Source organism: Dermochelys coriacea, chromosome 6, assembly GCF_009764565.3.
Source record: "Dermochelys coriacea isolate rDerCor1 chromosome 6, rDerCor1.pri.v4, whole genome shotgun sequence".
Classification (NCBI taxonomy): domain Eukaryota; kingdom Metazoa; phylum Chordata; order Testudines; family Dermochelyidae; genus Dermochelys; species Dermochelys coriacea.
The window spans coordinates 85,337,008-85,408,463 of NC_050073.1; the positions used below are offsets into that span (position 1 = coordinate 85,337,008).

The window sequence follows — 71,456 nt, forward strand, 5'->3', positions numbered from 1 at the left end:
CCATTGGAGCAGTCATTAGTAGAAAATGTGAATCCAAGGCACAGTAATTCAGGGGAACTCAACACCTGAGACCAATATAACCCAACCAAGAACATCAATTGAAAAGAAACCCCCAGTTTGAGAGAGGCAGCAGTTATGCAAGGCTGTGTCTCCAGGTGAAGAAATTAGTTGGTTAATTTAATCTTGGATAACCCTGATTAAGATGAGGCCAGGTTGTATCTGCCTTCAGACTCAACTTTCAGAGAAAACAGCAAGGATCTGGTTGGTCTCTTTTCACTTGTTGTGAGGAAAGAATGTCATGGGACTGGGAGACACGGTCCTGAGCATGCAGAGATAGCTGGTGCTGCTTTACATTTCCTGGTTGTAACGCTATTCAATCTTCTGGGATTGCTCATGGGCAAGTCGGAAAGCATCGCACTTCACACCAGCCAAGAGTGTCAAAGCATGTGAGAAACATACCTTTTAATTAAGCCTTATGATGCCTCAGTCAGGGAGGTAAATGTTGTCCTTGAATCTCTCTACTGGCTCCCCATTTTCTACTGCATCAAATTCTACCTTCTTGTCCTCACCCTTTGACCAGCAGACACTTCCCCAGATTTTCATCCAGATACTGCCCCCTCTGTGCTGCAACCAAATCAGATTTGCAGTATCATGTAGTCCCTAGGATCCTGGCTCCTGATGTCCTGGATCAGGCCACTGGTCAATCCTGTGGCCCAGTATTCCAGCTCCTGCTGTAAGGAATGCATGGCAGTGTGTTCCCTGGGCCTATTTAGATGGTAAGCTCTTGGGCCAGGGACTGTCTTGTACTATATGCTGGTACACAATGTAAGGTCCCAATCTCTGGTGAGGCCTCTAGGTACCACTGCAGTACAAATAATGTAACACATCAGACCCTTAGACTATTGCTTCTATCTACTGGACAGTAGCTGATGGGACCCTCCCACCCATAATGCTGCTGGTCACTTGTGCCTTGCTATGGCTGGGAGGGGGAGTCTTTATTACCTCCTTGGGGGCTAGCTGATGGGCAAAGATTTCATTATACTTCTTTTAGTTTGCACAGCTTCAGAAGTGATTATTGGCCATCAAATTATCCTCTCTTTAAATCCAGCCATGATTTCCAGCATGGTGACCCATGGGGCACTGACTTCCCCACGTTAACTAGATGCCCATTTCCCTCTCTTTGTTTCCCATTTACTTTCTTTCACTATGATTCAAGTGACCCTACTCCTTGAGTTATGAATCGGTCAAACTGGTAAGATTTTACCTAATGGTAAAAAAGGAACCGAAAACCTTGGAACTTTTCTAACTCCCATCTCTTTTATTCAAGTCCTGCCAGGCCTTGAATCATTTTTGTTGGCTTCTCTGACCTTTTCCAGCCTCTCCAGGGGACTTGTTAGTAACTCCACAGAAGAGTTCACTGTTATTCATGATCATTATATTTTTTCTCTCTCTTTTGAGCATCTTTGCTTTTTAAATATCTACTTTGCACTGGGCAAACTGAACTCCATGGGAACTCCTGAATCTTTCCTCTAAGAAGCTACTATGAATTCAGAGGCTCTAAGTTTAGGTTCTTTCCCCCAAAGTGTATTTCTTTGCAGTGATCTAAATTAACTATAATCTTCCATTGTGTTGCCCAGCCATTGCCTGGATTACATCCTCCAGACTCCCTCACAAGCATCCTGTGGTTTTACTGATCTAAATAGCATTGTGCCATTTGCACAGTGTGCCTCCCCATTCCGTCCACTTCCAACTCACAAAGGATACATTCCTGTTTCCGTCTCTTTTATTAACTCTTTCATGTTATAAAATATAATGGGACCTTCAGAGAAGCTTCTGAACAGATCTCTTCTCTTGTGTGTTTCCTTCTTTTATGGCTCAAGTACAATAGAAATCTCAGATATTAACATGCTGCTTTAGAAGGGAATGTACATATGAACAATACATGGATCAAGGAACATGCTGAGTCTCTTACAAAACATGCTATAGTGTGCACAGGGAGGGGAGGGGTGAGTTGGGAGCCTGCCTAGGCCCCATCAGGGTGAGGTGTGGGGAGGCAAGGAAAGAAGTGCGGGGAGGTCTGGCCAAGGTGAGGAGGGTTTGAGATGTGGTATCTGAGGCCTACAGTGGAGCTCAGGTTGAAGCAGAAAGTGTCTCTTTATGGTAAGCTCTTTGGGGCAAAGATCTTGCCTCCACATCCATCTGTGAAGCGCCTAGCGTGTTATTGGCACTATACACATAAGCAATAGGCTGTAAGCAGGGCTAAGGGGCACTGGCGTTTCCAACGTGGGTCCCATCCAGCACAGAGCCTTGCACAGACACCTCTTCCCACCCTCCACATGGGGTTTGGCTCCACTGCTTGTCATTCAGTCTCCAAACCTGGAACATATATTTTCTCATTCTCTAGCTTCCGTCCAGTAACAAACAGTATTTTTGGCTGGAGGTTATACACAAAGCTGAGTTAAGAGGGTTTTTTGTTTACCTCCTTATTTGTCTGTGACCAGCATGAATGGGATCAGGCCAATTCTGGCAAGAGGGTTGTTATTTACCTGGGAGTAGATGCATTGGGGCAGAACAAGATCTTTTCTTCTGGGTGTTGCCCTAAATGGTGGTACCTGGAGTGTTTCATTGCTCACTGATCAAGCTAAAGGTGAGGTACCTAGCCTAGGGGCTAGCACTCTGGCCTCGGGTGCTATGCCCCCTGAGGCCCCTGATCTGTGACCTTGGGTAAATCATGTCAGCGCTCAGTGCCTCCCTTTCACACACAGCCTTTGTTTTGTCTCCTGAGACTAAGTTCTTTGGAGCCGGAGCTCTTACACCGTGTCTTTACAGAACCTAGCACAACAGCATCCCCATCTCAGTTGGGCCACTAGGTGCTACTGTGACGATGATAATGCCCAAGAATTGTGAGGCTTTTCCCAACCAGCTTCTACACATGAAATGATGACACACAATTACCAACCCAAAAGACCTTCCATCGTCTTGTTCAGAATGGATGTATGACTCAAGAGCTAGGTCTGACTCACCAAGGGCTGAGCTACGGATTGGTAAATGAGACTAGGGTAAAGCCTGGTGGTAGAGCTGTTAGCTGAGGTTCTGAAGACCGAGTCCCAGAGCTCTCTCTTTATTCAGAGCTGCACTGTGTCCTCCTAGTTTGTGGCTATTAAAGGGGCAGTTGCCAATCAATAGCCCTAAAACTGAAATGTTCTCCCCACAACAGGACCCCTGAGCAATCTCTCTTGCAATCAGCCTATGAGCCCTCTCTCCTAAAAGGAAGAGCAGCCAGAGAATTAATTGCCCACTGCCCTCTTCCCCATATGCCTCAAAATCAGACCAGGGCTGTGATATACTAGGTGGTGGGATTCACAGTGCAGGACTAGAATGTGAACATGTTGTTTTGAAAACTATAAGTGGCTACACCAGGCATTGCAGATGAACTAAAAATATCTCTTCCACATTCTTCCTTAAGTGAAACATGCTCCTCTTAGCCTCAGAATCCAGGACTTTCAGCCTGTGCTGAATTCTTTACTAGTGGGATGTTGTTAGCCGATTGTCCAAGGTGTAAAGGAGAATGGAGTCTATTGTTCATGTAAAAGGGAAAGAGCCTGTACAGCACATCCAAGCCTGGATCCCTCCACTTATGGAACTGCTCAGTAGCCCTTGCAAGCGTTCTGTCCTATGCTCCACACAAAAGCGTGAATTTCACTAGCATTGGCCTTTGGGTGCAGAGTGCTGAGCTTTGGCGTCAAGGTCTCTGCTATACATGGCTGCTTTTGGATAGATAAGCAATGAGTGCTACAATCACACCAATATAGACCCCTGTGCCAATGGTGATGGAGAGCGCAGCAAAGAAGAGGGCCCTCCGGGAGGCCAAACTTGCCATATGGAAGTCCCCCTTGGAGACAGCCTTGCTGGTCTAGAAAGAGAAGACAATGTGTAAGTGACTATTAACATCATCTAACCCCTCTGGGGAAGAGGATTGACTGTTCACTTACTCTAGAGAACAGCACTGACTCCCAACCTTTATCCCCCTCTTCCCTTCTGAGGAAATTTACTTTGATACAGCTTTCCTTTAAAAGGTAGGTTTGAGGGGTTAAGAAGTTTGAAGTACATGTGTGCATCTGATATTCTTAAACTCCACTCTCATAGTACAGGGATAATTGGACCAGCTCTTCCCAGTACAATATTTCTTGGTGAGTAGCTACAGATAGCCATACATGTGTAGATGGATCAGTCTTTGAACTGGTTGTGTTTGGACTTTTGAATGTGTCACTTCATGCACTTGTGGTCTCGAAATGTAAGTGCAATAGAACTTCCTTCTGGCATGACATCATGATTGCACATGCAGGGACACTAGCTATATTGTACTAATAGTCTTTAGTATGTTGACTAATCAGGAGTATGTAAATTATTTCTGGTTACATTGTACTAAAAAGGGATAAAGAAGAATACTGAAACAGTATAATGTCATTACATATATTGGTGGGTTGCCCTCCTCTGGTGTTTTGTTCTGGCCACATCATTTCAAAAACAATATGGCAGTTATAGAAAGAGTTTGAAGGGGAGCAATGAAAATGATCAGAGGCCTAGAAATACTTTCATGGGGGAGAGGTTAAAAGGGTCTTTCCAGGCCTCTGATCATTTTCATAAAATGCAAATATTCACAAAATAATGAATAGGATAAAGGGTGTAAATGGTGCGCTGCCCTTTACACTTTCGCATAATCCCAGATCACAGGGACATTTACTGAAATTAAAAGGCAACATATTTAAAAGGAAATAAATTTTTCCACAATGGATAAATAACCTGTGGAACTCACTGCCACATGATATTAGGACATAGTGGAGTCAACATGTATATGAACAACAAGAATACTGCAGATACATTAGCTAGGATAAACCAATCACTGACTAATAGGAGTGAGGAAGAATCTTCCCCTAGAGGCAGATTATTCCATAATTGATTGTTATGGGAATTTACACCTTGGTATCTGGTTCTGGGTACAGGCAGGGAAAAGGCAGCAGACAGCCTGGACCATTGATCTGGCAGTACCTGTGTTCCTAGTCATTTTTTAATTGCTGTTATTTTTTCCTGTTTCTCCTGTTGCACATCATCTTTAAGATGAAGTGCCCTGTACTGAATGCAGTATTCAAGGTGAGGACGCACACCACTCTATGCTATGGCATTGTTACATTCTTCTCTATTCCCCTTTCAATATCCAGGCATCTCATTTGCTCTCTGGGCCACCACTTCACAGATTCAGGGTTGCTTACAGTGACACCCCGCTCCGTTTCCTGTGTGTGTTCTCAGTTGTTAAACACAGAGACAGTCCCTGCCCTGAAGAACTAACAAACAATCCAAGTGATAAGCAAGCACCATGTACAGCAATTACATTAGATAAACAACCACAAGAGCTCCTCTTCAAAGAACTCCAGCAGGTTAAAGATCCCACTTTGCCTCACAGATGCTGTGCTAGGTTGTTCCTTTCATATTATACTCAGCTAGGTGCATTATAACTTATTTTATTATTATTTCTGCTGTCTCCATTTAACTTCTTAAGACTGTGAGAAAAAACTTTGATCATCCAGTATAAATCAGGCACAATTCCATCGACTCCAAGTGAATTACTCTGGATCTACATCCATGTAACTGAGAACAGAATCTGGCCCATGCCCTGACTAGAGCAGCAACCAGTATGAGCTAATACAGGCCAAGGCCCAGATTCTCTTCTTATTTGTGTCAGCTTTACACTATTGAGTTACACCTGACTTACACACAAGTGTGAGGAGAATCAAGCCTCTTGTGTGATCTGGGAAGATCACAATGGACTCTTGTTTTAATGGGGAGAGCTGTCAGTCCTTCCCCAGCTTTAAACAGGAGAGTAATATTGATTCAAGGTTTAACCAGCAGATCGGCAAAGGGAGGTGTTATTATCCCTATTGTATAGAGGGGGAACTGGCTTTATGTGATATCAGAGGCCATTACTACAGACATAATGAATGGAGGGACCCCTGTAACGAGAAACAGAGGGCAGAGTCTCTGCTCTGCCCAATCTCCAAGGCAGCTGGATTCTCAAGCAGATCCATTGCTGACTCTGGAACAGTTTGGAGTAGCCTGGGGGCAGCTCCAAGCTACACCAGTTGGTAAAAGTCACCCAGGAGACCATCCACCCTCCGGGGATTGTTGAAGCACAGAGCAGGGCAGAGCAATATAGGAACTGACTATAGCACAGCTCCACCCCTGCCAAAGACTCGCCCGTGCTGGAGAAATTCTCGTTTGGCAAGTTATAGTCAGTTTGAGGTCCTTTTGCACCACCAGAATGGCACAAAGGGTGGGGCAGAGACTCTGGCCCATAATATCTAGTCTCTGCACTGAAGGGCAAGTCCTCTACTTCCCCCACATGGTCAAGGAGAGCCCTGGATGCAGTAGAACCATGTAATTCTGCTGTTGGGTAAGGATGAAGGGTGCCCAGAGCACTCCACACCCTGGAGCATGACTTGCTTTGCCCCAGCACACAGAGCTACAGGTCAATGAGGATTGGAAACAGGACACATGGGAGTGACAGAAATGTGTGTCTCACTGACTGGAATGGTGCCAGGCCCCTGACTCAAGAGGTTCTTCTGGCTTGCAGAGTCCCTGCGTTAGAGCCATTATCTAACCCAGCATGTGCAGCACAGAAAAGGAGACATCAACAGATGGGATTCCTCACCCTATGGGAGAAGTAGAAGGCAGCAATCCCCAGGGGCCAGAAGCAGCAGAGCATTGAAAAAATGGCCAGGCCCAGGTGGTCTCGTGGGGGGAGCATCAGGAAATGATCCTCACTCTCACTGTCACTCGAGGAGTCACTCTGGAAAACAAACGAGTTCAGTGCTGCTGATCAGCGCGGGACCGTCAGGTCTGGAGAGAGCCCAGACAGAGAGAGCCTGGGAAGAGCAGTGCAAGTGTACCCTATTCACCCCTCAGAGGGACAGGCTGGCATGTCTGACACTTATGTGACCCTGAAACATGTCATGAGGCCAGCCTGTCAAAACTGGGCTGGGGGCTGCAAACACTGACACAAGGGCTTCCTCCCCTCCTCCCACCAGTCTAACGCCAGCCTGCGCTGGAGGGATCTGCCACAGAGATAAAAAAGGGGTGCAGTCACGACGGCCCATCCAGGCCTGCTATGTGGGGGAAGGTATGATGGGAATGGGGCTGAGATGCAGGATCTCATGGTCTGCAGACCACCACACAGCCGCCGGTAGAAAAATCTTTTGGTCACTACCAACCTCTGGCAACTCTAAGCTCTTGAAACAAAATGTCTCTGTGTCCTATTACTAAGGGCTTTCCCTGAATCAGAGCTGCCCCTGCCAGTCTGCTCACCGATGGTATTTCTATGGCACTTATCTCTTTGTATCTAAGCGGTGCTTCCCACCCCCACCCCCTTCACTCTCCGTATTTCAGTCTCACCTCCTTTTCTTTCCCATCCCTTTCATATATTCTCTAACTCTTCTGACCCGAACATTCAGAGAGTGAGTTTCTAAAACACTGTATCCTCTCAAGCTGGTTTGAGGAGAAAAAAATGTAATGAGAAAATTTGGGGATTGAAATGGATTCTGATTTTCTTCCCAGGTTGAGTCTTCAGCAAACTTGGTGGAGATTTGGGATTTCCCTGGAAATTATTTTTATACCTAAACATCTTGGGCTTTGGCATAATGGGCTGTGTTGGCTTTAGCAAAATGCCTCATTCTCATTAGGACTAAGTGGGTCTGAGACTGCCAGACTGGGTTTGAAAGTAAGGGAAAGGGCTTGGATTTGAGCCTACCCTAATCTCATGAGAACCCCTGTTCCTCTTTTCAATGTGCGTGCCACTCAGTGTCTCATACTTTTCTCCCCATCTTGGGCACCCTTTGGCCCAAGTTTGGAGGGGGCACGTTTTAGTGGTCTAAACCCATGGAAATGGGCAAGTGCCTGTTTCAGTCTGGAAGAGGCATATCGCCATGGTCCAAAGAAATGGATTTGGAGATAAACAGTAGATGCCAACAATAGCAGGGTTAGTGGAATCCACTCCAGGAGAGTCCTGCCTTTGTGAATCTTGTGTATTGTTCTTGGCTTCTATATTGCATGGTAAATCCTTAGTGAACACAGGACACGTCAATATAAATAGCTATAGCACAGATTCGCCAGTCATTATTTTATGGCAAGACTCATGATATATTTATATTTTAAGTTTCTCATGATGCTTGGTATCAAACTTGTGGAACTATCCACAAGCTGGTATCAAACTATGACTGAGTTGCTTCAGATTTCATGATGAATTATTACATGGACTCTGGTAGGGTCAAATCAACCCAGGTTTATTGGAAGTGTCTATCCCCTTGAGGGGTGGGGTGTGGGAGACAAAGGACTATTGGCTACCCTGGTCGTATTCTGACCTTAAGCAAGACCAGACAGGACAACAAACTCCATCTCTCAGGTCCTAAAGGAAAAGATGCATTAGTCACAGGCAACAAAACAAATATTAGAGTCCCACACCAGACCCTTCTGCCCCCAGGGAGGCTTTGGTCTCTGACAGTCTCTGAATCTTCCCTGGCCTTAGCCAGGCCATCGTTCAGGCAATCTCTGGACAAGACCCGGCCCCAGCCGGGTCTTCTTTCAAGGAGCTAGCACAAGAGGTCTATCCCGTCTCCTGGTCAGCCACTACTGTGCTGGGCTTTTGTCCTTTTAACCCCTCCCTCTATTTTTGACGAGTATAGCAGGGTGGGGCTGATTAAGTCCACAGGCTCTTATTAACCCCTTATTGGTCTGTGTGGGGTCTATGTACCCTCTCACCTGCCCTTATTCAGAATTTTCCATTATTTTCTGTAATGCCACAGCCATAGTCAAGATGGCCACCACTGCCTTATATTGGAAAATGAGGCTGCCCCTTATGAAGATGGCCACCATCTCCCATAGTTCTCAACTGAGCCTAAGTCAGGCTGATATCAGGAAAATTGGCCACCTCCTGAGCTCTGGGGCTAGGAAACTGTATCAGAAATTTTGAAGAGACAGGGAAATGCTGGGTATACACAGAAGAGATAAAGAGACAGGATAAAGCTGGAGGGTGCATGGAAGCATAGAAGATGACTGAGAAAGATGAGTAGGAAGGGAAACAGAGTTCTAGGGAATGTGGGGTGCAGGAGGGAGACTGAGGGGAATGTGGGAGCAGAGTCAGAGGCTAAGGAGTGCCAAGAAGGTGACTAAGGAGGTGCAGAGTAAAACAGAGAGCATGAGAGAGACTGGGGATGCAGAGTGGGAGACTTGAATGATAAGAGACTATTAAAGGACTGGGAGGGAAAATATGAGGCATGGATCAACAACAGGAAACCGTGGGGAGGATGTAGGGAGAATGTGTGGGAGGCAGGAGATTGGGTGTGGCACAGAGGGTGTCAAGATGGGACTGGAAGGACAGTGACGAGACAAGATTGCTATAGGGGAGGGGGATGGAGAGGGATAAAATGATAGCTTCCTCACCCCATGGGTCAATGAGGTCCCCTCTGAGCAGCCAATCAAGATACCCACATGCCTTGTGACAGAGCAGCATGTACGCCACATGTGGCTGCCACACAAAGTGTGACCTCATCATTCATCTGCACTTAGCCATTGCATTAAAAAAGGCCTATTTCAAAGGACAGAGACAGATCATTCTCTGGGCCGAGTTTCTGGTCAATCCACAGTGCCCCGGATTACTTTCCAACCCTAAAAATATAACAACGCCTTCACTGCACTGCTGCTGCTGTGCAGCTATCTGGCTGACAGAAATAGTAACATTCGCTCTGTAATAAGCCAGAGCTGGAGAGGAGAGGGGTGGGTGGGGAAGGGCAAATGTAAGAGAAACTCACAATACTAGGATAACATTTCAACCAATGGGACTGCAATATGCAATTGAAATGAGATCACGTTATAATAATTGAGTGAGTCCTCCCGGAGGCTGTAATCCCAGCTCCACTTTGATTTCAGTGTGAGATTAAATTTTCAAAGTATCCCACCAAAAATAACCCTGTTGGACACCAACAGAAGCAGCTAGGAGACTCAGTGGTGATGCTGAGTTCAGACACAGAAGGGATGGTAGAATTTAACACCTTCAATACCAGTTGTGCACCATCTACCCCCAAGGGCAGTTGGACATATTTATCGGGGAGCAGCTTGTTGCTGTTTCTCCTAGAAGTAGCTCACCTCATACTCCTGGAATTCTTCCTCCTCCACCTCATAGGACACTGTTTGGATTCTGATGTCACTCTCCATCTGGCATGGCCCTTGTTTTTCTCGCCCATCTGCAGCCTCAGAGGGGACCTCTTTGTTTTCCATGAAGGTCATCTCGCAGCTCTCCCCCTTGTTGTCCTTGGCCTTGAGACTGGTCTCATCCTTCACCAGGATGAAGTTGGGACCATATAATGCTTCAACAGCCAGCTGCAGAGAACTGGCATCCAGCAGCTGGTGAGTCCTGGCACTGCCAGTGTTTTGAAAGATGTAAAGTTTCCCCTGGCAGCAATGACTAGGGTGATGCTGATGGTAGGAGTAGCTACCATGAAGATGCCTGCTGCTCTTGGCCAGCAGTGGGTTCTGAAGCTCACTCAGACTTTCCATTATGCTGAAAATGGCCTGGAGGAGCTAACGGGAGGGTAACCCTGAGGAATAAAAGAGAGTAGAAGGAATGAGTGTATAATATCAACAAGGCGAGGCTACAGATTCAGGGGAACCATTCATAGTAACATCTACTGGTCACAGCAGAGATGACTGCAGTACACTCGCCAGTGCAAAATAGCACTATCTGGCTGCACTAGAGAGAATAAGAATCTAGGAACCCTATATTCCATGGCTTGAATACTGTCTCAGATAATTGAGGAGCTGTTCATCTGTCACAAGCTGATAGTGAGCTAAGCATGTGATGAAATGATCTGTTAACATCAGACTGGAATGAGTGGAGGATTTGCTGTATCTACAATGCACATTGAGAAGGGACCATACAGTCAGATAGGAATGCTGGTTGCATTCTTTCTAGTGGCTCATAATTTATATTGCGTAGAGGATACCAGATGGCACTGCAGTAGATGCACAGCTGGCATCCACTTGAGGGGCCGTTCTGACATCCAAAACTAGCAGGACACACAGTAAATTACAGCCCTTCATGCATTACTGGTTCAGCAGCTAATGATTTCCAAACAGAGTTGAGCTTTCATGGCGCTTTTTAATGCCTGGGCTTGGGCTGATGAGGGACCACGTATAAATTCAGGGAAGACAGAAGGTTGCTGTGAGGATATTTTAATGACTGGTACCGTCTTAGTGTTCTCTTGGGGGGACTGCCTCTCCATACACTATACAAAGCACAGAAAGGGAGAGAGGGATTGAGATGCTGAGGCCTGGTCTACACCCACAGCTGCACTTATCTATCTATTGAAGGTCCCCATTACTGCAGTATCTGAGCATCTCACAATCTTTAATGTATTTGTCCTCCCAACACCGCTGTGGGGTGGGGAAGTGCTATGGTCCCCATTATACAGATGGGGAACTGAGGCACAGAGAAAAAAGGGTATGGCTACACTTAGAACTGGGGGCATGATTCCCATCTCACGGAGACACTTAAACGCTAACTCTCATTGAGCTAGCCGGTTATGAACAGAATGCAGCTGTGGCTACCCCGAGTCCCTGCCTAGGATCTCAGAGAGGTACGTACTTGGTGGCTAGCCTGTCCCACAGCCATGGCTATATTCTATTTTTAGCTGCTGGCTCAATGAGAGCTAGCACAAGTATGTCTCCTCGAGCCGTGAATCACACCCCCAGCTCCAAGTGTAGATGTACCCAGCCTAGGGGTATGTCTCCATTAGACACACTACTATGGTTCAGCTGCACCACTGCAGTTTAGACACTTACTATAGCAATGGAAGGGATTCCTTCATCAATGTAGTAAATACACCTCTCTGAGAGGCGATAGTTAGACTAATGGAAGAATTCTTCCATCAACCTAGCTGTGTCTACACTGGGGCTTAGGTCGGCTTAATTATACGACACAGGGTGTGACATGGCCCTGAGAAATGTAGTTAAACTGAACTAACTTTGTAGTGTAGGACAGCCCTAAGTGACTTCCCTAGGGTCAAGCAGGATGTTTCTGACAGAGCAGCAATTGAACCCGGGTCTCCGACAGCCCCGAATAGCATCCTAACTACTGCACCATCTTTCCTTTCTAAACCATTTTTCTAAACCAGTGCAACATCACAGCTTTAATCAAACCAGCACCACCCCGGGCATAGAAAAGCTCTACCACTGAGCTCAGTTCCGGAGAGTCTAACTTGAGCCGGCTGACGGTTTTTTTTTGCACAAAACAATTTCCTACCAGAACATGTGATTGTCAAAATCAGAATTTGCCATGGGAAGATTTTGATTTTGACAAAATTGTTTGACTTTCCATCAGCAAAATATAAACAAAACAAACATTTGGTTTTGAACAGACATTTCCTTAAATGACATAAAAAGAATCTTTTTTTTAAAATGTCAATTCAAATACAAATGTATTCATTTGGGAACGATGAATCATTTCATTTTAATTAACAATTGCCCATTTTAACATTTCCAAATAAAAATATTTTGGAACCTTTTGTTCTGTGAAAATGGCTGATATTTTGACTTTTCCTCCTGATTTGGCATGAAAACAAATGTTAGAATATCAGACTTTCCCTGGGATATAAACTCCGTTATTTGGCCACCTCTAATTCTAACACTAGACACTGTGTTTTTAAAGCAGTTCTTTAGCATACACCTATCTCCTGAACAGACCTCAATGGGACACCCTGCTGCCTTGTAGCCCAAAATGTCATTTCTCTTTAGACATAGTAGTAATTTCTTTTTCTGCAGTATGTTATATATTATAGGCAGAGCCATCTGCCTGGTGTAGGGCTCCCTGAGGTATGCCACTCATTTTGATCTAAAGCATATTACCTTAGTTTTATCTGTCCTCCAGACAAAAATTTAAATAAAGAAGTTGAATTAAAGACTCCTGAGGATCAAAAGCCCAGTTAGCTCCCATGTGCTTGTCCCCAGGGCCAATCCCAGCTTCTCCCCTACTGTACAATTCCTAGTATTGTATCCGGCTTCAAAATGTCCCTATCAATGAGCTTCCACCCCTTCCCTTAGGGCAGCATTTCCCAAACTTTTGAAAGTTGAGCCCCCCCCCGTCATAAATATAAAGGGAAGGGTAAACACCTTTAAATCCCTCCTGGCCAGAGGAAAAACCCTTTCACCTGTAAAGGGTTAAGAAGCTAAGATAACCTCACTGGCACCTGACCAAAATGACCAGTGAGGAGACAAGATACTTTCAAAGCTGGGGGGGGGGGGGGGACAAAGGGTTCTCTCTGTCTGTGTGTTGCTTTTGCTGGGACCAGAGCAGGAATGCAGGTCAGAACTCCTGTAAAGAGTTAATAAGCAATCTAGTTAGATATGCATTAGATTCTGTTTTGTTCAAATGGCTGATAAAATAAGTTGTGCTGAATGGAATGTATATTCTTGTTTTTGTGTCTTTTTGTAACTTAAGGTTTTGCCTAGAGGGATTCTCTATGTTTTGAATCTGGTTACCCTGTAAGGTATTTACCATCTTGATTTTATAGAGGGGATTCTTTTACTTTTTCTTTCATTAAAATTCTTCTTTTAAGAACCCCGATTGCCTTTTCATTGTTCTTAAGATCCAAGGGTTTGGGTCTGTGTTCACCTATGCAAATTGGTGAGGATTTTTATCAAGCCTTCCCCAGGAAAGGGGGTGTAGGGCTTGGGGCGATTTTGGGGGAAAAGATGTTTCCAAGTGGGCTCTTTCCCTGTTATTTTTGTTAGATGCTTGGTGGTGGCAGCAATAAGGTCCAGAGACAAAAGGTAAAATAGTTTGTACCTTGGGGAAGTTTTAACCTAAACTGGTAAAAATAAGCTTAGGGAGTTTTTCATGCAGGTCCCCACATCTGTACCCTAGAGTTCAGAGTGGGGAAGGAACCTTGACACCCCCGTTCAGGGAGATGAAATAATTCTCTCTCTCTAAGTTACCCCTGCCCCTCAAATCCTTCAGGACCACCTTGTGTTGTTAAAGGCCTACCCATCTTACTTCACATATCTTTCATGCCTCTCCCCACCAAGAGAGTCATTGAGTCATAGTCTGACCTCCGGTATGTCATAGCCCACCAACGCCACCCAGCAGCACCCACACACTAAACCCAACAACCGAAATAAGACCAATGGCATGCCCCAGATTCTTAATTTTCCCATCCTACTACAAATTTCTATTTGAACCATTAATAGGTAAGGAAGATTTAGTAAAAATAAATTAATAAAGGCCGATGCAGGCATATATGGGAAATTTTCAATAGAGAAGTGAAACAATCTGGATGATGTGCGTTTTAAAAATATTGAAGGAATGATCTAACAAATTATAGCACTGACAGTTAATTCAAGGAAGTTACAGAGAACTGGGTTTGTAATGGAGGGTTGGAAAAGGAAAAAAAGTGATCCTGCCAATTACTTTCCTGTAAATTTAAATTCTATTGCTAATAAAATAATGGAACAAATATTAAGGGGTGAAAAATCACGAGACATCTACAGGATAATGATCCAACCATGGAGTTTGCGAAGAAAAGATCTTGGCAGACAAACTTGTATTTTTACTATAACATTTGACAACTTGTCTCATTACATTTTTTTCTGCCAAAGTTCATTCGAAGTGGGAAATAGTCACTGAACTGGACAGAAAACTGCCTGAAGGACCATGAGCAAAGCGTGCTGATAAATGGCCCTATACGGGGTTGCAGGGAAGCGTTTAGTGGATATTGCATGTTTCAATGTTACATCCAGTCATATTTAAGATCTTCATTTACTGATCTGGAAGAAGGAATGAACTGCACATTAATGAAATTTGCACACACTACTACACTGGGAAGCATTGTGAATATTGGTGAGTAAAGAAATAATGCAAAGGGTCCTGGGGAAATTGAAAACATAAGTATGAGATAAAATGAAACGGAACTAAAAGAAAACGGCTAAAAGAGATTTAGTGGTGATATTGGGCAGCAAGTTAGACCGGCAGTGAAATATGGCAGCAAAACAGGCCACTGTGAGGCATCAAATAACAAAGCCCAAAAGGTGATTATTACTCTTTATACAACTCTACTGCAACTGGACCTGGATTATGTGGGTTTGGGAACCTTATAACTAAAAAGATACTGATGAACTGGAAAAAGTTCAGAGAAGTTGGGGCTGGATGGACAGATTTACAAGGAAAGATTGCAAGAGCAAAATCTGTCTTGTTGGGACAACACAGAGGGACATGGTAACAGTCTGCAAGTAGCTGAAGGGTGTAAATATCCAGAAGGGCGATGAATTACTCAGGGAGTAAAATTAGGAGTAATCAAGGAACAGATAGGAAAATGTAAGTTAAATACTAAGAAAGTCTCCCCAAGAGCAAGCAGTAGTGGTTGCAGAATTCTCTCCCATGGGAAATGATGAAGGCCAGCCACGTGGGACTTTTAAAGCTATGCTGGACAAAGCAGTAAGCTACATAGACAACAATCCCGCATTGTCAGCGTGTGGATGGGAGGCACCCAGGGTCTTTTCCCTCACTAATTTCTGTAACTCTGTGGAACAGAGATCCCTCTTTTATAATGTTCTCTGTGATATAAGACCGCCAACACTCTTTTCCTTGCTGCCCTTCAACACCCCAGGGGCTTGGCTCCCAGAGATTGTGTTATAAAGAGAAGAAAAAAAGGATATTGCGGTGTTGATTGTAAGGGATCAAAGGGCCAACAGAGATAACCTAAGTACATCTGCCCTGAGCCATCCCATAAGACTGTGATTGCAGCAGGGAGGAGTATGGGAATTGCTGTATTAAGGAGATGGCCAACTCTGCACAGGGAGGATCATGGTCAGGAATCTCTCTTTTATGGAACAGCTACAGAAAAATCCCAGCAAACTGCATTTCTCCCTCTCTAGGGAGAAAGCTGGATAACAAGGGCTCTAGGATAAGGAGAGAAATGAGAAGCGAGACCTTTCCACCACAGGTCTCATAAATATGCAAAGTTACCCTGAAGTGCAGCCACAGGAACAGTCTCATTATTAGGTTGCAGCTGTAGCTTTATGTGGAAGTGGAGCATTGAGGGATATTGTGTCAGAGCCCTATAGATGCTGTGCTCAGTTATATTGTAATGCAAGCAAGGAATATGCTTCCTGCTTTAATACAACAGGGTTAGCATGTCCTCTGAACAGCCCTCTAATATCACAGAGACAGCCAGGGCAGGGAAGGGGAGAGGGGGGGGAAGGAAGACACAGTTGTTGAAGGGTTAGAGATCATTCTAATTTCTTAAAGGCACCAAGGTCACAGCATTGCACAAATATAGCATGTGAGTGTCTGTGCATACACGTGCTTGTGTGCAGTGAACAAAGTAAGTTCTTTGGGGCAGGGACTGTGTTTCATATATGTTTGCACGGCACCTACCATGCTCCTGAGAATATGTAGATGATGCAGGGAATCACAGGCGAGAAGAAAGACATACAGTTGTCCCCCGACCCAGACTCCGGAAGAGACAGAGACCAGCAAATCATGCAGTAAACTCCAAACCGGACTGGACTTCCTTGGGTTCTTCAGTGAGTTTAATGCAATTGGGGCCTTATTACCCATCATCAGACTTTGGAGAGAAAGAATGAAACTGGCACATCAAAGCGAAGAAGCAGTGAACAGACAAAATTGGCTGAGAGCAAGGCACACTCCATCCTCATTATAAACTCACTTGGATGGAATGTGGCACTATTCACCCCACAGGATTAGTCTGCATAATACTGAGAGCGAATAATAGCAGGTGTCATTGGGTGGTTAGGGAAGATACATACACACAAACAGAGCTCAGACACAGAGATGCACCTGGAGGAGAGAGTCTATCAGATTGACAGAGACGGACCATACCTGCAGTCAGGCTAGGATATCACCTCGGTACCCATGGATGCTATCTCTCCATAATTACGTGGTTGTTCTCTCCCTACAGCTGCACACTCAGTCACTCCAGAGAGTGAGGCCCACACCCCCAGTCTCAACCTCTCCTGCCAATTGCTCCAGTCTGTGGCAAAACACAAAACTGATCAGTGTGCCTCACGCCAAGAGATCATCAAAACAAGTGCCGCATTGGAGACAATGGATATGAACTGAGCTAACGAGAAAAACAAACAGGGCCAGATTCTGGTCTAGGTAGTCCCAGGATAAATCTGGGTCTCTCTCACAGTGTGACTGATGTCTCCCAGCTCCAAAGCCCCCAGCTCTCAAGACAGGACTGGCACATTTATCCTCCCCAGTGCAATATGGTTACAGTCACTGAATACTCCTCTCTGTGATTCTAATTTGACACTTGGCACAGATGCTGGGTGTAACAAGCTGGGTTAATGGTAAAATAAGTAGCTTTTCCAATAACAATCACAATTTAGTTGTTCTGTCAGGTAAACATTCAGTCCTGCCTCACTGTTAGGTTATGTCTGGATTACATCTCCCCAGATTCCCCCAGAGGAGGTTAGAACATCCTGATGTGAGACTTTAAGCCACAAGACCTTCTGGCTGACATGCAAGAGCGCTCCCAACTGAGCCATGCAGGCACATTCAGAGAGCAGTACCGAGCACTGCACCCAGAGAGGAGCAATCAGGGAAGCCAGGAGATAAACAGCACAGCACAGCACAGCAGCTGCAGGGAGAGGAGCGCCTGCTCCAGCTACAATGAAAGTAGCATACAAATAGTCTCACCTGCCTTGGCCTCCAGGCAGTACGATAGGCAGACTCCAAATCAAACCATGTTGTGCAGCACTTGACATTACAGCAATGGCTGCACAGAGAAGGCAACGGAGACGTTATTATTGTTACTTACGGAGTGCCAGCCTGTAAGTGCACATGATCATAATTGTGCTTGATGCTTTCCAGAGATAAGAGGAGGCCCTGCTCCTGCCTGACATACAAGGAGGAGACATCCCTGCCTCCGGGAGCTAATAGGGGAAGAGGATACCAGGGAGAGGGTCATGGTTGGAAGGGTGAGCAAAAGAAATGGTTTACAGGAGGGATCAGAAGGAGCAGAGACCAGCCATTCAGTCACATGGGTGTGTGGAAAGCTGTCCCAAGTGGAGGAGGCAGCATGAGAAAAGGAGCCAGGTCAAGTGTGAGCAAGAGACAAAAGGAACCTTAAAGTGAAAGCAATAGGCTCAGAGTAGGGTCTGGTGGGGGAGGAGAAGGCGGAAGTGAATGTAGTGCTGTAGGCAGTGGTGAGATTACGTAAGGCCTTGAAGAAGAGAGCGAGAAGCTTGAACTTGATGCAAGCCAGGGAAGGGATGTGAGGTGGAAGGAGATATCATCAGAGCAGCAAAGGAGAAAGCTGGTCAGAGCAGCATATAGAAGGGATGGGGTCTGTGGGAGACGCATGGAGAGGGAAGTGAAATCCAAGCAAACTATGAGCCAGGTGTGTACAAGGGTTCTAGCAAGTAGGATGATGAGAGAGGGGATTTTAGAACTATTATAAGGGAAGGATTTAGTGACCGCCAGGATATAGGGGGAGAAGGTGACGCAGATTATGGACCTGGCTAATGGGCATGATACAGGGTGTCTGTGATGAAGGGCCTCTAATGCACAGCTGTGAAGCAACTTGTTTGATAGAGCTGGAAAGGAGTGAATATGGCGTTGGTTATGGCCTCCTAATAGGGGTAGAGTCAGCTGCCTCAGTAACGGGCTTCCAGAGATGACAGAGACTAAATTGCTTAGAGAATTGGGATACTGTGTGCTGCTTTTTGGGGATTCGCTAGTCATATTGGTCGATTTCCAGATGCAAATCAAATATTCATTCTCACTTAGATAATGTTTCTCTGCAGAAACATTACTTCCAAACTACCATGACAGGGCAAGGCCAGCTGGCTATCTAAAAGTAGTGGGAGATAGATATATTAGCTCCAGGCTAAACAAATCCCTGGTATCAGGTTAAGTGAAATGGCAGGTGCTCCAGGTCAATTGAGACAGCTGGGGCCAGTTAAGAACTTTCCAGAAGGCAGGGAGAAGGCTAGGTTGATTGGGACACCTGAAGCCAATCAGGGGCTGGCTGAAACTAGTTAAAAGTCTCCCAGTCAGTCAGGTGGGTGTGTATGTCAGGAGCTGTGGGAACAAGTTGCGCGGTTGGAGAAGCTGAGTAGTACACACCATATCAGGCACCAGGAAGGAGGCCCTGAGGTATAGGTGAAGTGGAGCTTGAGGAAGTGAGGGCTGCTGTGGGGGAAGTAGCCCAGGGAATTGTACATGTCATGTTTCTAAAAGGTCAGCTACCATAGCTGATGCTATTAGGGTCCCTGGGCTGGAGCCCGGAGTAGAGGGTGGGACCGGGCTTCCCCCCCGCCCCACCTTTGCTCCTGATTAATCACTGAGACTGGGAGACAACAGAGACTGTGCAAGGATAACTTCTCCTCACCTCCCTCGCTGGCTTATGATGAAAATGGCTCAGTAGACTGTGACCCTTGTCTCTAGAGAGAAAAGGGTTGGGTCACAGTGAAATCCGCCAGGAAACGCAGGACCCAGGGAGGCAAGAACAGAGCTTTGTCACAACTGGTGTTAGGGGTGGGAATTCGTTCACAGCATGGCGGAAGAAAGAGTTTTTAAAAAAAAAAAAAAAAAAAAAGCACACTGGGGTTTTGGATTTTTTTTTTGTTTGGTTTGTTTGTTTGCTTGCTTGCTTTATACCACAATGGAGGAGGTGGTAATAGCTGTAGCTCACGAAAGCTTATGCTCTACAGAGGACTGCGCATTTATCAGAAGGTAAAAAGTTGATTCTCAATTGAGCACCGGGTATGGATGGTTGAGAGTGGTTCTCAACCAGGGGTACATGTATCCCTGGGGTATTCAGAGGTCTTCCAGAGGGTACTTAACTCATCTAGATGAGTGTCTCTCAACCTGGGGGTTGCGGCCCACAGGGGGATCATGGGCTATGTTCCCTCTAAGGTGCACACCTGCATGGCTGCACAGAGGGCCATCAAGGGCCGTGCATCTGCCCTGCAGGCGCGCACACAGGAGAGCGTGGAGGATGTGTAAGGTGGACGAGGGCAGTGGGATGAGGTAAGGGTTGGTGATGGGGGCTTGGGAGAGGTTGGGGTGTGCAGGGCTATGGGGGGAAAAGATGCCTCTCTCCCAGCCCCAGGGCTGTGGCAGGAAGAGAGGGCTCCCTCAGCAGCACTGTACACAATTTATTATTAAACATTGCAATTTATATTAAAATCTGATCTGTTCTTGGAGTTTACATTATTTATCAGCTTTGAAAACTCTTGCTGCTCCTACAACCAGACAATAGAAAATTACATTTTTCTTACTTTAATACAATTGAACTGAAATGTAAAATAACTTTTAAAAATAGCTAATACGTTTAAAGAAATACATTGTTTCTTTCATTGAGAAAAAGTTACCTGACCTCTGTGCTCTTACCCTGTGCACTTGGGGACCAGACTACTTTGTCATAAAGCTACTATGAGAGAAATAATAGTATTAGTATAATTTCTCCATTTGTAGAAAGGAGCTGATGATGATTACTTGCTTCAAAATAGTTAGTGTGGCTAAATTAATTCAAATGTATAAACTTATCTGATGGCCTCAGAAGGAAGAGGTGCAAATTATTAGTAGTTTTATTATTACTCCTCCATTAACTATGTTGGTTTTGGGGTTTTTTGAAGGGGGTGGATGTTGTGTGGACTGGATGGTTCAGGAAAATAATGGGATATAAAACCTTTAGTTAATGAGAATCCAAAGCAATAAACCAAATATTAATAAAAGACATTACAATTATAATATAAAGCTATTATGTATCTGTGTTTATACTTCCTTCCCTCCTTTTTTCCCCTTCTGTTGACTGTATATTTTGGTGCATCATCTTCTCTCTCCCACACATCTGTTCACACTCACTTCCCCACACATCCACATCCATTCACACCCACACTGTCCCTCAGGCCTATAAGAGGCATCACACTTTTGGGGATGTCTTTCTGATGCTGGGGGTGGGGAGAGAGTATTTCTTGTCTCTGTGAGAGAAGGGGCTGCTATAGAAAGGTCCTTTCCTTTTCTCCTTGCTAGATCTTTAGGCTTAGGGCACTGGTCTGCACTGCACTCAGTTTACTGTGCTTAGTTTAGCCTTAGCCCAGGCAGTGAGCAGAGGTACAATTTGCCACTCATCATGGATTCCGATGGAGAAAGGGACAAAGGGGAGGGTGCTGCAGTTGGGAACAGGGAAAGGAAGGTGCAGGATTGGTCATCCGATGCAGTGAGCTGTAGCTCACAAAAGCTTATGCTCAAATAAATTTGTGTCTCTAAAGGTGCCACAAGTACTCCTTTTCTTTTTTTACTGAAATGTCAATACAACATTTATATTCCAATTGATTTATTTTATAATTATATGGTCAAAATGAGAGTAAGCAGTGTTTCAATACTAGTGTGCTGTGGCCATTTTGTATTTTTAGATCGGATGTTGTAAGTAAATAATTTAAGAGATGTGAAAGTTGGGGTCACAAGACAAATCACACTCTTGAAAGGGGTAATCTGGAAAGGTTGAGAATCAATGAGAGGGACCTCAGACTCCTAGCTCTCTTGACTTGATTCAGTGGATAGTGGAAATCCATGCTAGCTACTATGAGTGCTTCCTCGCTGGCTGCCTTCCTTGTTAACAATGACAGTTCCCAGTGCTCAGTCTTGTTGTTTCTTGTCATAATGATCTGACATTTCTTTAGGGCTTTTCATCTAGAAGGATCACAATGCATTTTACAAATGTAACAAACTGATATACAGGGATCCTTTCATCTACCTCTGGGATGGAGCCACTTGAATTTACCTTGATTTTTGCAATATGTGTCCATTCCATTTACAAATCAACACACCTGAGTGCCATGCACTGCAGGCTTGTATGGCAATTAGCCAATGATTCAGCTACACTTACAATTGCCACCTCCGACTAGGAAGGTACAAACTGAAAAGGTCCTAGAAGATTGGAGAAAGACAAAAGTAAGACTGATCCTCAGAAAAAGTGGAGTGTGAATCCAGCAATTACATGGATTCTGGTCTTGCTCACACTAGTTATTATAAGTTTCAGAGTAGCAGCCGTGTTAGTCTGTATTCGCAAAAAGAAAAGGAGTACTTGTGGCACCTTAAAGACTAACAAATTTATTAGAGCATAAGCTTTCTTGAGCTACAGCTCACTTCATCGGATGCATTTGGTGGAAAAAACAGAGGAGAGATTTATATACACACACACAGAGAACATGAAACAATGGGTTTATCATACACACTGTAAGGAGAGTGATCACTTAAGATAAGCCATCACCAACAGCAGGGGGGGGAAGGAGGAAAACCTTTCATGGTGACAAGCAGATAGGCTAATTCCAGCAGTTAACAAGAATATCAGAGGAACAGTGGGGGGTGGGGTGGGAGGGAGAAATACCATGGGGAAATAGTTTTACTTTGTGTAATGACTCATCCATTCCCAGTCTCTATTCAAGCCTAAGTTAATTGTATCCAGTTTGCAAATTAATTCCAATTCAGCAGTCTCTCGTTGGAGTCTGTTTTTGAAGCTTTTTTGTTGAAGTATAGCCACTCTTAGGTCTGTGATCGAGTGACCAGAGAGATTGAAGTGTTCTCCAACTGGTTTTTGAATGTTATAATTCTTGACGTCTGATTTGTGTCCATTCATTCTTTTACGTAGAGACTGTCCAGTTTGGCCAATGTACATGGCAGAGGGGCATTGCTGGCACATGATGGCATATATCACATTGGTAGATGCGCAGGTGAACGAGCCTTTGATAGTGTGGCTGATGTGATTAGGCCCTATGATGGTATCCCCTGAATAGATATGTGGACAGAGTTGGCAACGGGCTTTGTTGCAAGGATAGGTTCCTGGGTTAGTGGTTCTGTTGTGTGGTGTGTGGTTGCTGGTGAGTATTTGCTTCAGATTGGGGGGCTGTCTGTAAGCAAGGACTGGTCTGTCTCCCAAGATCTGAGAGAGCGATGGCTCGTCCTTCAGGATAGGTTGTAGATCCTTGATGATGCGTTGGAGGGGTTTTAGTTGGGGGCTGAAGGTGATGGCTAGTGGCGTTCTGTTGTTTTCTTTGTTGGGCCTGTCCTGTAGTAGGTGACTTCTGGGTACTCTTCTGGCTCTGTCAATCTGTTTCTTCACTTCAGCAGGTGGGTATTGTAGTTGTAGGAATGCATGATAGAGATCTTGTAGGTGTTTGTCTCTGTCTGAGGGGTTGGAGCAAATGCGGTTATATCGTAGCGCTTGGCTATAGACAATGGATCGAGTGGTATGATCTGGATGAAAGCTAGAGGCATGTAGGTAGGAATAGCGGTCAGTAGGTTTCCGATATAGGGTGGTGTTTATGTGACCATCGCTTATTAGCACCGTAGTGTCCAGGAAGTGGATCTCTTGTGTGGACTGGTCCAGGCTGAGGTTGATGGTGGGATGGAAATTGTTGAAATCATGGTGGAATTCCTCAAGAGCTTCTTTTCCATGGGTCCAGATGATGAAGATGTCATCAATGTAGCGCAAGTAGAGTAGGGGCATTAGGGAACGAGAGCTGAGGAAGCGTTGTTCTAAGTCAGCCATAAAAATGTTGGCATACTGTGGGGCCATGCGGGTACCCATCGCAGTGCCGCTGATTTGAAGGTATACATTGTCACCAAATGTGAAATAGTTATGGGTCAGGACAAAGTCAAAGTTCTGCCACCAGGTTAGCCGTGACAGTATCGGGGATACTGTTCCTGACGGCTTGTAGTCCATCTTTGTGTGGAATGTTGGTGTAGAGGGCTTCTACATCCATAGTGGCTAGGATGGTGTTTTTAGGAAGATCACCAATGGACTGTAGTTTCCTCAGGAAATCGGTGGTGTCTCGAAGATAGCTGGGAGTGCTGGTAACGAAGGGCCTGAGGAGGGAGTCTACATAGCCAGACAATCCTGCTGTCAGGGTGCCAATGCCTGAGATGATGGGGCGTCCAGGATTTCCAGGTTTATGGATCTTGGGTAGCAGATAGAATACCCCAGGTCCTGGCTCCAGGGGTGTGTCTGTGCGGATTTGTTCTTGTGCTTTTTCAGGGAGTTTCTTGAGCAAATGTTGTAGTTTCTTTTGGTAACTCTCAGTGGGATCAGAGGGTAATGGCTTGTAGAAAGTGGTGTTGGAGAGCTGCCTAGTAGCCTCTTGTTCATACTCTGACCTATTCATGATGACGACAGCACCTCCTTTGTCAGCCTTTTTGATTGTGATGTCAGAGTTGTTTCTGAGGCTGTGGATGGCACTGTGTTCTGCATGGCTGAGGTTATGGGGTAAGCGATGCTGCTTTTCCACAATTTCAGCTCGTGCAGGTCGGCGGAAGCAGTCTATGTAGAAATCCAGGCTGCTGTTTCGACCTTCAGGAGGAGTCCACCTAGAATCCTTCTTTTTGTAGTGTTGGCAGGAAGGTCTCTGTGGGTTAATATGTTGGTCAGAGGTGTGTTGGAAATATTCCTTGAGTCTGAGACGTCGAAAATAGGATTCTAGGTCACCACAGAACTGTATCATGTTCGTGGGGGTGGAGGGGCAAAAGGAGAGGCCCCGAGATAGGACAGATTCTTCCGCTGGGCTAAGAGTATAGTTGGATAGATTAACAATATTGCTGGGTGGGTTACGGGAACCATTGTTGTGGCCCCTTGTGGCATATAGTAGTTTAGATAGCTTAGTGTCCTTTTTCTTTTGTAGAGAATCAAAGTGTGTTTTGTAAATGGCTTGTCTAGTTTTTGTAAAGTCCAGCCACGAGGAAGTTTGTGTGGAAGGTTGGTTCTTTATGAGAGTATCCAGTTTTGAGAGCTCATTCTTAATCTTTCCCTGTTTGCTGTAGAGGATGTTGATCAGGTGGTTCCGCAGTTTCCTTGAGAGTGTGTGGCACAAGCTGTCAGCATAATCTGTGTGGTATGTAGATTGTAATGGATTTTTTACCTTCAGTCCTTTCGGTATGATGTCCATCTGTTTGCATTTGGAGAGGAAGATGATGTCTGTCTGTATCTGTGCGAGTTTTTTCATGAAGTTGACAGATTTCCACTCTATACGGCTAAATTCAGTGCCTTGCATAATCACAGGTTTCAGAGTAGCAGCCGTGTTAGTCTGTATTCGCAAAAAGAAAAGGAGTACTTGTGGCACCTTAGAGACTAACAAATTTATTAGAGCATAAGCTTTCGTGAGCTACAGCTCACTTCATCGGATGCATTTGGTGGAAAAAACAGAGGAGAGATTTATATACACACACACACAGAGAACATGAAACAATGGGTTTATCATACACACTGTAAGGAGAGTGATCACTTAAGATAAGCCATCACCAACAGCAGGGGGGGGAAGGAGGAAAACCTTTCATGCCTATCCTTGCAACAAAGCCCGTTGCCAACTCTGTCCACATATCTATTCAGGGGATACCATCATAGGGCCTAATCACATCAGCCACACTATCAAAGGCTCGTTCACCTGCGCATCTACCAATGTGATATATGCCATCATGTGCCAGCAATGCCCCTCTGCCATGTACATTGGCCAAACTGGACAGTCTCTACGTAAAAGAATGAATGGACACAAATCAGACGTCAAGAATTATAACATTCAAAAACCAGTTGGAGAACACTTCAATCTCTCTGGTCACTCGATCACAGACCTAAGAGTGGCTATACTTCAACAAAAAAGCTTCAAAAACAGACTCCAACGAGAGACTGCTGAATTGGAATTAATTTGCAAACTGGATACAATTAACTTAGGCTTGAATAGAGACTGGGAATGGATGAGTCATTACACAAAGTAAAACTATTTCCCCATGGTATTTCTCCCTCCCACCCCACCCCCCACTGTTCCTCTGATATTCTTGTTAACTGCTGGAATTAGCCTATCTGCTTGTCACCATGAAAGGTTTTCCTCCTTCCCCCCCCTGCTGTTGGTGATGGCTTATCTTAAGTGATCACTCTCCTTACAGTGTGTATGATAAACCCATTGTTTCATGTTCTCTGTGTGTGTGTATATAAATCTCTCCTCTGTTTTTTCCACCAAATGCATCCGATGAAGTGAGCTGTAGCTCACGAAAGCTTATGCTCTAATAAATTTGTTAGTCTTTAAGGTGCCACAAGTACTCCTTTTCTTTTAGTTATTATAAGTTACAGTAGCCACGTATGGCGGACCATGAATGCTCATAAAATTGGGGATTGGTGTGTGGGTGGGGATGAGGGCTCTGTCTGGGGGTGTGGGCTCTGGGGTGGGGCTAGAAATGAGAAGGTCAGGGTGCGGAAGGGGACTTCGGACTGGGGCGGGGGGCTCCGGCTGGGGGTGCAGGCTCTGGGGTGGGGCTGGGGATGTAGGAGGGTGCTCTGGGCTGAGACTGAGGGGTTTAGAGGGTGGGAGCAGAGGGTTGGGAGGAGGTCAGGGGTGCAGGCTGTGGGCAGCGCTTACCTCAAGTGGCTCCCAGAAGCAGTGGCATGTCCGCTCTCTGGCTCCTATACATAGGGGCAGCCAAGGGGCTCTGCGCGCTGCCCTGTTCTACGGCACCATCCCACAGCTTCCATTGGCTGTGGTTCCTGGTGAATAGGAGCTGCAGGGGCAGCACTTGGAGCAGGGGCAGTGTGAGGAACCCCCTGGCTGCCTCTATGCGTAAGAGCCAGAGGAGGAACATGCCCCTGCTTCCAGGAGCTACACGGAATGGGGCAAGTTCCTGACCCTGCTCCCTGGCTGGAGCACCGGAGTGGGGAAAGCCCCGGACCCCACTCCCCAGTGTGAGCTTGAGGGCCAGATTAAAAATATCTGGAGAGCCGGATGCAGACCCTGGGCCATAGTTTGCCCACTCCTGGTTTAGTTTCAGGCAAAATACACTAAATTGTTGTTGCTGTTGCATCAAACAATCAAAGGGAAGGGTGAGGGAACCGATGGAAGAGGAACGCATGGCTACACAGGCTATAGGTGCATATTAGCATGTTTCCAGTCAGTGTGGTCTCTTAATTTATAAAAGACAAATAAATAAACTGGGCACCAGGACATTCTACATCTGCCATTATCCATTGGTGATTTCCTGTGGGATATGGTGGTAGGAGTGGGGCTTGAGGAGGAGAAAGTAGTGGCCTTCTGGATCAGTTCAGGGAGGGTGTCCTATGCACAGTGAGGAGACATGGAAGGAGGCACAATGGTGCTTGTAGGAGAAGTGGCCAAATGGACAATGGAAGCTGGTTTCACTGGTGGAGCAGATTGGATGGGGAAGGCAGCACACCAAGGTACAAATGCAGGTAAGTAGGGACAAGCAGAGCTGTGCAGGGCCTTACAGGGGAGGACAAGAAGCTTGAATATGATGTGGTGGAGAAAGCAGAGCTAGCAGAGGGCAAGGGCCAAGAAGATGACTTTAGGAGCAGCATCCTGAATGGAGCCAAGGTCTGCGAGGGGATGTCAGGGAGGCTGGAGAGGAAGGAGTTCTAGAAATGAAGGCAGAAAATGATGAGGGCCTGGTCAAGAGTTTAATGGTTCAGATTGTGATACTAGTGTAATTCCATTGACTTCTGTGCAGCTACACTGGATTTACACTAGAGCAGCCTCGCTCCCCATAACTCTGCCTTCAATCCCTAATCAAATAATGGAACCAGGAGTAAAAAGAAGTCTCTACCCTAGAGGGCAATGTGAGCAGTAAGCAACGTGGGGGGGGAGGTTATAAAGAGCAAATCATGTCAGGCACAACTGATTGATTTATTTAATTTGGAGCGGAACAACTGGCTGCTGCTAATGCTCTGCTCAGAGGAGGTGAAGATCAAGGCATTGACTCAGCACAGTAGGGTCTGGCGGAGGCTGTCATTCAAATTCTCAAGCCCTTTGAGGAATTAACCCATAAGAGAAGTTTGGGAGACACTTGTGTATCTGACATGGTGCTAGCTGTCAGGACTCTGACAGTCCATCTCAGCAATAAAGTGCCAGACCAGAGTGTCTGGGCCATGAAAAAGGGAACTGTAACTTCTACAGCAACTTGCAGCCATCCTCAGACTTCACAGCACAGAATCAGAGTAACAGGAGTGCAGGCTGCATGCTCTTGAGTTCCCCATGCTCACTTCTGAACCTCACCAAGAAAATCATGCCAGAGTTGCCATATATCGGCTGGCTGGCAAACACACACCAGTAGAGAAGGTGAAAGAGAGATGATCATCTAGTCCCCAAGAAAACCTGCTTAAAATTTCAAGCGTGTACAGCTTCTGGGAATCAAACTTAACAGACTTATGAGATCCAGTAGCTATGAATGCTTTCCAACAATAAGATGGCACTCTCCCTCACTCACCCACTATTCCCCACCCAGGGGACCTGGCTGGGGTTAGAAGTATAATGCGATCAGATTTTTGTCATTCCATAAAACTAGCTCTGCCTTTCTTGGAACTCTGTCAGGCTTTGGATGCTAAGGATGAGACAAGAGATATCAGCTGCTGCTTGAACATGCACAGACTTGTGCACTATAATGTGCCTATGGCGGATTTCATGTGTTAGAGAGCTTATTCCTTCTCTCTCCCACTTCCCTGGTCCTTCTTGCATGAACAGAGAGCAACAATACCCAAAATCCGAAGGTGCAAACAATTCAATGTTTATTGGGGTGAACTTCCAGCAAGCTTAAATCCAAGTTCCTTTTTCCTTGTTTTCGAATCCCAACTTACTTCCTGTTTGCCCCTAATTTATATAGTAATATTCTTAGCTATACCTTAACCAATCATTCTACTGAAATTTAACTAACCAATCCTAACATATTGCAACATGATTAGCTAACCAGTTATATCCCACCACCTTAATTAAATTTACACCAAGCAAAATTAATTATACAGCAGACAGAAACAATCACAGAACCAGACAGAGACCATGCCAATAAACAATAGCAAAGTGGGAACTATAATGACAAAATACAGAAGTGAGGATTTCACAACTACATCTATAAAGACATAAGGGTTTCCCAGCTGTGTCTATTGATAAGTGAGTTTTTAACCAGACAGAAAACCATCAACCTAAATTTCCTTTTACATCTTCTAGGCTCTTCCCTTTCTCTGGAGGTGATAGATTGGATCCCCTTCCTAACATCCCCATATTGACTAGTTTGGAATGTGGGGATATGACCGGTCGCTTCCCAGCTGATGGCTGCCTCTGCTGCTTAGCCAAAGGCACTGGCCTAAGAACTGGGCCTCAGACTGTCACAGCGAGAGAAGGGATTTCATGTGCTAGTGGTTATGTTTCTAATTTCTCCACCATGCTTTTCTGCAGTTGCTCATGTCTGCTTTACAACAATATGCATTTGGTCTCATGGAGAGCTTTAGGAGTACCAAGAGCTCTGCCAAGAGAGTCTTCCTGCCCTATGGCAACCCCCACTCTTTGGATTCATCCACTGGCTCCCTGTTTTCCATCACATCAATTCCAGTTTTTTTGCTCTCACCTTCCAGGACCTTTACCACTCTGCCCCACCTTCCTTATCCACACTTCTCTCTAATCACACCACCTCTTCGGCTAGACACCAACCTCACCAGCCCACTAGTCTACTTCTCTCCCAAACATCTCTGTGCCTTCTTCCACACTGCCCCTGATGCCTGTAACACCCTGAGCTGACCTGCAAAGCAGCCCGCTGCAGATTACCTCCTCAAGATCTATTTCTACCAACCTTTGATGGCTTCTGTGACACTGTACCCCATATTCATCATAGTATTATAATATGGTTGTGGCATAACTATGATGCATTTTGTACAAGATAAGTCACGTGAGGTGTCATTGGAAAAGTTATGATTTGCTGAATGATTATCCTATTTGTATACATATATCATTATTTTTTATCTGAAGTTCTAAATACTGACTATGTACCTGTACTTCAAATGTAGTTACACCTGGGTAACCCCCACTAGACAAGATGCTTTCAGTCTAGATGGCTGGTTGGGAAGGGCCTATTCAGGGCATTGAGACAAAGCTTTTGATACAGTCTCCCACAGTATTCTTGCCAGCAAGTTAAAAGAAGTATAGGCTAGATGAATGGACTATAAGGTAGATAGAAAGCTGACTAGATCATCGGGTTCAACGGGTAGTGATCAATAGCTCCATGTCTAGTTGGCAGCCGGTATCAAGCGGAATGCCCCAAGGGTCAGTCCCGGGGCCGATTTTGTTCAATATCTTCATTAATGATCTGGAGGATGGTGTGGACTTCACCTTTGGCAAGTTTGCAGATGATACTAAACTGGGAGGAGTGGTAGATACTCTGGAGAGTAGGTATAGGATACAGAGGGACCTAGACAAATTAGAGGATTGGGCCAAAAGAAATCTGATGAGGTTCAGCAAAGACAAGCGCAGAGTCCTGCACTTAGGACGGAAGAATTCCATGCATTGCTACAGACTAGAGACCAAATGGCTAGGCAGCAGTTCTGCAGAAAAGGACCTAGGGGTTACAGTGGACGAGAAGCTGGATATGAATCAACAGCGTGCCCTTGTTGCCAAGAAGGCTAACGGCATTTAGGCTGTATAAGTAGGGGCATTGCCAGCAGATCAAGGGATGTGATCGTTCCCCTCTATTTGACATTGGTGAGGCCTCATCTGGAGTACTGCTGCTTTCAACTACCTAAAAGGGGGTTCCAAAGAGGATGGACCTAGACTGTTCTCAGTGGTAGCAGATGACAGAACAAGGAGTAACGATCTCAAGTTGCAGTGGAGGAGGTTTAGATTGGATATTAGGAAAAACTTTTTCACTAGGAGGGTGGTGAAGCACTGGAATGTGTTACCTAGGGAAATGGTGGAATCTCCTTCCTTTAAGGTTTTTAAGGTCAGGCTTGATAAAGCCCTGGCTGGGATGATTTAGTTGGGGATTGGTCCTGCTTTGAGCAGGGGGTTGGACTAGATGACCTCCTGAGGTCCCTTCCAACCCTGATAGTCTATGAATAGGGAAAACTACAGGCCTTAGGAGAAGCTTATCTCCCACCTGGTGATCCTTCCTGAGATCACTCCAGACAAACACTAAGTAATGGCTGCTATGACTCTACAAAGAAATGTGACCAGGCCACATGATTCTGGACTCCATCTTGGGATGTCAGTATTTTTCCACAAACCGGTCTGGGAACCAGGTTTTGAAACAAAGGGTTCTGGCACTATGCTAAAGCTATATAAGGCAGGGGGTGGCATCATCTGTGGCTCTTCACTCCCAGCACAAGACGACTCCTGGAAACACCTGAGGAACAAAGACTGAACTGGGGGAAGTGCTGGACCCAGGCTAATGGGCTTTCTAGCCTGTGTATGAAACACCTGGGGAATCCAAGCTGCAAAACAAGTGCAGCTTGTGCCTTAAGAATCTACAAGTCTCCCTGTACCATCAGTTAGGGTGAGAATCTGTTATTTATACCCAGTTTATTTAGTATATTAAGTTTAGTTTGCATTTTTTGTTTATTTGCTAGGTAATCTGCATTGATCTGTTTGCTATCACTTAAAATCCATCTTTTGTAGTTAATCAACTTGTCTTTGTTTTAATCTAAACCAGTGAGCTTTGACTGGAGTGTTTGGGGAAAAATCTCTGCTTGGTTACCACAAGTGTGCGTTGTTCTCTGCACATTGAGGGAGTGGCAGACTAGGTATTAAACCTGTCTACTGGCCAGATTTGACCAGGGCAGGACGGTATTGCTCTGAGGTCCCAGGCTGGGAAGCTGGTGGTTAGAGAGCCTGCATGTAACTACAGCTGGGTGTGTCCCTATCTGTGTGAACGCTGGTGAAAGTGCAGGCTGGAGGGCTTTGCAGCTTGTCACAGCAGTACAGTGTGAAAGAGCCCAGGCTGGAAGGTCAGAGGGTTTAATGATACCTCAGTTCCAGGTGGCACCCTGGGGGGAACCCATCACAGCTTCATAAAGGTGGGGCTCTCAGGCATTGCTGGTATTTCTGCCTTCCTAGTGTTTGTTATACTCATGATCCTGTCTTGTTTCAAATTAGATGGTAAGATCTTCAGGGCAGAGACTATTACTGTCTTTTCCTTCCGTACTCAGCACAATGGGGCCCTGATCCTGATGTGGGCTCGTGGGTGCTACTGCTAATATATTTAAAGCCCTTACTTGCTAGGTTTTACTTCTAGTGCTAAGTATCTGCTATCACTTTAAAAATCTAAGCTGTATTTTGAATGCTGCACTTTCCTATTTCAGTTTTTCAAACTCAGATGTATTTCTCACAGATGCAATAAGCTGGTATAATGAAGAAATGAATCATTCCATTCAAGTTCAGGTGAAGAATTCCCTGTCTGATACAAAGTGTGAGGTCTGTCTCATTACCCAGCTTAATAGCTACAACCTGAGATTTTTTTAGCCTTGTTTTTAGTGTCTGATGTTTCCACCTGGACTCATCAGATGGAGATTTGCCCTCCATTTAAGAAAGTTTGCCTCCAACTTGGAAGGAGCTGCTGGAGTAAAGGAGATTATTTCTCCTGTCATTCTTGAAAACATAACATCTGCTTCAGGCTTTTAAACTACTCTTCCTCTCCTTGCAACGCTCACGGAAAGAGGGAAGTATGAGAACTTCAACAATGAAGAGTCTTACGACTCTTGCCATATGGCTGGGAGGGAGAAGAGAGCCTGCCCGTCTAACTTTAGTAAAAAGGCCACATGAGCCAGTCTATAAAAACCCAATGCACAGCCAATGAATTTTTAAAGATAAGATGATAGGGGAGATTTTCAAAGTCACAGAAGGCCTGCTAGATCTCCTTGAACGTCGACAGCAGTTGTGCATCCAATGCCCCTTTGCAAATCTCAATGTGTCTGGGCTTGGACTGGCACTCAGCTCTGTTCAGAGAAACCACAGTGCTGGAGTGACTGTGTAAAGCCCAGCATTCCTCCCAGTGCTTAAAGTGTGTGTGTTGGTGGGGGCGCTGTATAGGGGTCATGGACCCAGCTACAAAAGAAAAGAAAATTCAAATTAAAAACAGAGCCCAGTTGCTGGCAGCACACTTGAAGCACTGTCTTACCAAAGCCATGATCCCCAGATGATAGACACCCTGCCCCAGACTTTTAGCACTGATTCTCCCAAACTCAGTCTGAAGTCAGGAGCAACGGTAGCCAGTGAGGGGGAAAGGGGTTCAATATTCCCCCAAGCCCTTCCTCAACCCTGTTCATTTCCAGCGCCAGGCACAGGTCACTCTAGGCAAAAAGATCCCACCCAAAGGTGCTCCCTCTCTTTCCCTCGCCTCCTGCATTTGCCAGCAACTGCAGGGATTGTATTCGGCAATGGGGCTGTGGGTTAGGGGACAGCCGGTGTGATGGCAAGGAGGCAGATAATGGCATGCAAGGATTTTTTAATGGAGCCATCAAGCTGTGCCTGTGCCTTGCTGAACAGTGTTATGTCTTTGTCCTTCCCTTCTCCTTTTGAGGTCTGACCCCCTCTGAGCTGGGGTGTAGTTTCCACCCAAGGAGATGTACACACACTAGGTCAGATTGAGTTAGCATGGTTAGGTCTACTGGAGCTAGAATTTACCCCACCAGCTGGTTTGTGTCTCTTCCCTCCTTGTCATGTCCCATCTAGATTTAGATCGGCAGGTCTTGGAGGCAGGGGCTGGGCCTGGGCCTGTACGTGTTTTATGAAGTGCTACACACTTTTGGTGCTTTAAAAACAAACGTTGAAATTTTATACTGTGTATTATATAATCTGACCTGAAAAACCTGTTCAGCATGGCTTGGGTCTGATGCAGCCACATGGACCGAGAACCTGCCAAGGGACTGGAAACAAAAAGGGTGAAGACAAACAGCAAGGTGGAAATGGGCTGTAGGGCTAGTATCTGATTTAGCATCTTTATTAGTGATCTGGAATGGGGAGGTTAATGATGTTCACAGATACTAAGGAGGAGCTACATAAGCACACTTCTCTGTCCTCAGTGGGGTATCTATCCTACTGAGCACTCACAAGTCTAAAGGTACCTAGTGCTTCATGAATAAGGCTAAGATTTAGTCATGCGTATTTTTGGTAAAATCCACAGACAGGTCACGGGCAATAAAAAATTTGCAGCCCCCAGAACCACTGCTCAGATGCTCCCCCGGGCTGCCCCTAGGACTGCTGCTTGCCCAGTCCCTGGAGCCAGCTGCCCAAGCAGTGGCTGGTGCAGCTGGCTCCTGAGGGGAAGCCCCCAGGACTGCTGCTCAGATGTTCCCTGAAGCCAGCTGGCCCTGGGCCTCCCAAGCAGCAGCCGGTGCAGCTGACCCCAGGGACCACCGGAGCAGCTGGCCCAGGTCACAAGGGCCTGATCATGCCCCCTTGAGCTGTGTCTGGATGGAACCTTCATGCCTGGCTCTTGCCCTCCCAAGTAGAAGGGGCCCAGCTGCCTCCATGGCAGCATCTTGTTCCTCTAGTCACTAGAGGGCACTCCACAGTTGAGGGATGCCTACAAGGAGGTGGGGAAATGCATCCTCCCACTCCCAGCCCAGCAGAGCTCAGGGCCCCAAGGTAAAAATCCCACCCCATGATAGGATTCCCATTTAAGGGGAGTTCCAGGTGAAGCCCTAGTAGTGTAGCTCTATTGGAGCTAAACTACCAAAGAGCTGCTGCAGAGGCACCAAGCCCCCCTGCAGACTTCTCCATGCTCCCCTGTACCAACATCCTCTGGGATCTGTGAGGCTCCTGGGGAGTAAGCAGGGTTTGTGGAGCAGCCCCCTAGACTTGGGTGGGGGGAGGGGGTGCAAACTCCCTGAAGGAACAACTGAGGAGAAATGCCAGTGAGATTTCTTCCTTTTGTCCCCTCCTAATGCCTGAAGTGCTTTGGCACAGGGAGACTGGGTCTCAGACTTCTATAAAGCATCTAGTATCTTTTGGATGCTTGGGCCTGAATCCAGCAAAGCACTTAAAACAGGTGCATAACCTTCAGCATGTAAGTAGCCCCATATAAATCAATGGATACTACTCATGTGCTTAACGCAGTGGTCCCCAAACTGTGGGGTACACCCCCGTATGAGGGCATGGAGGAACATTTGGGAAGCATGGCAGGCCCTGGCCCAGCCCCCTGGTGGCCACGGAGGGAGCACCACCCAAACCCACTCTGCCCACAGCTCTGCTGCCAATGGCCCCATTCCTGGGCACAGCCCCAGGTGCAGTTCTGGTCCCGGCCCTGACCCCAGCTGTGGCCCCAGCTGCAATGCTGGCCCCAGCCCCAACCGCAACCCTGTTCCTGGCCATGGCTCCGCTCCCAATTCCTGCTTCCCACTGAAGCTCTCTGGGAGTCATGGACCAGGTAAGTGGGGGCACAAGTAAAAAAGTTTAGGGATCACTTCTTTAATATTATGCATATACTGTACTGGCTCAGGGTCTCTCCGCCTCTCCCTCAATACATAATAAATGAAAATCCTCACATTCTTCCTCTCCCTTATGAGGTGAGTCAGTATTATCCCCATTTTACAGATTGGGAAACTGATCCCTGGAGACCTTTTCATGACTTGCCCAAGATCACATAGCAAGTCAGTAGCAGAGATGGAACTTGAATTGGTATTTCCTGTTTGCTAGTCCCATGCTAAAGCCACAAAAGAAGCTGCCACTTGGGGTTAGAAAAAATAGCAATGTAAGCGCAGGTCTACACTTAAAACGCTGCTTTGGTGTGGCTGTACCACTGTAGTGCTTACATGAAGACACTCCTACACACACAGCTCTCAGAGAGCTCTCCTATTGGCCAAAGCAGGGACCTGTGCTGAACAGAATGAGGATCCCAAATGGGAGCTGCAGCAATGTACTTGCTCTCCAGTAACCTGTTTACTCCCTGCCTCTGGTGGAGAAGCAGGGAATCAGAATGAAGATCATATAGCTTCCAAATGCTGCAATTTGCCAACTATTTCCATTACACTGGAAACTTTTGCTAGATAAATATAGCAACACCCTTTTTGATGGGCTAATTCCTCCTGCTGCTGAGTTGGGAAGTAGCCATCTATTATCCTCTTGAGACAAAGTGGATTTTCCTGCGAGAGTCTCAGCCAGCCTCATACCTGTCTGCACTTATCTGTATTATTTAGATAGCATCATCACTTTCCCTTCAGGTTCCTTTGGGGGAGAAGTTTCTGGTGGCAGATGCTGCGCTCATTCAGAGGAAATCTAGTTTTCGGAAGCTAAGCAAGCAGCTTTGTAAAGGGGGGCTGTGTAGAATAGCGGGGCTTCTATAAAACTTGGAGCAGCCTAGGAGAATGAATTACAAGCCAGGTACTGGCAAGATACCAAAGGCATTTTCCTTCCACATTAGCCCTTTGAAACTGCAAACAGCTCCTTTCCCACAGACACTGCCCAAGAGCGGCTAGGACCTTGCAAACCTGGATTGAAAAGGGGGTTACATGTAGAAGGTATTGTTATTGGCACAATTAACCAAACTGACTAATTGCCTCTTCTATTCTATTCAGGTTTTTAATAGATCTTCCAGGCACCTCAGCATCTTCCAGTGATGCCTTGAGCGACATGACTAGCATCTATCATGCATGGTTTGACTATTAGTTCTCTTTAGCCACACTGTCCAATTACTGATCTCCAAACTTTAGCAGAGGGGGGAGTTGTAAGGGAAAGTCCACAGAGCCCTTCTCTCTGTGGCCACCTCAGATTTTCAGACCCGCCTGAAGCGGCTCTGCAATTTCTCTGAAATATTGGGGATCAAACTCTTTTGCTAAATCCTAACCAGCCCCTGCCCCTCCCAGAAACAACTGTCTGTTAATCCTGCCCTGGCTGCTATTGTCTGATCAAAGCAGGACAGTACCCTGGATAAGAAAAGTCCAGGGATGCTCCTTACCTGAGTGATGAAGAGTGTCTCATCCACTAAGTTGGAGAGAAGGTAGTTGAAGTAAACCTGATCCAGGCATGATGCTGGCTAGGAACAGTCCTTCACCTGGCATGATTCTAGCCTCCTCCTTTCAGGGTGGATTCTTGAGCTGCTTTGCTTAGAAGTCTTAGGTAGTCAGTGACAGCACCAGGTATAGCACTGGGGACCGCGCCTCAGTGCAGCCGGAGACAGCACTGGAAATGTGCATCAGCATAGCCAGACACAGCACTGGAAATGTGCATCAGCATAGCCAGACACAGCACTGGAAATGTGCATCAGCACAGCCCTCTAGCTGCAGCAAAACTCTACTTCACATTTGTGTCAAGAGAGCCCAGCGTTCACTCACTCTAGCACTCCAGCTGCGGTGTGATCAGCTGTAAACATTCCCGAAGGAGAGCTGCACGTTGCCCGATTACTGCTCCTTCCCACAAGGTTTGTCCTGCTAATTCAGCTAAGGACTCAGAAATGCTGCCTTTTCATTCTCTTTCTTTTTGCTGCTTTTCCCTTGGCACTGCTACTCCCTCTGTAGCTCCCACAAACACTCTGGGAAGGAAAGAGATAGGGCTGCACAGCAGAATTTCAAGAAGATAAAATGGGTCCCCTCTGTGCCGGTGCTAAGGGTCAAGGAGGCCCAGCTCTGGTACTGTCTCTCACTGGGACAGCCAGTGTGCTCTCTGCTCCAGTGGGACAGGGCTGGCTAAGTCCACCTGGGAATCCTGGAGCCAGAGCTTGGCTGTTTATTTTTGTGGGATGGAAAAGCTGAGCTTCTCCTTTACGTGGAATTTCTTTCTTAAAGTACAGAGAGTTTTTATAGAATTAAAACTAAAGGGCCCAATTCAGATCTCCCTCACTAGACTTCCACCAGGGTAAAACCTGTGAGAGTTCAATTGGGTTAATCCCGATCTACACCAGCATGAAGTGAGATTGGAGACGAGCCAAGCCTCAAAAGCCTACCTACTCCCATAACCCTTATCCACTCTCAATCTGCACTCCAAAGAGCTCATACAGCACCCCAACCTGCCAACTCCTTCCCCACTCCCCCCAAAACTCCTCTCCTCACCCCAGCACCCCTAAACTGCTTCCCCAAACAGCTTCCCTCACACAAACTGCATCTCTGCTATGACCACAACCCACTCAAACCTCCTCAAGCCTCGCCCATACTATGCTCCAGCATCCCCGAACATCTTTCATGCTGCACTCTCACCGTTCCCTTGCCATGACCCTGACAGCCCTAGGTCGCTGCCCTGCCATTTCACCCCCCATGGGGCTGTGCCGCCAACAGCCTCAAGTGTTCCAGTGCCATTACCCCAAATCCTCACAGTGCTCCCATGCCACACTCCTGGACCCCCAAAACCACAACCCTACATGGTTTAGATAGCATGACCTCCTCCCTGCCTCCACGGAAGCGATCTCCCTGATGCTATACCCCAACATGCTCAAGAATATCCAGTTATCACAGGCAGTGCTAACATACATTTAGGAAAGGCTATTAACCTCATGTTGGGGCTTCAGCCAATCTCCAGCTGTTTGAGATCAGGGTGAGAGTGGATATGGGGTGGGGAGGGGAGGGGAGGGTGCAGGAGAAGAGATTTTATCCCACATGCCTACTTACACCTTCCTCTGAAGCATCTGGTACCGGCTGCCGTCAGAGACAGGATACTGGGCCTTTGCTCTGATCCAGTCTGGCAATTCCTATGCTCAAAAGCATCCTAGTGCCATGCTGCATCTCCACATGCTCACAGTGGTTCTATGCCACCCCCAAAGCCAAACTGCCCGGATCCCACATCTCCAGTAGGCCTCTACGCCCAATGCCATGGCCCTACCCAGGCTAAAGCTCCGACTTCTCAGCAGGATTTGTGTTTCCTGTAAATGCTCGGAGGAGGGTCTAGACTAACCTCTACCACCACGTGATTTCTGCTTCTCGCATACTCCATGAGTGGCTGGCAGGTTATTGCAAATGGATAGACATTTCTGATGGCCTAGCTCCCAGGTGTCACCAGAGTTCTGACTGGGAGAACACCACAAAGATAGAATCTTTCCTGCTCACACTTTGGAGGCTTGTTTCTGGGTATGTCTACTCTACAATTAGACACCCACGGCTGGACCATGCTCCACTGGCTGCAGTCCAGACTCTAGGACGCTCAAACCTCGCAGGGTCCTAGGGCTCAGGCTGCAGCCTGAGCCCAAATGTCTACACCACAGTTAAACAGCCCCTTAGCCAAAGCCCCACAAGCCTGAGTCAGCTGGTGCAGGTCAGCTGCAGGTGTCTAGTTGCAGTGTAGACATACCCAGAAACAAGTCTCCAAAGTGTGAGCAGAAAAGTTTCTATCTTTGTCTTATTCTCCCAGTCAGACATACCCTCTCTTTCTAGCCACAGCAGTGAGATCATTTAACAGGAATAGCATGGAGGTGAGCCACTGGATTGAGCTGGATAATGAGAGCAACACAGCCCCTGAACTCCCCATCTGTGATTTCTGTGTCTGACTCAGGAGTCAGACTCTGACTGATAGCTCATCTCCTCCATCACCAATAGAAAGGGTGTGAGCCAGCCTTATGCACATTCAGTCCCGCAGCACATGGCTACCTTCTAGGGAATCTCGCCAGAGCCTAGAGTTGCTACTAATAACAAAGCAACACCCCCAAATAGAATGGTTCCCCCTGGCCAGATCCCACCCAGCACCAGGCAGTGTTGGTAGAGGATTCTTAAGAGCAAACCTCAGATGGGCTTAAAGCAAACTCCTACATATAGACACCCCTGGATTTGGGGGTAAGTTTGTAATCCAAACCTGGATCCAAATTCAGAATTGGTGGCAGACCTCCAACCTATAGTTGGCTGAACCAAAATGCAGGGTAACAATAAAACAAGGAGAAGGTGATGGAACTCTCCTTTTGCAGCCCTAGGAGCAATGAGGTTTGGTGCCAAATGCGTTAGCTCGGTGAAAATCCTAGATAAGGATTCTGACTACACATCACCAGGAGCAGCTAGAATCTATGGGCACAGTTTCAGCTGGCACATGGCTGGAGACAGGAGTGTGGGCACCCTGTTTGCCTTGGTTATCAAGCCACTTGCAGCAAGGTTCAGCCAACTTGTGCTGATTAAAGGTAAACAGAGAGGGCCTGTAAGGGACAAAGTCTTGTTATACTAGAACAACCCGTTGGCTTATATGGCAAGGTCTTGGGAAGAGCTCTTACAAACCTTTTCCAGAAAAACAGAAGTTTAAAGGACTCTGGGGTCTGACAGTAAATTACCATAAAAGTGAGCTCTTACTATACTCAGCAAAACCCCACTGCCCAAATCACCGGAGAGCCCCACAGAAAAGGTCACCAGGCAGATGAAATACTTTGATATACAGCTTGCTAATTCCTGTCAAACCAATTTGAATTTACATTATGATTAAACTGATGAAATGCACGCTAAAAGGACTAGATGGATGGGTAATCAAAACAGCAATATTACCAAAGTATAATAGGTTTCAGAGTAGCAGCCGTGTTAGTCTGTATTCGCAAAAAGAAAAGGAATACTTGTGGCACCTTAGAGACTAACAAATTTATTAGAGCATAAGCTTTCGTGAGCTACAGCTCACTTCATCAGATGCATTTGGTGGAAAAAACAGAGGGGAGATTTATATACACACACACAGAGAACATGAAACAATGGGTTTATCATACACACTGTAAGGAGAGTGATCACTTAAGATAAGCCATCACCAGCAGCGGGGCATCGGGGGGGGGGGGGGAAGAGGAGGAAAACCTTTCATGGTGACAAGCAAGGTAGGCTATTTCCAGCAGTTAACAAGAATATCTGAGGAACAGTGGGGGGGGGGGCAATACCATGGGGAAATAGTTTTACTTTGTGTAATGACTCATCCATTCCCAGTCTCTATTCAAGCCTAAGTTAATTGTATCCAGTTTGCAAGTTAATTCCAATTCAGCAGTCTCTTGTTGGAGTCTGTTTTTGAAGCTTTTTTGTTGAAGGATAGCCACTCTTAGGTCTGTGATCGAGTGACCAGAGAGATTGAAGTGTTCTCCAAATGGCTTTTGAATGTTATAATTCTTGACGTCTGATTTGTGTCCATTTATTCTTTTATGTAGAGACTGTCCAGTTTGACCAATGTACATGGCAGAGGGGCATTGCTGGCACACATCACATTGGTAGATGTGCAGGTGAACGAGCCTCTGATAGTGTGGCTGATGTGATTAGGCCCTATGATGGTGTCCCCTGTATAGATGTGGGCAGAGTTGGCAACGGGCTTTGTTGCAAGGATAGGTTCCTGGGTTAGTGGTTCTGTTGTGTGGTTGCTGGTGAGTATTTGCTTCAGATTGGGGGGCTGTCTGTAAGCAAGGACTGGCCTGTCTCCCAAGATCTGTGAGAGTGATGGTCGTCCTTCAGAATAGGTTGTAGATCCTTGAGGATGCATTGGAGAGGTTTTAGTTGGGGGCTGAAGGTGATGGCTAGTGGCGTTCTGTTTTCTTTGTTGGGCCTGTCCTGTAGTAGGTGACTTCTGGGTACTCTTCTGGCTCTGTCAATCTGTTTCTTCACTTCAGCAGGTGGGTATTGTAGTTGTAGGAATGCATGATAGAGATCTTGTGTTTGTCTCTGTCTGAGGGGTTGGAGCAAATGCGGTTATATCGTAGAGCTTGGCTGTAGACAATGGATCGTGTGGTATGATCTGGATGAAAGCTAGAGGCATGTAGGTAGGAATAGTGGACAGTAGGTTTCCAATATAGGGTGGTGTTTAATGTGACCATCGCTTATTAGCACTGTAGTGTCCAGGAAGTGGATCTCTTGTGTGGACTGGTCTAGGTTGAGGTTGATGGTGGGATGGAAATTGTTGAAATCATGGTGGAATTCCTCAAGAGCTTCTTTTCCATGGGTCCAGATGATGAAGATGTCATCAATGTAGCGCAAGTAGAGTAGGGGCATTAGGGGACGAGAGCTGAGGAAGCGTTGTTCTAATTCAGCCATAAAAAATGTTGGCATACTGTGGGGCCATGCGGGTACCCATCGCAGTGCTGCTGATTTGAAGGTATACATTGTCCCCAAATGTGAAATAGTTATGGGTGAGGACAAAGTCAAAGTTCAGCCACCAGGTTAGCCGTGACATTATCGGGGATACTGTTCCTGACAGCTTGTAGTCCATCAGATATTCTTGTTAACTGCTGGAAATAGCCTACCTTGCTTGTCACCATGAAAGGTTTTCCTCCTCCCTCCCCCCCCCCCCCCCGCTGCTGGTGATGGCTCATCTTAAGTGATCACTCTCTTTACAGTGTGTATAATAAACCCATTGTTTCATGTTCTCTGATTATATATTTTACACACACACACACACACACACACACACACACACACACACACACAATCTCTCCTCTGTATTTTCCACCAAATGCATCCGAAGAAGTGAGCTGTAGCTCACGAAAGCTTATGCTCTAATAAATTTGTTAGTCTAAGGTGCCACAAGTACTCCTTTTCTTTTTGCAAAGTATAATAGTCTCTGCCACAGCAGCCCCATCAAAATCCCCACAAGCTGCTTTCGCCAATTCAATGGAGCCGCTCTGCCGTTCATATGGGCCACACACAGTCACCGGATTAAAATGCAGGCACTGTAATTACCCAGACAGGGTGGGGTATTAGCCCCCCCAAACTTCTACAGATACTACTTAGGAGCAGAGCTGCAGCTCTGTGTCCCCTGCTTTGATGAGGATAAGATGACATTAACATCCTGAATCAAAAAGACTGACCCAGGATGTCTCTTTGCTAGAGTCGTGTGTGAGAGGGTGTGTAAAAACAGCTTAACACCATGATGATCTGATAACTTTTATGAATGCATGCCAGCATGCAGCTTTAAGGGGAAAAGCACATGGAAACTTGTGGTCCAGTCACTAAGGGGGCTACATGCAGAAGGACTGGATGACCTAATAAAAGTTGGGGGGGGGGAGAAGGGGAGGAACCACATACAATACAGAAACATTTTTTATGCAAGGAACAAAAGAGGAATTTAGAAAGGATTGAAACAATAATGTGCAAAGTCTCTTGCTCTGCTGAGCCTCACTGTGGATATTTATACGTTTAATGGGATGAATGAAATGGGCCCATTAGCAAAAAAGGGGGAATAAGTGGTCCCCTGATCTCAGCTTGAGCAGCAAGGAGACTCTGGCAAGGACGCTTGCAGTTAGAGGAAATGAGATCTCATTAGATTATATACCAGTAGTTTTCAAACTCTGGGTCACAGAATGTAAGACACTAGGTCGCGACAGCTCTGGTCAGCACTGCCGATCGGGCTGTTAAAAGTCCCATCAGCAGGGCTGCCCAGCTAAGGCAGGCTAGTCCCTACGTGTTCTGACACTGTGCTGTGCCCCCCGGAAGTGGCCAGCAGCAGGTGCAGCTCCTAGGTGGGGGGCAGGGGCATGCGTGCCATGGGGCTCTGCACGCTGCCCCTGCCCCAAGCACCGGCACTCCAATTGGCATGCCTCTGGGCCTAGACGCTGGACCTGCTGCTGGCTGCTCCCAAGGCGCCGCATGGTCTGTGGTGTCAGGACAGGCAGGGAGCCGGTCTTAGCACCCTTGCTGCACTGCTGACCAGGAGCCACCTGAGGTAAGCCCACCCCCAACCCTGCACCCCTATTCCCTGACCCAACTCTGAGCCCCACCCAAACCTGGAGCCCCTTCTGCACCCCAAACCAATCATCCAGGTCCCACCCCAGAGCCTTCATCCCCAGCCCAGAGCCCTGACTGCCTCCTGCACCCCAACCCCCTGCCCCAGCCCTGAGCCCCCCACCAAACCAAGCCCACTCCTGCACCCCAACCCCCCCCGCAGCCCTCAACCTGACACCCCAACCATCTGCCCCAGCCCTGAGCCCCCTTCCCCCAAACCCCTCATCCCCAGCTCCCCTGGGTTTTGGGCATCAATTTTCTTCAACTAGGTTGCCAGGAAAAAAAAAAAAAAAAGACGTTTGAAACCACCGTTATACACCAATGGACATATCAAGTGTAGCCATTGACCACTCAAACAATGCCCCTGTTTAAAAACAAACTTACTATGTACAAACTACATGAATAAAAGAGTCATGCTTTTGTTCTGGGGTTACTCTGCATTGGAAGGAGATGGTAAATGGTACGTCAGACATTAGAAGCACCATTGCCACGATGTCCTGTGCTTTGCATTCTTCATCTAACAGACAAAGCAACAAACTATGCCAGGACAAATCTGTTAACATTTCATTACTGGCAGCCAAAAACCTGATCACGTTAAATGAGATACCTGAACTCTCAGCAAACAGTAACAAGTGGTTATTTCAGGTCAAGGGTTTAGTGCCAGTAAACACAAAAAAACCCACCATACAAGGGTCCAAGATAAACTGGAAGGTTTTTCAGATGAGGATTCTGCTGCAGGATGTCCTCAAGGCATCTGATTAGGCTAGGAAAGAGAAAAGATAAAAGGAAGAGGAATGACATCAGACTCAAGAGGATGTAAAGTCTTTTGGGAAAAGCACAGACTCAGGCAGCTATATTAATCTGAGCCCAGACCACATCAGAAAGAGCCTGATTTGCTAAAGAGCTCAGCATCTACTTAGGCATCAAAATAAGTGGCCAGATTTTATGCATTTATTATAGATTGGGGAGTGGGTGGAGGAATGTTGAAGTCAATATTTGAAGCTGATTAAAAAAAAGAAATCACCGGGTTAGTCAAGTGCAGAGAAGACTGTAGGGAACAGAGGAACCAATTACAGTTAATTGAGCAGTATGATGGGAGATGGCATTCAGTATGGACAATTGCAAGATGATGCACACTGGGAGAAATAATCTGAACTATTTGTATACTCCAGTGAATTCTAGATTAATTTTAACCTTTCAGGGGAAAAGAGACCTGGGTGTCATTGTAGACAATATAGTGAAACCAATCTGTTTAATGCACAGGAATGGCCAAAAGAGCAAACATGGTGGTACTGAGAAAGGGACAGAGAATAGCAGCAAAAATATTACATTGCCATTCTTATGGAGGCATCAGCAATGATTCTGTAGGTAGAGGGTTGAGTTGACATGTAGTACCCAGTGTCAGAATTTATTTTGCCCCCAATACTCTCAACAACATAGACTGCCCAAACTAACTAAAGTTAAAACTCACTAAAATTTTGTATATATGCTACATTTGAATATTTCTCTTTGGGGATTAATGGTCGTTTCACCCAATTATTCTTCATAATGAAAAATGTCTCCTCCTGCAGAGGCTGAAGGATACAATATTTTCCTACAGAGAATTCCACGAAGAACTGCCTCCTTTCAAAATACACCCCATCTCCCATTGTTCTATGGGACTGAAGCCACAGCAGCCATTTTGAGAAGGCTCTCTCTCCTTGTCAACGAGACCAAGTGCCTCTGCTACCAATAGCATAGGGGGCCACTGTCTTCCTGAGGGCTGCTGTGGCTTCAGTCCCATCAAGAACAATGGGAGATGGAGGAGCAAGTCTTTGTGGCAGATAAATATTCAGTTATGAAAAACAGCAGCACACAAAAGACCAATCAATCTTAAATATCTTTCAAAGGCCATGCATTGCACCACATCTAGACAGGAGGGGGTTGGCTGAAACCTACCCATCTCAGTGGAGGATCCAGAAAGACAGAGAATCCCAAAGACTGAATTGACTCACGGGAAACTCGGCATAAGTCTGCTGGAGGAAGACAATGGACCAAGAGGTGAAAGGATGCTGGGATAAGAGCTGGTCTTTGGGAGAGACACAAGAGCACTCACCTGGGACTGAGAGAGACAGAGCCAAAATTGATTCTATAGCAGCTTGTCTGGGTAGAGCCAGGAGACTGGCCAGTCTGAACTGTCTTTACCTTTGCTTCTCTATGCTAACCAACAACTTCCAAATGCAGTATTCCGGTTCAAACATACCTTACTCGGTTTTAAAAAGGCTGCCTGGTGTCATTGCAAATACTTGCCGAGATACAAGTCTCTGAACAGGAGTGTCTCAATTCGACCCACTGAACAGAGCTCATGGTGTGAAACATGAGCGCTGGAGCCCAGAGGCTCAGTCTTGGAGATGTTGAGGTCTCACAGTCTACCCTTAAGGAGAATGGGACCACTTAGGAGCCTGGCACACTGAAGGGGTTCCTCCAAGGGACTGTTTAAAAGCTGGGGCATAGGACAAATCCTGTGGATCCTTGACAAGGGGAATATAGGAGATGTAATATAATGTAATTTCCTTCCAATATAGGAGGAAAGTGGAAATGGTGTGTGTGTGCACGCACGTGCACTCAGGGATATGCGCACATGGATATGCACACAGGAAAGTGTAGGGAAGTGCCAGTAATAGTGGGAATGTTAGGGTGGGCATGTGCACAAAGGGAGTGCAACAGACAAGGGGAATTTGGACGACAAGAGGGAAGGGGAAACCTGCAGTGTACATGCTGGCCGTTTTGCATTGCTCTAGCAGAAGCAGCAGTAAACCCATTCTAGCTGGCCTGCATTCTCTGGCTGCTTTCTGCTGTTCTAAAGTGGGGTAAAGGAGCCAGAATGCACAAGTGAATCTGGCCATAAAAGTTAACATTTTTTAAATGGTGCATGGTTGGTACTTCACATCTTCAAATTGTTAGAAATATTACATGGCAACATTCTCTTTGGGTTTCTTATTTAGTGTTTATGTACAAAAACATTATTTATTTATATTATCTAAAATTAGAAAAAAAAAAAACACGTGTAATGACTCCATGAAGGGGGAAAACCAGGAAAACAAAAACTAAACCCAAATATGATGAAAAAAACCAGTTTGTTCTGATCTGGCTCCACAAACACTAACATGCCTTAATCATAATCATGTGGTATTTCCGTGACATCTCTGCAGGGCAGAGTTGAAATTTTTGCTGAAGGAGAAACTTAAAATGATGAAGAATAACTAGGGAAAAATGACCATTAAATAAAAAAAATTTCCGTGTACCCATGCAGAGGATTGCAGTGAGCTTTAACTATATGAGAAGCTAGAAGAGCCTATAGCAGGGAGAGTCAAGATTGTTTGGATGTCCTCATTGTGCATATCTGTACCTTAACATGTTTGGATTTCTTTTAAGTTTAACTTTAACTGTGAATTTCCCGGGTTTAACACGTCTGGGGTTGGGATAATTACAACAGTCCTTTAACATATTTGACCCTAAATTACAGATAGATACTCTCCCCCTTCACTCCATTTTAATGACATTTTTGTCTTGGACTATCAATGGTATGCCTTCACCTGGAATAACCTGTTCACTTCTGATGCCCCAAGAAGGGCAATGAAAGCGATGGCACTGACTGCAGGGGTGTTCAATCAGGGCCCTCCATTAACTTAGATTTGTGCTGACTGGCCCCTAGAGGTCTGGAAAGTAGGAACAATATAAAGACTACTATGTTTAGAGAAAAGATGACTAAGAGGAAGCTTCTGTCTACCTGAGCTGGCTTTGAACTTGTGACCTGCATCTTTTCAATTCCTCAAGTGATCTGTTCTGCAGTATTTCTATTCCTTACTAATTTGTGCAGCTCTTTTTCTGTATTCCCTCCAGTTTGTTGGTATTTTCCTGGCCATGAGGTGCCCCAGAACACCATGGCCTAATCTGCACTATTGAGTGGGGTAGTTCTCCACACTGATAAAGGCACTCCCCTCCCTTGTGCATGTGCTCTTCGTCCAGCTCCTTGTGTGCACAAATTTGTCTGACCCCACCTGAGACTGGGACAACCTGCAGCTGCCCTCCCTACCTGAAAGCAGGTCCCCCGCTGCCTAATAGCTGAATAAATCTTCTTTAGAGTCTGAGAGACAGAGCCCTGGGGAGCTCCTAACTCAGCTATCGGCAGGAGGCAAGTCTCTGGAAATGAAGCTTTACAACAGTGGTGAAGCCTGAGATGCAAGACAAGCAGCAGGATGAGGAATAAGATATCAAGTGGCAGCTACATGAGCTCCACAGGGATCTTACCCACTTCACAGCTGACAGCAAGGGCAACGGGGTCTACATGGGTGCTCCCAGAGCCTGCATTCTGCCCCACAAAGTCCCCATCTTACCAAGGGATGCATGTTTCGCCTTCAGGCCTCTGTACAAAGCCCTTTGTGTTTTAGGTAAGAAGGATGTGCATTCTTCTTCTGGCTTCGAAAGTATTATTTCCTGGAGGAAAGCAAATGCCCAAGATAGTCACCCCACATGTCTGGTGTCTGCCCAGTTCTCAGCCTCGATTTGACATCCAGCATTGCCACAGGTAAAACTCAGACCATGTTGTCATCACAAACGCCTGTAGCCAGTGACTTCTAACTTTCAAAACTGGAAACATTTCACACCTGGTGTCAGACCCCAGGGAAATGTTTTGGGGAAAGTTTAGGCAAATTCAGCTCAGCAAGCATGAATAGGAACCCATCCCCCACCACACATTTTAAGCATTATTATTCTCTTGAATAACTAGAAAAAGGCTGAACTGTCACATCTGAGACACGAGTCATCTCAGGGAGGCAAGCGATCCCGGCAGTATTTGGGTTTGAAGTAACAGCAATTAGCATTGGAGGACGATTCTTGGCACAAGTGCTGCTCATTGTTTTCCTTTCAGCACAGAATTCTGGCACCCTGTGAATACGTGGAAGTTGGTATCTTGGTCCTGGCTTGACAAAGTCCCTGGGGGCAAGACCTATCTCAGTTCTGTTCTGTTCAGCACCAAACACATCAGCAGCACTCAACCAATAATCATCCTCATTGGCAAACAGGAGGGAATGCAGAAAAGAGCCACACAAATCCACAGATGGACAGTGAATTCAAATGACATGGGCTCTGAGGCTGCCTTCCCCAGAGCATACTGTGTCTTTTAGAGGGACAAAAACTATAAACTGAGGCCAGACACCCATAGATAGGCCATTCTTCCAGTACCCAACCCACAAGTGTCAAACCACACTCATTTTCTAGACTCTGCAATCCCATTCTCGATCTCTTCTGACAAGATCACAGTACCCATCCACGATCCTCTATGGAAAGATCTTGTATTCCTTTCCAATGAACCCACAATCCCTCCAACACCAGAGTCCAAGACCAGAAGGGACCACTGTGACCATATAGTCTGACTTCCTATGCAACACAGTCCAGAGAACTTCCCCAAAAATGATTCCTAGAGCATATCTTTTCAAAAGGATCCAATTTGATTTAAAAAATGGTCAGTGATGGACAACCCACCACAACACTTGGTAAATTGTAAACCACTTAGAGTTCCCCCTACAAGTCTTCAGATACTCTCAATTCCATCACAATAAGCCTATGACCAGAGTCCAACTTCCCCAACCTTCAAGCCTATGGCCTGTCTCATGTTCACTCTGGCAGCCTGTGACCCATCAGGCCTTCATGGTTTCCCCACACCCGTTCCACTGTGCTCAGCCTGGTGGCTATCCTGTGAATCAAAGTTATCCTGAGCTCTCTCCCTGTGGGAGGAGGTTGGGAGAGCAGAAGAAATAGAAAGGGAGGAAGGAAGAGAGAAAGAAAACAGAAGGCAAAAGAGGAAGAGGCAGGATAAAAAGGAGGAAAAAGTCAGGGAGAGAGGAGAAGAGTAGATCTGTAGCTTCCCGCTGGGATAGCATTGATTTTCTCTGTTACAGACCAAGTCCCTGCAGCTCATAGCTTGCACCTCTCAAACCATTCATCAAGCTCTTCCCTAACTTTTCCCCACCCCAAGGCCTGGCTACCATCTCTCTGTGCCAGGATTCAGTCAAGGATTAAACAACCCAGATCTGTATCCTTTGCTTAGATCAACTGCACCATCTAGAACATGGTTAAGTATGTAGGATTTTATTTAGTCTCCTACTTTCCTTCAGGTTTTCAAAAGAAGCCTGTCTTGGATGGTTTAGACACAACAAATCCTGCATCTTGGCAGGGGGTTAGATTAGATAACCCTTGTGGACCCTTCTAGCCCTGTGACTCTAAGTACAGTACAACATTAGCCTGGATGTGAGCCACAGCAATTACTGTGTGAGTGACAAAATCAGGGCCACTGAGTTCATCAGCTTTTTCTGCTGTTGCTTTCTGTCAGTTAGGGGGCTGGAATGCAGAGAGCTCAGTGCTCCAGAAACCACATGCACTGACTGGTAACCCCCTCCAAGGATTCAGCACTCAGATTAGATAGAAGAGGGATGAAAAGCAGTGGCATGGAAATAACTGTTGGGCAACAACCACTGTGGGAAAAGGCTTGGGAGGTTGGAGGGAATCCCAGGGAAAAAAGGTGGAAGACGGTTCAGCCACTGTCTGGCAAACATAACTGGGACACACTGAGATGCCAGGGGGCCAGATATGCAGTTTCAGGCTGAGGGACAAATGACTATTTCCCCTCATAGGAGGTTAATAGTAGCTAAACTCTGTGGCAGCCTAACAGTGCTGTCTAGAGGACTCCTGTAGGCTGCGGGATGAGTGATTTCACCTGTCCTTGAGTATTCCCCCCCATTTCTGTACCACTGGCACTAGTACATTCCTTCACTGCAAACAAAGACAACTGGGCTTAGAGCCTTCTTTAGTGAGTTGCTGTTTGGCACCCTCAGGAAAGGGAGCCACAAACGAGGTACCAGTCAGGGCACAAGGTCACACTCACGGGCACAGAGAAGGCTGCAGTCTCTCCCCAGGCAGTGCTCCACGAGGACTTGTCAAGGCCATTGTGAACTTAACAAACAACACTAAGGGCTCAGTCCTGGTCTTCATTAAATTCCCCACGAGGGGCTCTGGCCCTGAGCCATGTGGGAGAAGATCCTGTGGAGAGTGAAGCAATGCTGACTGTGCTCGTAGGATTACTGAGCGCCCGCAAGCATGGGGCAGGAGATTCACCAAGCCCACCCAGCTCTCACAAGCTCAGCGCACTGTATTCTCTGGTGCTCGTGCCTTGCAAAGGCCAGTAACATGGCGAGTGTGCTCCGGGTGCTACTGTCAGATTATTCTGTTATTTATAAACCACATTGCTTCAAACAGGACTAAGGCGCTTAGCGTCAGTGAGGAAAATGGAGCTGGCAAGGAACTCACTGGAGTTACTGTTTCAAGGACAGGGAGGAAAAGCAGCGTCTGGAAAACGTCTGTGGTGCTGAAGACACTTTCCTCTTTTTTGAAGAACTCAAAAACCAGCCAAGCCAATTTTTAATCCAACTTCACAAGACACCACTTTTGGGCTGAGAACAAGCAGGAGAAAAATGCAGCCTGAAGGGTAATCTTTCCAAAAGAGATAAGCCTCTATTTCCAATGGCTTATCATGGAAGTGCCATCTCTACAGTAACCGTAGCACATCAAGAACAGCACCTCTCCCTGCTAAGGACCAAGTACTGTTGCCAATAGCACTGATGTGCTGCGTGAAATCCATAGTGGAAATCTTGTTGCTCACTTCAACCGCTGACATACCTTGAGAGGGTTGGATTAACAGAAGGATTCTTACAAGACTGGAGGCAAGATCCCCTGGGGACAAACTGATAAAAATATAATCACTACAGGCCTCACTAAGGAACCAGGGTCATATAACCCCCAGGATAACAATAGTGTTAGACAGATGCCAATAATATCATCTGCAACCCTGTGGTACCACGCTTCCTTCAGACCAACTCAGAAATTCTTTTCTAATCAGAGGCTATCGTTGGGGGATTATTCTAAGGAGACTCAGCCAATGAGTTTGTTTTCCTTTAGATATTCAGCTGCAACAGCAAGCAATGCATGAAGTCTATTCAGCTGTTTGAACTTTCAGCCCATTCTTGTGGCTATGGATTGTAGCTATATCAATAGCTGGCGCAACCTCAGAATAAAAATCATTTGCAAACAGGAAAGTATTTCAGTTCTCCAAAATGCAAATGTGCAGGGCAAAAGGTAATAGTTTGGATGGACTTTGCCAGAATCAACCAAAGAAGTTATTTTAGAGCCATCTGAGAAGATGCAAACTGGAAAGTAAAAAAAATGTTTTATAATCCCTCTAGATCTCCTTAACCCATGGATGCATTTCTAATGCCAACCAAGGCATCAAATCCATCATTACAAACAGCATCACTTTTCTCCTGAAACCACCTAACCTGCTGTCAAGTTTCCCTCCCCACTCTGAACTCTAGGGTACAGATGTGGGGACCCACATGAAAGACCCCCTAAGCTTATCTCTACCAGTTTAGGTTAAAAACTTCCTCACAGCACAAATTCTTCCTTGTCCTTGGAATGGTATCGCTGCCACCACCAAGTGAGTTAGACAAAAATTTAGGAAGAGGGCCACTTGGAGTTCCTGTTTCCCCAAGATATCCCCCAAAGCCCTTCACCCCCTTTCCTGGGGAGGCTTGAGAGTAAACAAGGTGAGCACAGACCAGACCCTTGGGTTTTTAAGGACACTAAAAACCCCCAATCAGATTCTTAAAAACAGAACTTTTATAATAAAGAAAAAGTAAAAAAGAAACACTTCTGTAAAATCAGGATGGAAGATAATTTTACAGGGTAATAAGATTTAAAACAGAGGATTCCCCTCTAGGCAAAAAACTTTAAAGTTACAAAAAAAAACAGGAATGAACCTTCCTCTTAGCATAGGGAAAATTCACAAGCTAAAACAAAAGATACTCTAACGCATTTCCTTGCTATTACTTACTATTTCTGCAAGTGTAGATGTATCATTCAGCAGGAGCTGGATTACTTGCTTGGTATCTGTCTGTCTCTCTCTCTCTCTAGAGCAAAGACACAAAACCACACAAACCTCCCCACACCAGATTTGAAAGTATCTTCTTTCCCCATTGGTCCTTCTAGTCAGGTGCCAACTAGGTTAATGGAACTGATTAACCCTTTACAGGTAAAGGGGGGATTTTATGTTACCCTTAGCTGTACGTTTATGACACCTGCCCACAGTTTATTTTAAGCATCTAGGGAGAGATGGATCTCTTGCAATCTGCCCAGAGTAAGAGGCAGTGCTTAGCCAGTCACAACTCAGCCCCTGTTTCCCAGAAGGGGAAACAAACTGCACCAGGCCTTTTCCCCAGAGCAGCTTATTTCCCCCAATGCCAAGGTTCTATCATTCCCCTTCCTTGCCTGCCTATGCCTAGCCCAACCCACCTGCATGGGAAGGTGAGTTAGCAGCATCATGGAGGCTGCCTTTCCCATCACTTTGTGGCCCACAGTGCAGGTAGCCCCCTCACTTCACTGTCAGGGCACATAGGCCAGTTCATAATCAAGCCCTTGTGTTATTTAAAACCCACAGAGAGGGCTCAATTTAAAAAAAAAAACAAAAAAAAAAAAACCAGACCCCTGATGTAGGCACTGTGATAGAGAACTTACCACCAGAATAAACCTCTGGCTTCAGAGCATGGCACTGTTGGGGTCCTTCTCCTCTAGCAACCCTTATTCCTGCTGTGCTGGTTCTGCTAAAATCTACATCTTCCATGCCATCGCTCTCCAGCCTGGTCAGTCACCTTTCAGGGTAAGAAAAGTCCAAATGAACAAAACCTCTAAACACATCACATTTCCACCCTTCTTGGGCTCTTATTCAGCCTGCCTTTTAGGCTCTCAGCTCTTGTCCCATCAGGGTTACCTTGAAGTCCTTCCAGGTCAGTTGTAGAGAGCTGACTCTCTGGAAGCCTTCTCTGGAGTCCCTCTCTCAATCAACAATTCACTGCTCTCCACCCCTGTTCCCCCAGGGCTCATCTTTGCTCCTTTTAGCTGAGAGCTCTCCTGGAGGCTTCTCCCTGGAGGTTCTTTTCCTCCTGACAGGATTCTCATGGCCTTATCTCCCCCTGAACACCAACATCTTCTCCCAGGGCCCTCCCTGCTTCTTTTATAGGCTCTATCTCAGGGCCTCTCACAGGAACCAAACCTAACCTGCTCCTGCAGGGTCACTCCCACAGGGCCTCCTCATGTTCTCTTTCAGGCCATTTTATTTTTTTAATTAGGCCCAGATGTTGTTCTCCATGCTGACCCCATTAATCCTGCTCCCTCAGGCTGGGATGCAGTTAATTATGGCACAGGTGAGTCTAACCCCATTTCCCTTAAAGGGCCAGTTACCCGATGACATGCACACAATTTGCAACTGCGTGGGCGTTCATACCAGGCTCTTTACAGAATATCTGAGCACCTTACACTTGCTAAAAGAAACACATAGCTTCACAGTTTCTCTTCCCCCCACTGTTCCCACAGCCACATAACCCTAGCTCCCACATGCACGAGGTCATGACAGTCTTTCATAATCACCCAGGTTCAAAAGCATTATTGGCATGACAAGTACAGCCAAACTTAAAATACAGGAGCCAGATTTTCAAAGGTATTTAGGTGCCTTAAAATGCAGATAAGTGCCTGGTGGAATTTTCAAAAGCAGATTGATTTCAATCGGAGTTAGGCACCTAATCTGTTTAGATGTTTTTGAAAATATCACTAGGGACCTATCCAGTGATGAGCTGCCAGAAGTTTAACAACAGGTTCCCGCCTCACCCCAGGGGGGTCTTTCCCCACCCCCACCCCCCCGGGACTCCTGCCCCATCCAACCCCCCCCACATTACTTGATGCCCACCCAGGACCCCTGCCCCATCCACCCCCTCCCCTGTCCCCTGACTGCCCCCAGAACCAGGCAGGAGGGGCTCGTGGGCCACTGTAGTGGGTGCCCACCCCATCCCAAAGAGCCAGAGGCACCTGCCGGGGGGCGAGGTGGGGAGTCCTGGCGGTGCTTACCTGGGGCAGTTCCCAGGAAGCATCCGGCAGGTCCCTCTGGCTCCTAGGGGCGGGGGAGCATAGCTGCGGGGGAGCAGGGGGAGAGGCCACTCCCCCACTGATCACATCAAAAGTGGCACCTTAGGCACCGACTCCCTGGGTGCTCTGGGGCTGGAGCACCCACGGGGAAAATTTGGTGGGTGCAGAGCACCCACTGGCAGGTCCCCACCCCGCGCCCGGCCCCAGCTCACCTCACCTCCGCGTCACTTCCTCCCCTGACGCGCTGCCCCCTCTGCTTCTCTGCTCCCCTGCCAGCTTCCCGCAAATCAGCTATTCGGCGGGAAGCCAGGGAGGGCTGAGAAGCAGGCCGCAGCTTCCCACTCAGGCTGAGGGTGGTGGAGGTGAGCTGGGGCAGGGAGCGGTTCCCCTGCACACTCCACCCCCGGGTTACCTGCTGCGGCGCAGGCAGCCCTCCTCGTGCCCCCCCCGCCAGAGCTCACCCTCCACCTCCCTGGGCCTGAGCAGGAAGCTGCTGCTTGCTTCTCCACCTGCCCCACCTTCCCGCGTGAACAGCTGATTTGCGGGAAGCCTGGAGGGGGCAGAGAAGCAGAGCGGGGCGGCACGTTCAGGGGAGGAGGCAGAGGCGGAGGCGGAGCAGAGGTGAACTGGGGCCAGGGGTGGGGCGGGGAGCTGCCGGTGGGTGCTCTGCACCCACCAAATTTTCCCCCGGGGTGCTCCAGGGCTGGAGCACCCATGGAGTCGGTGCCTAAGGTGCCACTTTTGGCCGGTTAAATTTAGAAGCCCTTTTAGAACTGGTTGTCCCTCGCAGAACAACTGGTTCTAAAAGGGCTTCTAAATTTAACAACCGGTTCTAGCGAACCGGTGCGAACTGGCTCCAGCTCACCACTGGACCTATCTGCATCTTTAGGTGCCTGAATACCTTTGTAAATCTGGCCCAAGCCCTCTAATGACCATCATCCCTCTAGTCCAGTGGTTCCTAAACTTTTCAGGGTCATGCCCCCCCTTACCCCTGTTCATGACCCCACCCCCCCAGAGCTGGGGTCAGGAGTGGGGACATGGCTTGGGGGTGGAGGGGGGATGTAGAGAGGGATAGGGGGGCTGAGGCTGGGGCCACAGCTGGGATGGGATTGAGGCCGAGAGTGGAACCCTGGGCACAGGGCCAGCAGCCCGGGCCGAGGCTGGGAGTGGAGCTGGATGGCGCTCCCTACCCGCTCCCCCATGGGGGCTGGCCTGGGTCTCAGCCATGCCTCCCTGAACATTCCTCCATGCCCTCTCCTAGGAGGTGCATCCTACTGTTTGGGTACCTCTGTTCTAATCTGAACTCCTTTTATTTCTGCCGTATCCTTTTTGAGAGAGGGTGACCAAAGCTGAACCCAGTATTCCAGGTGAGTATCTGTGCACACACATGGGAAATGTATTTGTTTTCCTCATGGTGGAGCGCTTTCCTAAAGGGACAACAAAATTTAGCCTCAAAAGGAAAGTGATGACAAAGCAATATACTAGGAGGTCCAGGATCAAGTATTCAGCCTAATGTCACGTCCACCTTCATTATCAGTTCAGATAAGGAATAAACAGGCTTTAATTATTGGGAATGTACCAGAATGTAAAGCAGAATTGCTCACTGCCCCATTACTGAAATGAGTTCACAGAATCACAGTGGCTAGAGAGGGAACAGACCTATTTATTAAGTCACCCACTCCTTCACCCTGGAGGATCTTAATACAAGAGTCCCCCTCCCCTCAAAGCCAGACCATCGGTTGTTTATAGGCTGCCCAAGTGTAGCTGCTCAGATAAATTCATCAGCAGACAGGGAGGCAGAAAGTGCCACTGCTTGCTATAAAATAAGTCAAAGAAATCCCAGTCAGGGAGCCTCCATTGGGGAGGTGCAGCTCTGACGTGCAGGATAAAGGACAACTGTGCAACTCTGTGAATTGTCACAATTGGTGCCCAATGGCTGGTCTAAACTGTGACTCCTGTATGCTCAGGGATGAATTTTGTCTAAACAAATGTAACCCTTCTGCCAGGTGGAGTTGGCAGCAACAAGGGCTGGGTTCAATATCTAGGGGTTCCTCTTTACAATACAAAATAGAACCATCTCGGGTCCTGCCCCACCCAGTAATCTGGGAAAATTTAACACCACCTCTGGGCATCTTTAAGAGGCAATACTTCCTCATTCACAAGCACTGAATCTGTGTTTAACAAAAGAGAACTTTTATTAACAAGCTAAAAAGGGGACCCAACATTAATTTGGGAGAACACCACAACTGTGATTCAAAAGCATGTGAGCACAGGCAAACACCCAATCCACAGTGCGATGGGCAGTGTCCTTTGCCTGTTTCTCACCTTGTGGTGTGAAAGTCTGACAAACGAATGTCCCTTAACGCAATCCACCCTTCTCCCTCTGCTGCACCCTGATCACAGTTGGCTATCCTTTGTTAGTGAAGACCTAGCATTCGGTGGTGCGTTCACAGCAGTTCATCTCCCACCCCGGGGGGCAGGGCAATGGGTTGTTGATCCGTGCCTCTACTACTGCTATCACTGCAGCTGGCTCACAGCTGCCCCTGTCTCTCTGCTGACATCTGCCATCAGGGCTCCTCCTTGCCCCCCTGCCCGCTGCCGCTCATCTCCCCATTCGCATCTTCACCCCGCTCGCCTCACCCCCTCATGATTTTATCAAAGTGCGGGGGCCCCCAAAGCACGGGGCCTTGGGCAGTCGCCCCAATTCGCTGTACCCAAGGAATGGCTCTGGCTGTCGTTCTCTGCCACTGCTGGCCACCACCACTCACTGAACCTCATGTTCTGAAGTTCTACCACTTAACCCAGCTCTGAGTGATTTCAGCTCTCAGTGATGTCAGCAGGCGATGGAGAACCTCACTGCCAGTGCAGTTTCTGTATTTTCTTTTGCTGAAACATTATCCCCACACAAGGTCTAAGACGGAGCCTCTAGACCTGTTCAGCAGAGAGAACAGCACCAGGAACCACTACCCAGAAACAAAGACTCGCAATTGAATCTAATTAGCTCAACGTTTAAACACTGGAAAGGAGCTGGTCAAATGGTCTCTAGAACTCTTTCAACAGCATCTCCCCCCTCCTCCCCAGCTAAAAACAGTTGACCCAGCCACTGTCATCTTAATTGGGATTTGGCACCCCTCCCCCTGATTAGCAAGTGAGGTTCAGTTTAGGGTAACCCCATCAATCAGGGCATGCTAAGCATAGTTCTGCTGCCCTTTGCTCATAAAATAAGGATAACAACACTTCATTACCCCTGCATTCAAATACTAGAGTGATTTATAACCCCAAACCAGCCCAAATTGGTCATTTTGGCAAAGCAACTCCATCATGCTGCGCTCCAAGGCAGAGTAGGCATATCTGTGCAAATACGTTTGCTCTTGAAGTCTTTTCCCTCAGTGCATCACTGCATGTCAGGGGAGAGCTCATTCAGACCCCACTTATGCAAAGAGAGTGTGTACTGTACTGGCTAGTCTGCCTGGGTCACTACGGACCCTTACTGGACAGGATGTTAAACCTGCTCAAGTGCCTAAAGTCATATAGCCTTCTATTGACTGTAGCACATGGAAGGTATAAGCCATACTACTACAGAAGCTACTAAGGATTCACTTTTAGCTCCAGCAACAGGGGAATGACTGTCTTTGAGGCCGAAGATCCTGTGCTCTGTTCCTGCTGATGCCAGTGAGGATTGCAGAACTTAGTGTGCCCCAGTATGTGGTAGGGGCTTACCTGAGGAAAATGACTCAACACTTGAGACTTGCTACTGGCCACAGAGGATAGACTAGGAAGTGATCGGACAGGACTTTTCCAGGTCTAATCTCTAGGATTCCCTTATCATTTGCCATGTTGTGGGTTTTTCCAAAAGAAAGCTACAGACGCTGTTTGCTCCCACTGGTGCAGGCATATGAGGGTGCAAACTGCTCCACAGGCTCCTGATTATTGACAGGAGTTGGGAAATGTACCGTTTACCACACAAGGCTTTGGACATGCTTTTTGGGTGTTTGCAAGGACACTGTCAGCCCCAGGCACTATGAGGGCAAGGTACCAAAGTGTTTTATGTTTTCCCAGTTGTGCAGTTTGCACAGGCTTTGCCCTGATTTACAGCATCTTGTCATCACCTTGCAAGAGCAACATGTGCCTACCTGGCCATGAGGTTCAATTATTGTCATTCCCTCTCAGCGGGACTTCTCCATCGCTCCTTGCGGCACGTTCAGAAAGCAGCAGCCTGTTCACTCGCTGGCTTGAGCTACATTGATCATATTATCTTCATGTCAGCTGCCAATAAAGCAGTGGATTGACTATCCTAGCCCTGACATCCCTTAAAGCGCTTAGCAGTGCAGGCTATGGTATATTAGAGGCCTGCTCCTTCAGCCTTTTCCTTGCAGGAATCCTCTTCCAAAAATATCTGTCAAGCCTTCTCTCTCACCTCATCCAGATCATTCCTAAAGATGCACTCCTGCCGCAGCGCCTACCAAAAAGCAGTTGCACAATTGGTGTTCATTTATATGTGGTAGCACCCACATTGTGCTAGGCACTATCCACAGATATACAGAGCCACAAAGAGCCTACACTCAGAAAGAGGAGGGATGTATAAAGGGAAGGAAGAAAAACACATACCATTTTTAACAGATACACGTCAGCTTCCCCAGCTGCCATTCTGACCAGCGAGGTGGCCTGTGTGTTGTAGGCATCGCAGCAGAGATGGGACTGCAGGTGAACTGGAAGAAGGAGAAGGTAGTGGTCTATCACCTCATGAAAGGCATCTGATGTGGTAGAAAGCACAAAGCCAGCTGTGGAGGAGGCAGAAAAATAGATGGTCAAAGTTGGCATAGTTAGCAGATCGGAAGGAGTGGGGATATGCAGTAAGAGATTATCAGGGAATGAGGGAGGGGCAAAGTTGAGAAGGACCTTGAAGGTAAGGAGAAGAAGCTCAAACTTGATGCAAGGGAGAGCCAGTGGAGGGATTAATAAAGGCGGCACAAAGGTCAGAGTGGCAAGCAAGGAAGATGAGCTTAGCAGCTGCATTTTGAATGGACTAACGTGGGGACAATGTGAGTGTCAGGAAGGCAGGAGAGGAGGTTACAATAATCAAGGCGGGAGATGCTGAGGTCCTGGACAAGCATTTGGGTTGTTTGCACAAAGAGAAAGCCTCATCTTAGAGATGCTGTGGAGAAAGGAGTGTCAAAATTTGGACACACCCTAGATGGATGAGGCAAGAGACAGGGAGGAATTGAAGCTGACCCCCACATTGCCGGCCCGGATTACAGAGAGGATGATCGTGCTCCATAGTGACAAAGAAAGGAGGGAAGGGAAAGGGGTTAGGCAGAAAGACATGGAGCTCAGTTTTGTTCCATTAAGCTGAGGTGACCATGAGGCAACCAGAGGATGTCAGAAAGGCAGGGTGAGACAGGTGATTAAGGTAAATCTGTGATTCATGAGTGTAAAGAAGATTGGTAAAGTTGTGTGAACAGATGAGATCGCTCAGAAAGAGTATGGAGGGAGCCCCACAGAGAGTGGGAGACGGAAGAAAGAAGACACAACTATATTTCCATAGCCTACGACACTCCCAGCTTCTCCCATTCCTGGGGTAGTCCATGTTCCCCTTGTCTGTCAAGTTTGCCAGTTAAGTCCTGATCCTGCAAGTTGTTCAGTAAGTGCAGACCAGTGGACTTCTCCAGAGCCCTACTGACTTCCTACCTGCATGGTGCAATTTGCAAGACTGGGGCCTTACGACTGTACATTCTTTAGGGCAGGGACTGGTCTTATGTTAGAAGCACCTGGCATGCTGATGGGTGCCTGTACACGACTCACCACCTCAGAGCACTCCCTCATAGCAAGACCTAGCATTGCAGCACTCTGCCTCAGTTTCCCCTCAACAATCTTCAGCTTACTCCAGATGTAGCAGTGACTGGCTGCAGTGACTTGGCCCTCCAGCTAAACTATTACTAACAGTCCATCCTCTCAAGGGAATCCAAATCTAAACCAAACAAAATATGAACTCTGTCCCAGGCCAGTCCGAAAGTGGGCCCAGCCCCTCCTTCCTAAGGGGTCTGTCTGCTCTCCTCCAACTTCAAGCACCCTTCTCCCACTCGCTGCCTTCCCAGGCTCTTTTCCGTCTCTCCCCTCAGCTTGTCTGGGGCTCCTTTGAGTTATTCCCTGCTCTGTTCCAAGCAACCATACCAAGGCCTTTCTGCTTGGAGCCTTCCGCAGGCCTCTGCCCGTCTTTTGCTCTCCTATGGCTCCTCACTGCTGGGCTTCCTTCCTCTTAAGATTGTAGCTCTGCATATGAGGGTTTTGGAGGTGGAAGGCAGTTGCCCATGACAATCCACTAGGCTGGGTCTGAGAAGGACCCGAGCCATTTCAGGGCATTGCTCTTCACCCCTGCATCTTCTTGGAGGTGGGGCAGGAGTCAGTTCTTAATTTGCAATGAAAGGGGTGCTGGGGCTAAAGCAATTTTTTTACTTTCATAACTGCCACAGCCAGCCCAGAGGTGCTAGGGCTATGAGCTGCCAAGCATAGAGATGCTTGGGCTCAGCCCTGGCACAAATTAAGCACAGGTAGAGTATTTGGTGATCCATGGTATTAAGCACTGAGAAGCTAATTTAACAGGGCTGACGAGCCCAAGACCTCCTACCCCTTAAAGGGGAAGGCCAGCCTGTCACAGAGCCATGAAATAATAAAGGAGGACAGCATCTGATCTCAGTGCTCAGACTCCATTACTATGTAAAAAAGAAAAGGAGGACTTGTGGCACCTTAGAGACTAACAAATTTATTTGAGCATAAGCTTTCATGAGCTACAGCTCACTTCATTGGATGCATACCACGAAAGCTTATGCTCAAATAAATTTGTTAGTCTCTAAGGTGCCACAAGTCCTCCTTTTCTTTTTTGCGAATACAGACTAACACGGCTGCTACTCTGAAACCATTACTATGTAGGGACCCCACCATCAGCAGTTAGACTGTGCATTTGCTGTGGAAATCTCTGGCAGTCAGAAGTTTTTCCCCACAGAAATGTGTCTTTTCTTCTCTTCCAGTGCTTAAAAGATGCCTTCAAACGTCTTTGTCCAACCTGTGTTTTTAATTTCATCACTGTCTATTTTTTACTTCTTTATCATCCCCCTTCCCATGTCTATCCCATTTTTGCCCCTCTTCCCATAGCCAATCCCCTTTATTTAGGTCACTGGGGGGTTCTGTGACGATGATTTGTGTCCAGGCCCACTGATGGAGGGGCCAAAGGGGACAATTGCTCAGGGGCCCGGGTGATTTAAAAGGGCCTGGAGGGCCCTGGCCATCGCTGCCAACAGCGCAGCAGGGCTAAGTCAGGCTTCCTGCCCGCCCTCGCTCCATGCCGCTCTCAGAAGCAGTCGGCCCATCCCTACAGCCCCTGGAGAGGGGATCTCTGTGCACTGCCCCTGCCCTGAATGCCAACTCCGCAGCTCCCATTGGCTGGGAAGTGAGGCCAATGGGAACTGTGGGGAGCAGTGCCTGTGTGCAGCAACGCGTGGAGCCCCCCTAGACTCCCCGCCTAGGAGCTGCTGATAGAGGGGTGTGCCAGTTGCTTTTGGGAGCTGCCTGAGGTAAGCGTCGACCCCCGATCCCCTCCTGCACCCCAAGCCCCTGCTCCAGCCTACAGCCTGCACTCCCTCCCAGAGCCTGACCCCGCACTGCCTCCCGCATCCAAACTCCCTCCCAGAGCCTGACCCCGCAACCAAACTTCCTCTCAGAGCCTGACCCCACATCCAAACTCCCTCCCAGAACCCAACTCTGCACCCCCTTCCACACCCAAACTCCTTCCCAGAACCCAACCCCGCACCCCCTCCCGCACCCAAAGTCCCTCCCAGAGCCTGCACCCCTCACCCCCTCCCGCACCCCAACCCTTTGCCCCTGCTTGGTGAAAGTCAGTGAGGGTGGGGAGAGGGAGCGACTGAGAGAGGGGGATGGAGTGAATATGGGTCTGGGGCCTCAGAGAAGGGGCGTGGTCTCAGGGAAGGGGCAAGGAAGGGGCGAGGCAAAGGTCTTCAGGTGTGCGTGATTAGACAGTTGGCAACCCTACCAGACGGGCATGTGGAAGTCCTGGCCATTCTGGAAGAGCACGCCCAGCAGCTGGGCACCAGCAGCGCAGCTGGCAGCTCATTGGGCACCAGCCAGCGCAGGTGCAGTACAGCCCAAATGTCAGGTGGACTGTGTCCACACAGGTACAGCTTGTGCGTGCGTGGGGGCCCATTGACTGTTCTGCCCTGAGGCCCGGCATTGCTGTTGGCGGGCCTGTTTGTGGCAAATTATGTTTACACCTGTTGCAGGACTGTAACCCCCCCAAATGTCTTAACAATATCGGGTGAAATCTTGGCTCCACTGAAACCGATGACAAAATTCCTGTTAAGTGCACTAGGGCCAGGATTTCACTGCAAATGAATGTTACCTTTGAATTAATGATACTAAAATGGATATTCATTAATATTCTGTTTAATCTTGGCTCATAGGGGAGCAAGTTCTCAACTGTGGGAAAGGTTTCACATGATACCCGTGGGACAGGCCACACTCAGGAAAAATGCCTCCATTTCAGCTGCTGAGGAATGTTGTCAATTTTAGTCCAAATCTAAAACACCCACAGTTGAGTAGAATTGGCTGGTGCAGCAACCCAGTGCTGGGGGAATCCCGACTCTGCTCCCTAGAGCCTGATCCTGCACCCATTGATGTCAATGGCAAAGCTTCCATTGACTTCACAGGTGCAGGATCAATGCCCTAGAGCTATGGGGCTGGTATTCAACAGACCAGACCAGCTCCTCCGTATTCTGTGTTCCCACGGGCCCAGTATCCCATGCAAGCATTAGGATCCATGGCATAAGCTCCACTTGCTAAGGTGCAAGCTCCAGACTCCAAGCCATAGGGAGAGATGCACTTAGCATAAGTTTTCCATTTACTCCCAACACCTACAATGAAGAGGAGGAGGAGGAAGCACTAATATCCATGTCCTTTGGAATAACAGGACCGGGGGTGGTCATTGCTCAGGGTGGGCAGTGCAGACATTTGCTTCCAGGCAGCACAGTGTCAGTTTCAGCGTATGCGTACCTAGCAATTAAAAACCCCGCAGCTGGCTCGTGCCAGCTGACTCGAGCTCCCAGGGCTCAGGCTGTGGGGCTGTTTAATTGCAGTTTAGACATCCAGGCTTTGGCTGAGGCCTGGGCTCTAGGACCGTGCAAGTGGGGAGAGTCCCAGAGCTCAGGCTGCTGCCCAAGCCAGAACGTCTACACTGCAATTAAACAGCCCCACAGCCCGAGCCCATGAGCCCGAGTCAGCTGGCACGGGCCAGCCATGGGTTTTTAATTGCAGTGTAGACATGTCCTGAGTGGGATCATCGTCAAACCCTCCAGCAGGCAATGAAGGAATTAGCTTCATGTTTCAGTGAGAAATTTAAAATCTTTCTTCTCCTACCAAATGTCCCAACAAGGTATCCCGGGTGATGCAGCTAAATCTATTCTTTTGTATTTATTGTGTTTAGAACAGGCTGCCTGAGGCAGCATGAGCTCAGGATGGGAACTTTTCCTGTGTGTATATCAATTGAAATTAATAAATAAAATAACAACCCCCTGGGCTTCCGTTTCTGCTAATGAGGAAGGGTCTTAGCAGGCCCTGAATCGTGGCTGCGCCCCCCCTGCCGTGCCATTTCATCCCAAGCTCTGTATAAGCTGGGAACGGAAAGATTTGCTACACCCGCTGTTGCAAGGTCCCCATGGCAACTGGCCACTGGATGGAAGCTGCTTGCAATTCTGCACAAAGCTGCAGCTTCAATCAGACACCAGCTTTGCTTCTCCAGTTTTATGGCCTCTTGTCTCACGCTTCGCCTCACTTAAAATTAAATTTATGAGCAGAGCTGTGAACTTTACCACATCGCTAATTTTACTGCTGCCCTTGTCTAACCATTTTGTGCTGTTCATTACCAAGAGACTAAAAGGAAGAAGGATGAGGCTGGAGAAACAGATGCCGGAGCTCCTGAGAGGCCTCCAACTGCAAGGGTTTGGTGAGAGTAACCACACAATCCTGCCATAGGAGGCGGGAGACTGGCCCCAGCAGAAGCCAGTAAGCCACACACAGCAATATGAACAATCTATCTAGGTACCTGCCGGGCCACCATTACTGTCGTATCTGACACCTGCCAAGCATTTAAAAACAGAAATAACCTTATTCTTTATTCCTCCTCAGCCCATTCAAGAAATAGCTGGTTGGTTCACGGGGTTTTGGGTTGTTTATTGTTTGTGTGAGGGAATGAGTGGAAATGTTGGGTGTTTTGTGTGCAGAAGTTATCGAGGGAAAGCTAAGCTAAGGGGCTGAGTTCTACTTTGTATTCTGAATGCGGCCAGGTCCTTGCTCAGTCTTGTCTCTTGTGGTAGTTGGTTCCATAGTCTGGACCCAAATCCTGTGAGCCTCCCCCATTGGTTGCCCATTTCATTGTTCTGGTGGGACGGAGCTGTCACTGGAGGTCCTGATCCCAGAGGGAGATGCAATCAATCTCTCAGGGAGTTAAGACTAGTTCCATCAGGGGGTTAACTAGCAGGACAGAGACTTCAAACTGGACTAAATCGGCTGCCAGCGCAGGGTGCAGTCTGGGGCAATGTGCTCCTGGGGACCTACCTACACAGATAGGCTGCTGCATTTGGTACCAGCTAGGGCTATGCCAGGGTCTCTTGGTTCATTTGTGAATCTCATGAGTTGCAGTAACTGAGCCTAGAGATCACAAATGCATGGATCCCCATGGCCAGGTCTGTGTCTGAGAGAATGCAGTACAGGCTGCTGGCCTGTCTCCTCAGCCCAGGAAGGATTCACTGCCATGCCCAGAGATTTCAGATCCTTGCCCCAGGGCTTAGTTTTATTCTTTAAATGTAAAACTTAGGCACAACATCAAAACAATGCAGTTCTTCTGCCTCCCCCACCCATGGGCTATGACACCCAGAGGCTTTTTCCATGTCCTCTCTCAGCACTGAAAGTACCCACCATTCCCTTGCCTGAAATCCCCCTGCTTCAGGACCTGAGGCAGGCGCCCATCTCCCTCCTGCAAGACCCTTACACGGAGCTCTCTTGAGCCCTTTCTAGAGAATGTCTGATGGCTTTCCCAGAGGATCTGATTATGAACATGGGTGGCTGGCCTCAGTCCCTCAGCCCTCAAAGGGGCAGGCCCCCGTTACAGCTTCCAATAGCTGGAAGGAGTGCCAAAGGACTCAAGGCTGCAGACTGACTCCCCAGTGTCTCTCTAAAAACTACACTGTAGTTCAAACAGGAATTATCTGGGGGAAGTCCTATGGCCTGTGTTATACAAGGGGCGGGGTGGGGGTGTCTCAGACCAGATGATCATAGTGCTCCCTTTTGGCCTTGGAATCTATGAAATTTGAGCACAGATGTCTTTGATGTGATACAGGAGGCAAGTTCTTCAAAGCTCTTCCCTCTTCAGACCAGCATCACGTCAGTCTAGGAATATCCAGTCTAGCCTGGGCTCAGCCTTAGCCAGCCACTCTTATCCAGGTGCCGGTTTCCGGCAGGCACAGAGAGCTGAGAGACAGTGCTGTTTGTGATGGATGTAAAGGAGTGGTGGAGCGGGGTGTTGTCTGCATCATGCTAGCTCTTCAGCCCATGTTGTCTGACCAGCTCCCGCAATGGCTACATTTAGATATTGAGTAATACAAGAGACTGGATTGAGCCTTGTATAGCTCTGGAGATGACAGCTTTGAAGGCAGAGGGCAGTTGTCCATGACAACCCTTTAGGCTGGCTTTGAGAAGGACCTGAGCCACTCCAGGGCATTGCCATTCACCTCTGCAGCTTCTTGGAGGTGGGGCAGGAGTATTTGATAATCACTGGTATCAGATGATACCGAGGTGTCCAGCAGGAGGAATGTGGTGCACGTATCTGTGCTACAGTCAGGAGGAGATCATCTACCAGAGCAACACCATGCCCTGACCTGAAGTCTGACTGGGAGGGATCCAGGATACTAGTATCTGGCATTGGAGCGGTTTTCTGGAGCTCCCCCATTAGCCTGCTTATGAAGGATGGTTAAAGACCAGCTGGGAGTTTGCAAGATCTCTCCCATCATCCTTACCTGACCTGAGTGCCTCTAATTGACATGCTCCTACCTAGGCAACCTACCTCAGTCTGCAGCTGGGCTAAGAGCCCTGGCTCTAGCACAGAGGGCTTCATAGAGGGCTCAAATATCCTGCAGCAGCACATATTTTTATTAAAGGGATATTAGCATTAGCTAACAGTTCTACTACGCCAGAAGCTACTGTGATGTAGCGAGCAATCTCCTTCTTTCACCAGCTCAGTCCTCTTTCTGCCCCCCCATTCCCAGCAATACCCCATCACCATTTCCCCCTCCTCAGCCATGGTCTTCCCCACACGTTTCACCCCACTTCTCCTCCATAGGAGCTCAGTCAGCAATCCTGAAAAGGACTGCAATCTCTGACCCGGAGGGCCTCCAGTACTGTATCTCCTCCCCTCCCATTTTCCTTATGCATGTCCCCCACATTCGCTGGGGCTCCCCCACCTCCAGAAATGTCTCAAGGATCACACCAACCACCAGGAGCAGCTCTACTAGCTGTGCTCCTCCTCCTATAGCCAACCGCTCCACTCCTGCTGTGACTGCTCCATCCTCAGACACAAGCTCTCCTCTCCCCTGGCTGGGACATCTGTAGGAGAATGGCAGGAGGGGGCTCAGATATCAGGGAGAGCCAGACCAGCTCCTCAGACAGATGGAACTACTGCACACCTCCCAGCTGCAGACCTCTTTCTATCCTAGGTACTTCAATCAGCCCCACCACTGTGGTATCTGAGCGCCCCACAATCTTTCTGTATCCTCACCACTGTGGTGAGGAAGGAAGTGCAATTATCCCATCTACAGAGGGTGCCCGGAGACACAGAGACCTGCCCAGGGACACACACACAGTCTGTCACAGAACAGGGAATTGAACTCTGGTCACCACACTCCCAGTTTAGTGCCCTAGCCACTTCCCACTCCTCCAGGGGAGTGAAACAACCAGCGCTTCTCTCTCTGCAGCAGGCTGAGTAGGGATGGGAACTGTGCTTTCACAGTGCCTCAGCTCCCAGCTCCCCCATCCTCCTGGCCCCTCCGTGCCCCGGTTAGGTTGGGAGGGGGGGATCTAATAGCCTGATGCAGGATGAGCAGAGCTGGGAGCTGCATGCCCACAGTCCAAGGAGACGAGACAATTTTAAATTCAAGCTGCAATCTCTCCTGCCAGGGGGCAGGGAGAGAAGGGCCTATATATCCCTAGAGCCTATATATTCCTATATATCCCTATGGAGCTGAGAAGGTGGCTCAGGGAAGCCCTAAGCCCCTTTCTCCAGCCCTGTGCTGGTTCCTGATTGGGGAAGGAGCTCTGGACTCCTCTTTTCTCTCCCACTCGCCCTTCTGTGGCAGGTCCTGTGCAGAAGGAGAGCTTTCAGCGGCCCACCCCCCAATGCCTCCTGACTGGGGGAAGGGGCTAGGGGTTTCCTTTTCACCCTCCCTAATTTCTGCTGTTCCTGGAAGGGAAGCCCCTAATCCTGCTCCCCTGTGGTGCTGCTCTTTGTCACTGAGCATGGGGAAGAGGCTCTGAGACTCCTCCCCCACCTCAGGACCAGCAGCTGCTAGAGGGAGACTTGGATAAGCCCAGCAGAGAGGAGTGAAGGCCTCCACCTTCCCCCACTTAGTGCTCTGCTCTGTTGCAGCTGTTGGCTCCCATGGAGCCATGGCCCCTGTGAAGCCGGTCCCTTGGTATCATTGAGAAGTGGAGTTTCTGGCAGTTCCTTTTGTCTAAGGCAGGGCTGGGCAAACTACAGCCCGTGGGCCGGATCCAGCCCCTCAGGGCTTTGGATCCGGCCCATGGGATTGCCCCCGTGGTGCTGCAGGCCCCGCGTCGCTCTCAGAACCAGCCAGCAGCACGTCCCTGGGGCCCTTGGGGTTGGGGACAGAGATGGCTCTGTGCATTGCCTTTGCCTCCAGGCACCGCTCCCCGCAGCTCCCATTGGCCAGGAACAGGGAACCGTGGCCAATGGGAGCTTCGGGGGAGGTACCTGGAGGCACGGCAAGGGCAGCGTGCAGAGCCCTGTGACCTCCCCTCCCCCGGGGCCACACAGGGACGTGGTTCAGGCCGCTTCCCGGAGCGGTGCCGCATGGGGCTAGGGCAGGCATGCAGGGAGCCTGCCCTGGCCCCAGTGCGCGCCACTGCCACCCCGGAGCCCAAACCCCTCCTGCACCCTGCCCCCAACTCCCTGCCCTAAGCCCCCTGCCTGCACCTCGCACCCCTCCTGCACCCCAACTCCCTGCCCTGAGCCCCCTGTCACACCCTGCCCCCCTCTGCCCCAACCCCCTTCCTTGAGCCCCCTCATACACTCTGCACCCCTCCTCTGCCCAATCCCTTGCCCTGAGCCCATTCCTGCACCCCGCACCCCCTTCCACACCCCACACCCCCTTCACACCCTGCACTCCCTCCCGCACCCCAACCCCCTGCCCCAGCCCTGCACACAATTTCCCCACCCAGATGTGGCCCTTGGCCCAAAAAGTTTGCCCACCCCGAACATCCTTCACTGTGAGAGCTTTCTGATGAGCCCTTACAAGAAGGACATTTGATTTGGTGAACTGAACTCTCTGGTTTGGAAAAGAAGTCCTTGCATGTTAATCTCAGATAAGGATTTGGGCCCGTCTCCTCCTGCTCAGGCATCCAGCCAGCTGCCTGCTCTCTTCCATGCCTGCCTTGAAGCCACTCACTGTGTCACATTCTCCCTGCAGTCCAAACGTTCTGTTATGCTGTTTTGTGCTGGCCTCATCTCCTGTTCCTTTCTCTGTTGGCTCATGGCTGCAGCAGTAGCAGGGCCAGGTCTGCTGGCTGCGTTGCTGAGCAGAGGACCACAACATCCTATTTCACTCTTCAGTTCTTGCCCAACACATTCCAGGACAGCTGGAGGGCCCCAGAGCACTCAATGCTCACATGTATCTCCCTCCTCTGCTTGTGTTCATGCCCCATTTATGCTCTGTGGGGCACAGAGAGGGGCCGTAACAACATAATAGAGAGAGCCACTGTCAGAGCCCCAATGGGAACCCAGAAGTCCTGCCTCTGAGATCTGTGCTTTAACCACAGAACCATCCTTCCTCCATAGCACTTGCCTTCAGCCTTGTGCTTAACAAGGCACCAGCGGTGTGTAATGCACACACCTGGGTGTGACTTATTGCTGTGTTGCCAGGAAGCTTACAACAGAGATCCTTCCCACAAGAGAGGAGCCACCTAGAAGTACACTGAAACCCATACTGGAACAATCACCTGTCCTGTGAAAAGAAAAGGAGTACCCGTGGCACCTTAGAGACTAACAAATTTATTAGAGCATAAGCTTTCGTGAGCTACAGCTCACTTCATCGGATGCATTTGGTGGAAAAAGCAGAGGAGAGATTTATATACACACACACAGAGAACATGAAACAATGGGTTTATCATACACACTGTAAGGAGAGTGATCGCTTAAGATAAGCCATCACCAGCAGCAGGGGGGGGAAAGGAGGAAAACCTTTCATGGTGACAAGCAAGGTAGGCTAATTCCAGCAGTTAACAAGAATATCAGAGGAACAGTGGGGGGGGGGAGGGAGAAATACCATGGGGAAATAGTTTTACTTTGTGTAATGACTCATCCATTCCCAGTCTCTATTCAAGCCTAAGTTAATTGTATCCAGTTTGCAAATTAATTCCAATTCAGCAGTCTCTCGTTGGAGTCTGTTTTTGAAGCTTTTTTGTTGAAGTATAGCCACTCTTAGGTCTGTGATCGAGTGACCAGAGAGATTGAAGTGTTCTCCAACTGGTTTTTGAATGTTATAATTCTTGACGTCTGATTTGTGCCCATTCATTCTTTTACGTAGAGACTGTCCAGTTTGGCCAATGTACATGGCAGAGGGGCATTGCTGGCACATGATGGCATATATCACATTGGTAGATGCGCAGGTGAACGAGCCTCTGATAGTGTGGCTGATGTGATTAGGCCCTATGATGGTATCCCCTGAATAGATATGTGGACAGAGTTGGCAACGGGCTTTGTTGCAAGGATAGGTTCCTGGGTTAGTGGTTCTGCTGTGTGGTGTGTGGTTGCTGGTGCTTCAGATTGGGGGGCTGTCTGTAAGCAAGGACTGGTCTGTCTCCCAAGATCTGTGAGAGTGATGGGTCGTCCTTCAGGATAGGTTGTAGATCCTTGATGATGCGTTGGAGAGGTTTTAGTTGGGGGCTGAAGGTGATGGCTAGTGGCGTTCTGTTGTTTTCTTTGTTGGGCCTGTCCTGTAGTAGGTGACTTCTGGGTACTCTTCTGGCTCTGTCAATCTGTTTCTTCACTTCAGCAGGTGGGTATTGTAGTTGTAGGAATGCATGATAGAGATCTTGCAGGTGTTTGTCTCTGTCTGAGGGGTTGGAGCAAATGCGGTTATATCGTAGCGCTTGGCTGTAGACAATGGATCGAGTGGTATGATCTGGATGAAAGCTAGAGGCATGTAGGTAGGAATAGCGGTCAGTAGGTTTCCGATATAGGGTGGTGTTTATGTGACCATCGCTTATTAGCACTGTAGTGTCCAGGAAGTGGATCTCTTGTGTGGACTGGTCCAGGCTGAGGTTGATGGTGGGATGGAAATTGTTGAAATCATGGTGGAATTCCTCAAGAGCTTCTTTTCCATGGGTCCAGATGATGAAGATGTCATCAATGTAGCGCAAATAGAGTAGGGGCATTAGGGGACGAGAGCTGAGGAAGCGTTGTTCTAAGTCAGCCATAAAAATGTTGGCATACTGTGGGGCCATGCGGGTACCCATCGCAGTGCCGCTGATTTGAAGGTATACATTGTCACCAAATGTGAAATAGTTATGGGTCAGGACAAAGTCGGAGGGAGTCTACATAGCCAGACAATCCTGCTGTCAGGGTGCCAATGCCTGAGATGATGGGGCGTCCAGGATTTCCAGGTTTATGGATCTTGGGTAGCAGATAGAATACCCCAGGTCAGG

The 71,456-nt window shown here is 47.6% G+C and overlaps 1 protein-coding gene across 6 annotated transcripts; it reads right to left on the reverse strand.

Annotated features, from left to right (window-relative positions):
- Positions 1-1,765: 1,765 nt before the first annotated feature.
- SYNDIG1L (synapse differentiation inducing 1 like) lies at positions 1,766-59,218 on the reverse strand. 6 transcript variants are annotated; one of them, XM_043516170.1, is made up of 9 exons: positions 53,311-53,543; positions 53,058-53,191; positions 44,138-44,217; positions 36,773-37,345; positions 16,940-17,090; positions 14,681-14,865; positions 10,192-10,643; positions 6,707-6,844; positions 1,766-3,913 (listed from the first exon to the last, which is right to left on the reverse strand). In XM_043516170.1, exons 7-9 carry the CDS (start codon positions 10,600-10,602, stop codon positions 3,755-3,757), a joined length of 708 nt encoding a protein of 235 aa, XP_043372105.1. In that variant the 5' UTR covers positions 10,603-10,643; positions 14,681-14,865; positions 16,940-17,090; positions 36,773-37,345; positions 44,138-44,217; positions 53,058-53,191; positions 53,311-53,543; the 3' UTR covers positions 1,766-3,754. The 6 variants fall into 6 exon arrangements, with proteins under 6 accessions (XP_043372105.1, XP_038263502.1, XP_043372108.1 ...); XM_038407574.1 differs by lacking the exons at positions 14,681-14,865; positions 16,940-17,090; positions 36,773-37,345; positions 44,138-44,217 and having other exon boundaries at positions 53,311-53,627; XM_043516173.1 differs by lacking the exons at positions 14,681-14,865; positions 16,940-17,090; positions 36,773-37,345; ... (1 more) ...; positions 53,058-53,191; positions 53,311-53,543 and adding exons at positions 16,475-16,664; positions 17,762-17,837.
- Between the last annotated feature and the right edge of the window lie 12,238 nt (positions 59,219-71,456).

What these genes read in the sequence shown, in the direction of transcription:
- SYNDIG1L (XM_043516174.1), bottom strand. Translation starts at nt 10,602, where the DNA reads ATGGAAAGTCTGAGTGAGCTTCAGAACCCACTGCTGGCCAAGAGCAGC. An exon ending in AAGAATTCCAGGAGTATGAG is followed by an intron (nt 6,845 to 10,191) that starts GTGAGCTACTTC and finishes TTTGTTTTCCAG; the next exon opens with AGTGACTCCTCGAGTGACAG. An exon ending in CCTTCTACTTCTCCCATAGG is followed by an intron (nt 3,914 to 6,706) that starts GTGAGGAATCCC and finishes TTCTCTTTCTAG; the next exon opens with ACCAGCAAGGCTGTCTCCAA.